General features: G+C 39.8%; 1 protein-coding gene across 1 annotated transcript; it reads left to right on the top strand.

Annotated features, from left to right (window-relative positions):
- The first annotated feature begins 13,461 nt into the window (after window positions 1–13,461).
- On the top strand, window positions 13,462–42,930 carry dnajc10 (DnaJ heat shock protein family (Hsp40) member C10). The gene is made up of 23 exons (XM_004917913.4): window positions 13,462–13,633; window positions 20,346–20,662; window positions 21,559–21,721; window positions 24,325–24,375; window positions 25,024–25,106; window positions 25,323–25,454; window positions 27,069–27,162; window positions 27,636–27,713; window positions 28,027–28,070; window positions 29,767–29,904; window positions 31,432–31,521; window positions 32,044–32,157; window positions 32,318–32,432; window positions 32,727–32,854; window positions 33,935–34,051; window positions 34,622–34,723; window positions 35,420–35,566; window positions 36,450–36,583; window positions 37,732–37,785; window positions 38,346–38,493; window positions 39,454–39,576; window positions 39,904–40,011; window positions 40,530–42,930. Exons 2-23 carry the CDS (start codon window positions 20,459–20,461, stop codon window positions 40,539–40,541), a joined length of 2,379 nt encoding a protein of 792 aa, XP_004917970.1. The 5' UTR covers window positions 13,462–13,633; window positions 20,346–20,458; the 3' UTR covers window positions 40,542–42,930.
- The last annotated feature ends 21,917 nt before the right edge of the window (window positions 42,931–64,847 follow it).

Below are 64,847 nucleotides of genomic sequence, written 5' to 3'. Positions count from 1 at the left end.
GTTCTTGTAACCCAACATTTTAAACAGGCAAACAGGAACATCAGGAACAATCTTTGCCCCTGTTACTGCATTACCTCACAAGGGGTAGGTTTAGGGCTTGTAGCCCTTTTGCTACAAATTGAAGTGGAGCACTATGTTTTGAACTTGAACTTAAGTGTTAGTATAGGACCTGTTATCCAGGATGATCAGGGCCTGGGGTTTTCCAGATAAGGATCTTTCTGTAATATAGATCACCATACCTAAAGTCTGCTAAAAATGAATTTAACATTAAATAAGCCCAATATGATTGTTTTACCTCCAATAAGAATTAATTATACCTTAGTCGGGATTAGGTACAAGTTACTCTTTTATTATTACAGAGAAAAAGTAAATTGTTTTTTAAAATGAGAATTATTTGATTAAAATAGAGTATATGGGAAATTACCTTCCCATAATTCAGAGCTTTCTAGATAAATGGCTTCCAGATAACATACAACCTGTATATGATGTATAGTTGCACTGACCACCAGTGCATAAGGTTTGCTTCTGCTGATGGTGAATTGTGCGCAACTGCCCCTACTGATGCTGGGGAATCCATGCTTTGTGGGGAAAATACAGGGCTACTTATGTGTGAAAATCCCACTTTGAAGGCTGTTCTTTTAGATTCAAGCGATATTGCTTGTTTCCAGACTGATGGGGTTAATTTCCTATAGGATCTCTGCCAAATGTAAATGATGGAGACTACATCAGACTATTCAAATGCAGCCTTGAGATGCACAGAGTGGCTTCCATGAGTGGCAGCAGGTGACATGGCAGCCCTGAGACAAGCCAAGGCATACGGCAACACTCACGGAGATGGAATACACATTAGACTGCATGCAAATCTATTGCTCAGGGTGCTGGAGAATGCATTGTTTTATTGATGAAGGCCAATTTCTATTCAACATCACATTTTCAAGGCCTTAGAAAAGTCTGATTTCAGCTATAATATGATTGGGAACAAGAGAACAACGCAACAGTTGAGCAATCGTTTTATATAGCATTTCATATGCATTTATGCATTTTTATTTAGCAAAATGGGACCTTAGAGCTTGCATAGATTTCCATTTTGATTTGCTATGAGAATTTTAAATTTTTTATCAATTAATTATTCTATTGGTACAGGGATGTTTTTTACTTTCACCTATTTTATTGCACCAGCCATTTCCATGGCTCTCATACTAATGACTAATAATAATCATCAATATTTATTAATTAAAAAAAATTGAGCTTGTTGACTCATTAAAAATGAAGAGTAAACCATGAATTAGAGGTATTATACTTTTTTCTCATGGTTTTATGCAACTGCATTTTTTATTCAGGTTTTTTTTAAGTTTAGAAGTTTTTCAAAGTCAGAATGGTCAGAATGGGGGGCAGGTTGGTGACTTCGGGGCGTGGTTGTGACGTAAGTGGGGACGTGGTATGAAGTCAATGGCCCACATTCAAGGAGAAATAGGGAGCAAGGTGGGTTAGAGAGTGAGCTGGGAGAGGGGATAGGCAGATTAGAGCCAACTACATTGCAAGTCCCCAGCCTTGGCTGGTATTTTACCAGCTATGCCATTAAAAACCAGCCAGGTGGCAACCCTATGGCAAGAGCATGCCCCTTAGTGCTCATGCAGAGAGAATTCCGCCCGGGGCCTTGCCCTGTACAGGGCCCATTGTAGCCTGAGCCCACTACAGCTCCCTAACTTTCATGTCTAGTGGATGGCTGAGTGGTGGGGGACACCTACATGCCCCCCTACCTGTCTCTCATGAATATGAATACAGCAAGTATAAAAAGCACCTTTATAAAAATAGAAACCAAATAATACCACAGGGTTTAGATACTTAAATGATAACTTTGACTGCTTACTTTCTTTTAAACGCACATTCCTTATTTCAATACTTTCGTTATCAATTCCACTCACATTCCTCAGCTGTTTAGGGAAATATAAAGCATATTTTGTGCAAAACAATGAGAAGTAGGCAAAACAGCCAGTAAGGAGTGATGGGGGTTCAGAGCAACATGCAAAAGAGATTGCCAAGTGGGGAAAAGTTGCAAGAGAGAGAGTAGCTGGAGAAGCGAGTGAATCCCCAGACAGGCAGAGGTGTATTATAAGCAAAACAGATGCTGCCAGCTGTGGTTTAAAGTCAGAGCTGCTGAGAGATACATCCTGCTCACATTCCAACAATACTTGCCTTTGTAATGTAAATGTCTTCTACCAATCAGTTTTCACGGTTATTATTCAATTGCACCACTGGTTTATTAGAGCAGAGTTATTTCCACCCCTAGGCAAAAGTAAAATCCTGATAAAGTGAGAAGTATTGGAATTCTGGACTAGGAGTGGGAAAAGGGCTCCCCATACCTGTCAGTGGCTGCTCTGAAAGAGAAAGCATGTGTAAAAGATAGACTTTCTAAAATGAGCCTTTAATTGTAATTACGGCTACTGTATAGGACTCCATTTTCCAGAACCAATTTAGAATGAAAGGATATAAAGGAAAATTATACCCCCAGAATAAATACTTAACCAACAGATACTTTAATAGGTCACTTAATATAATATAATCTATTTTACCAAACTGGAATATATATATCAGTAAATATTGTCCTTGTACATCATTTGCCTTGAGCCACCATTTTGTGTTGGGATATGTGCTCTGTCAGAGGCCATCTGACCAGCAGTGATGAGCGAATGGTTTCACCCGTCATGAATTCGCTGTGAAATTCTGCATTGGCAAATTTTTTCTTGAAATTGCCAGAAAAAATTTGCAGCAACAAAAATTGATCAAGTGAGGAAAAACCGTCAAAAACGTCATGTGTCATATAAGTCACGGCCCTGTCAAAAAAGTCGCAGTCACGTAAAAAAAAGTTGTGTGTGTGCCAAAAAAGTCATGCAGTAGCCACATTTCGCAATATTTTATACTGCTTATTCCATTTTTCAGCAGTTTTGCAGATCTTTTAGCGAATAGGGACAGATTCCTTCATCACTAATGACCAGCACCTCAGAGATCACCTGACCAGAAATAACACAGCTCTCACTGTAACAGGAAGAAGTGTGGGAGTAAAAGGCAGAATGTTGCCCTTTCATTGGCTGATGTAACCTAACATGTATGTGTGCCTTGGCTTGTTTGTGTGCACGGTGGATCGTATGATCCCAGTGGGCGGCCCTTAATTTTAAAAATGGCAATATTCTATTTAGGATTACCCAATAGCACATACAAGTATAGGACCCATTACCCAGAATGCTCAGGACCAAGGGTATTCCGGATAAGGGGTCTTTCTATAATTTGGATCTCCATACATTAAGTATAATTAAAAAAATCAATAAAACATTGATTAAACCCAATAGGCTTGTTTTGCATTCAATAAGGATTAATTATATCTTAGTTGGGATCAAATACAAGTACAGTTGTGTTATTACATAGAAAAAGGAAATCAATTTTAAAAATCTGAATTATTTGATTAAAATGGAGTCTATGGGAGATTGGCTTTCCATAATTCTGAGCTTTCTGGATAATGGGTTTCCGGATAACGGATCCCATACCTGTACTTCTAAAAATGTATATTTATACATTGTTTTGGGGCATAGTTTTCCTTTAAACAGATTGATCATGGACATTCACATATGTTTCTATTCCCTGACAATGGCATTCATCAGATTTCCAGGCCTGAGAGTTCTCAATCTACAAAAAATCTTATTTTCTTCATTTTAAAAAATTAAACAGGCAAACTCTTGATAGTAATGTTATTATCACCCATCATGAAGTTGAGATAAAACTCCAGCTCAAATAGAGCTCGAGCTGAAAATTCTGTTTATTGATACCAATATGAAAGTGGTGTAACATCTCATGCCCTGCAGAAATTACCAAAGACATTTTGGTCTGTGAAAATGACAGAGCCGTGGACCTCAGCTGTTATCATATATTGCCCAAAAGGGAACAAACTGACACAAAACATAAAAAACCTAATTAAAAGGAATCTTTTCTTCAAACTTCCCTATCAGTCTGCCTTCATCTTTATTTTATTATTTATTTACATTATTTAAGACACTTGCGGACATATTTATTATAGCGGTGCCACTAGCAGAAGATCTGATTGGTTGCTATGAGCAACATCCCCAGTGACGCTGGTGACACATTATAATAAATATGCCCCTTGTTGTTGCTGGTTCTGCAGATTTACTATATATACAAATATACATAATATGCGAAAACCAAATTCTTTTGTATAATGCAAACAGCCTTTCAATTTCTACATATAAATATTCTGGGCTCTTCACCAGAATCTAAAAAGTTTCCACTTGGAACTAAACGGCTTAAAGTATAATTTCTCATTTTCATTTTCCATTTGCAGTCAGCCATGCAGGACCATATGTTAGCAGAAGGAGGGTTTCCTAAGTAGCATGAATAAAACTTTCATCTTTTTTGTAATTTCTGATAGAGAGCAGATGAGGCTGAACTATTTTTATGTGGAAAAAGGAGCACTTATTATTTTGAAGGGCAATATGTGTATATGTAAGTTTATCTGTAACTAAAATCAGTAACTTTGTATAAAAAAGGTTTTACATTTGTTTTTCCTTAATTCTGAAGAATTGCTGAGGCAATTACTTAGCTTCACTAAACTGGAGACAACTTTAACGGGGTATTTTTCCTTCCTCTGGATAAACTAGGAGCAGGGTTGGGCTTGGCCAGTGAGACATTGGGAAAAAACCCAGTGGGCCCAAGACATCATGGGTCCTTGCTCTGTTGACCCAAGCCCACTCCCCTGCCTGGGCAACCCCAGCTCCCCTGCTTGGGCCACTACCGTCTCCCCCACTTCCCTGCTTCTGTGCCCAAGTCCACTCCCAAGGAGGTAAAAGGGAAGGGGGTGGGGTGGATGCTGGGAGGATGGCCCTGAGGTTGTAGCCCGAATGGGCTCCTATGCTCCAGTTCAACCCTGACTAGAGGTCAGGTATTTCTGCATACAGGATTTAGAAAGATTGCACTTTATATACTGATGTCTTTTTTTAAACTCAAACAAAAGGGGGGGGGGTAATGATATCAGCATAGTGAGCTCATACTGTATACCTTTTGGGTAGTCCTCGTATGACTTGGGAATGAACTGAAGAAAGAAATGTGACTATGTTTGAAATAATATTGGCTTAGGATCAGAGATAGAGTGCAGCCTGTAAGAAACAGGGTTGGAATATAGGCACAAACGCAGAAGAGAAGGCAAACCAAAGGGATAGGGACAAGGGGGTTCAATAAAAATAGATTTGTGCTGCAGCTAGCACCATTGCTTTATATGGCTGGTGATAAAGGTAAGTTGCTTGTCTGCAATGGTTCAGTCCTAGCAAGAAATATAACTAGACCTTAACTGGCATGTATCAACTGCAAGGAGCTCTCAGGCAAGTGTAGCCAACATACAGTGTCTGCTAGCCAAAGTTCCATCAACTAAACAGCTTAACAAACGGATCTAGGTATCTATACATTTTGTGCAGAAACACCTGATACAGCAGCCTAGTGCAGCCTATAAAATAATGTGCTTTTTGTGTTCACATTACAGATACTACTTGGTTAGTTCCTAATGTTCCTTTTAAGCTTTGCCAGTAGCATATGGGGCATTCTGCCACCCAAGGCAGGAGAGCCCAGTGACCCATGGAAAGGTCAGGTTTGCTAATGCAATAAAAGCTGCTAAAGTTATATGTGCTCTCCATGGGTGCAGGCATGCTGGCAGAGATGCCCATCTTTCTTTTTATGGTAGAAACAGCTCAGTGTGATTGTAAACACACACTTACACATTATGGCACTAGTGTACAAAACAGATAATAAGAAAATACTAGTATATAAACTATAATGCTTTTGTGATTTATGTTAGTTAGTGAATTTTATATGTACTTCTTTGGGCAGAGAAGTACAGGAAGTGCCCTGTAAGAGGAATATCAAATTCCATTTTGAGAACAGATCACAATTAACTTGACAAATCCTTACAAAATGTAGCAAACAGGGATTTTCATGTTAAATTGAAGTATACAGTGAGAGGGAAATGACTCAATGACAAGCAGGTGGCTCACTAAAACAAAGGTTTTTCCAGGATCATTAAATACTCTGAGATGTAAATGTGATACATAAAGACGTGAATAAAATGGCTGTTGAGTAATATAAAAGGAGCTTGTCAAGAGACATGTCATTGCTGATGCTGACCACTGACTGGGAAATGTGTATGCATATGGTATAATTTACTCTGGAGACTTGTACAATGTTAAACAGCCCTTTCAACATAGGATTTAAGGAACAGGAAGATCTGGATTGGTTTTCATATAAATATATGTAGGGTTAGCCTTCCTGTGAAACATACAGCTTAGATGCCGATCACTAAGTTACTGTCCCGCAAGAAGCACAGCAAAACTGAGAACCAATTATCAGATAAAATAGTCAATTTATAATTTCAATGTTTTAGTCCCTCCTCCCCTGCCAGGATTTTAAATGATGTAGAGAGAAGAACTGTTTTGCAGCTGGTTTTATAGCATATAAAAATAGTATTTATTAATATCAGCATGTCCTTAAGGCTAAACAGGGGGCAGGTTGGTTCTCTAATAGCTCACCACAGACGTTAAAGGCAACTCTGGCCTCAACAAAGAGGTTAGTGAAAATAAATGACGCTGTGATTAAGTCAAAGTTAGGGACTACAAACTTGTAAGACTAGCACCTGAGGTGTCCTAGGAGAAGTAACATGGCAATTGTGTGGCACCATACAGAGACAGAAAGGGAAATAGCAAATAATGGGTAGCTGCCATAGGGGACTACCCATGAAACCTTGCCTTACGTTGTGAATGTGCTTAAAGGAGAACTAAACCCTAAAAATGAATAAGGCTAGATATGACTTATTTTATATAATGAACTTATTGAACCAACTAAAGGATCAACATCTCTGTAGTAGTAATAATCAGTCCTTTAAAGTTGTCACAGGAGGTGACCATACTGGACATGCTGGACACTTCTGTGTTAATTACTAATCAGCCTTATATTGTGACATTTATATCCAATATATGCAATATATTGTGAGTGGGTCCCTAAGCTCAGGTAAGTGACAGCAGCACAGAGCATGTGGAGGGAATCAGCAGAAAAGAAGGTAAGAAGCTAGTGGGGGAATATTTGGGGGCTCGGATTTTCCCTGCTAAAGGGCTGCGGGTGCCTTGGGCTGGTACAGAAGCCCAAAACATAATGTGCAGCAATTCTAGCCTGCATCTTTAGTTAGGTTTTAGTTCTCCTTTAAGGACTGTATAGTGACACAGTTAAGGGCCACAAATGTTTGGAAAGGCCACACTATTTGTTCACAACAAAATAAAAGACAAAGTTATGTTCATTACATGCAACTTGCGTGTGCCATGTTCTGTTCAAGGCTATATTTTTTTCCAAGCATCAATACAAACTGAGTCGGAGTGAATTGTAAATAATATAGGCCACCTTCTGCCAATATTATCTGCCTTGTTTTATTGCTTTTTATCTTGACAATTCATGCAGCGCTGGCATGAAGACTGAGCTTTAGAACTGATGTACTAAATTACATAGCAACAAGCTTATTGAATTCATCACCTGAAATCAACTCGCCACACCGCAGACAAGCTTTCGTTAAGGAATAACTATTCTTGAGGCACATAAAATTAGAGTTTCATCCTGGTAACGTATAATTAAAAAGAGAGAACCATTTTATCATTCTGTGCCGGTTGAGTGATAATAAAACCTTTCTTTCTGCTCATTCCCTGAATGTGTTGGAATATACTGACAATAATCATCACTGGCGCTTTCTCAAAATCCCCAAATCCTACATTTATTGAAAATCTACTTCTTAACATAAGACAGCCAATATATAGTCAGATGAGTCCTGATTTACAATCTTTAAAAGCTGAAAAATGAGCAGATACAGGGTTGGACTGGCTCTTGTGGTCATACTCCATGATAATTCCCATTAACCTTTTTATTTCTAGCCCAGATCTATATAATACCTATCACATTTATCACTACATGCATCTAACTGCTGTGAGAGTAGGCCTTGGACGTCAAGTTCTCTGGTGGGCCTTATGAGGCCCAAACTGACACAGAGCAAATGAGAAGTATGGCCAAGGCAAACTGTCCCAGCTGGGAGGTATGTAACATACTGTATATCTCCTGTCGAATGACTTTAAAGGGGTTGTTCACCTTTGAGTTACCATTTAGTATGAATGTAGAGAGTGATATTCTAAGACAATTTTCAACTGCTCTTTATTTTTTATTATTTGTGTTGTTTAGCAACTATCCTGTTTGGAATTTCAGCAGTTATCTGGTTGCTAGGGTTCAAATTACCTTAGCAACCAGGTAGCAGTTTGAATAAGAGACTGGTATATAAAGTGGAGGGGACCTGAATAGAAAAATAAGTAATAAAAAAGTAACAATAAAGTTGTAGCCTCACAGAGCAATAGTTTTTTGGCTGCTGGGTCAGTGATCCCCATTTGAAAGTTGGAAAGAGTAAAATAAAAAAGGCAAATAATTAAATGGATTATATTCAAATACTCAAAATGGATTCCTGTTGGCATCTAGCTCCCTTGAAGGCATATTTATGAAATATTAAATCTGTACATTTATATTTTTTTATGGAATACAACTTGAAAACTCACCCAATACAAATTTGTGCTTATTTATTCAAAACTTAAAACTTTAAAACTCAAATGCTGGGAAAAAAAACAGTGCAATCACATTCTAATCGTTATTTTTAATGAAGTTTACCAACTTTCAATAGACTCGAAAAACTCACATTGAAAAAAAAACACTTACATTTTACTAGAATAAGTCCCACTGAAATACATTCCTGTGTATTACAGCAATTCATCCATTAGCTTTCTGACTAGAGGCACAAAAAAGATAGAACAACCCCAAAAAGTAAAGCTCTGGTCTGACATCTAGTGGTCAGTATAGGAAGTAATACATACCAAATAAAAAAACGGTACTTTGTACATAGGAATGACAGTATATACAGTATAAACAGGCAAAAATATGGCTGTTGTTTGTGGGTCTGCTAATATAACATCAGTTCTAATGTGGTTGGAGTGCCATGGGGAATAATAAGTGTAATCTCTGTCATTAGAATCCTGTGCTCTCCATACATCAATTAGAGCATATTTATTTAATTTTTCACAAACTTTCCGTGCAAGTATAAGCTAAGTCTTATCTATAAGTTGCTTTGACCTTCTCTGACTGTCTATAAGTGGGTTAAAATGCTGTTACATCTCCCTTCACAACACAACTTTTATATTTATGGTACATTTATCGAGCTAGAGTTCTGGATATAAACTGTATTTGATTTGTGCTGTGAGCATACAGATTGATTAGTATATACAATTGGTTCTCTAACATGCATACTAACATAGGATATCTGCCCATAGGGTTGCATTTGAAAGGGAATGTTTTCATTAATCAATATAGATACTCCCTTTGGCTTTTTATGCTTCATTTAATGCTAGATTTTTTTTCATGAGGGAATTTAATCCCCAAGCATTTAAGGAGTAAAATTTTACCACAGCAGATGACAGCTGTTTGCTTTGCCTATGGTATGGTTCAGAAATTCTTTGAAATACCATTTTCTGACCAGTAGGGTCTGCATATAGTTGTTATGAGAGAGATTCATTGTAATGAACATAGTTTTTCAATTGCCATGAACAGTAAGAAACATTATAGTAAACAAGTTGGAAAACTTTTACATAATTGCTAATGGAACAGTAAATTCAATTCAATTGTTCCATGCGCTACACCACATTGTGTATGGGGAAGGAAAGATTACATATCTGTCAGACCCAAATCGGGTATTAAACTCCAAGTTAGTCAAACCTGGCCATGTGTGTTGAGAGACTAATATGTTGTAGTTAGGTTTTGATCTGATTGTGAATGCCAATATGCATATGCCTCTGACTTCAGACCATTTGCCAGTCTTTTTTTATTTTCACTGGTGAAGTTTTCCTGAGTGGTCTGGGGAGTTCTGTGGATGTATTGCCTTCTTAGCATCCTCCGGAGAGAAAATGGGAATCAGTGTGCCTTTTTTCATACTATAAATTTAAATGGGTAGCCATTTGTAGGTCTTTGAATTTTGGGGGCCAATTCATTCTTTGACGGGCTGCCTGTAGTAGTTTTTTTTTTTTTTTTGTGCGGAAAAAATAAAGCTTTGCCCCTGGCAGATTCTAGGGCTGTCCTCTGTTTGGGGACCCTATGGATCCTATCTATAGTCAGTTCACTAGGTGGTACATTAGGTATCATTGCCTGTAGCAGTTCTGCAAGGTTGTTTTCAAGGTCTGACGCTTGCACAGATCCTGATATTCCTCACAGTTTCAAATTGTTGCATCATGTCCTGTCCTCTAGGTCAGCAAATTTGTTATGTAAACGTTATAATTGCTTTTTTTTTTTTTTTTTTTTCCATTTTTGCTTGGGTCTGCAAGTTAGTTGTGGGCCACTGCAAAATCAGTCATTTTGGTTTCAATATGCTCTGTGTGTTCCCCCAGTTCTTGCAGCTCAGATTGTATGACTGCAGAAAGTTGCCTTATGTCTCCTTGTAAAGTTTGTTTCAAATCTTGGATCATGGTTTTGAGCTCCTCCGCTGCGGTTTGCTAGAGCTCTGTTGTCTGCATCGCATCACTTTGTTCTATATCAGGGAGTTGATCCAAGATGGCGCCCGAAGTGGATTGTTTGTCAGTCCCTCAATGTGCGGAAAAGTACGCTGTAACTTGATGTGGTGGCTTTTAGCATAATGTTTTGACCCCATGTTGGTTAGGGAACTTCTGTGATGCTTTATTTAGCTTGCAGGTCATGTCTCTGAATCTCTATGTCACTTTTAGGCTCTTTTCCCTCTGTTGTTGGCTAACTCGGCCCCCAATGTCTTCTTGTAGTTTAGGACCTTTAACGGTTGTTCACCTTCAAGTTAACTTTTAGTATGTCATAGAATGGGCGATTTGTAGCAAGTTTTAATTTTTTATAGTTCTTTATTTTGCTTCTTCTTCTGACTCTTTAAAGCTTCCAAATGGGGGTCACTGACCCTGGCACCCCATAAACTATAGCTCTGCTAGGCTACATTTTTATTGTGTTTGCCATTTTTATTGCTTGTTCTTCTATTTAGGCCCTCTCCTACTCGTATTCTCTCATTTAAATCACTGCCTGGTTGCTAAAGTAATTTGGAACCTAGCAACCAGATAGCTACTGAAATTCCAAACTAGAAAGCTGCTGAACAAAAAGCTAAATAATTAAAAAAAAAACACAAATAGAAAATGAAGACCAACTGCAGATCATACGTCATACAAAAAGTTCATTCAAAAAGGAACCCCTTTAATCTAAGCAACATAGTCTGTCTATGACTAGGTTGATGTACAGAGGCCAAGAGTAATATATTTAATGCCTAGAATATCCACTAGATGGCAAGACTAACCAGAGAAACCTGAGTGACTTGCATGTACTAATGTAGCACAGGCATATAGCAGGAATGATCAACCCATAGCCCCTCCATAGGTTGCTAAACTACAACTCTAAGCACTCATGATGCCTGATTTATCCTGCTGCAATCTGACATAGGTGCCACATGAAGGGTTGGACTGGGCTGGCGGGACACCAGGAAAACACCTGTTGGGCTCTTCAGACTCCTCAAGGCACAATGCCCTGAGATGGCGCCTACACTCCAATATTACAGCTACAAAAAATACATTTGTAGGTTCAAGAATAACATTTTAAATTGGAAATTATTTGCTATGTAATTAGAAATAATAAGTACATCATGGTAGAATCCCTTTAAGTAAAGCAGCATCACTTCATGGCTCCAACAACAAAAAAGAATGTTTCAGGCTACCTCCACCCTGTTGATGGCATGTCCTGTGGCCCCACCCTGAGTACACAAGCAACCCAAAAACCACCCACTCTGTTAGCTAGGGTTGCCACCTTTTCTGAAAAATGACCAGCCTCTCTGTATTTTCAACCTTCCTCCCTGTTAATAACATCAAGCCTCATTTATAATAATCATACCAGTAAAATACCTGCTAGGTGGCAACCCTACTGCCAGCTCTTAGTGGGCACTAAGCCACTGTCTAAGTTCACCTTTTCCACCAGTTGAAAGGGCACCTATCACTCTGAAATTGCTTCCCCCACCAGAGGTGCGGGCTAAAAGAGCCCACACTCCAGTTGGGGGAACCAATAGTTCTTTTTTTAAAAACAGCCCCCTACAGGGCAGCACACGCAGAACAAGCTAGTGCCACTACTCGCGCATGTGTGTGACATAGATGGGTGAGTTTAATCCTGCGCTTCTACATCACACGCATGCGCATGAGCAATGGGGAGTCTCGCTCATTATGTGCATGTATGCTAAATAACATGGCCCCCCACACGAAAGCTCCCAGTGTGGATGGCCTAGCGCTGGAAGGAGGCTGTTTTCCCTAACCGGATTCTGGTTTCTATTAGCCTGCACCTCTGGTGGGGGAAACAATTTCATGGTTATAGGTTCCCTTGAAGCTGCCCATACATGTCCAGATCTGGTTGGGATGCTCTGTTGGTTTTGCTCCTATACCACTTACCTTAATAGCATTTTATGTAATCTGGGGTCTCAGATTCAACAGACCAGCCAGTCAGATTGCAATTGGTCTGCCCACACTGAAAATGTTACCAGCCAGTGACCCATGCCAGCAGCTGGACAGGGCATCAGCAGACAGAGGGGGGAGCCTTGGGATCAGCATTGGCCCCTCTGGCCAATCATTTGGGTATTCTGTTGGGTCAAACCTAAGGCCAGTGTTCTGGGGGGGTAGATTTGTCAGTGCTGAGAGCCCCAGGGGCAGGGCACTTACTTATATGGATTCCACCTTTTCTGGAAAAAATGCTGCCCTTTGTATATTTTTACCTTTTTCCCCTGTTAATAACATTGGCATCAAGCATGATTTGTTCCAGCCACAGGGCTGAACCCTATTTACTAACCAGTGTATTTATTATTCCCATAGTTGGGCACCAAGATGAGCTTGCTTGGCCTCTGTAACTGCTAGTACTTATGGCACATTATTAAAAGTTATCAATCTGAATCCCGAAAAGGGATCGCTGTTCCGAATGATATAAATCTAGGGGTGCAGATCCATCTCCCAGGAGCCCCTCTCTCCTCTAGCCTTAGGCGGGCGGACTCCTCAGGCGGAATGTATAACATTTCTGCTTATAGCCCCGCTGGGATGTACATATTCCCTACTGTATTGGTTCTCTCGCCCAGAGACCTGCAGCAGCACCGCCAAAGCGCCAGCTGCCTGTGCGACTATTTGCCTTCCCCACCTCCCGGATCCTTCCCATTGGCACATCCTGCTGAGCCACGTCAGGCTCAACTCACTGGGGCAAACTGGCCCTTAGGAAACCTCCAGAGAAAGGGAGGGCTTGGAAACATATACAGTCAGGACTACAATCAGCCTCGGAATGTTTATGCGAGTTCGTCAGTGAAAGTCATCAGCAGCCAATCCCGAAGCGCCAAGACAGATCGCCCCGCCCAGTCTCCCAGAGAGCTTTGCTGAGCCCGGCATGTAGATACAGGAGAGGGCGTGTGTCTGATCGCTGCTCGTCATCCAGAGGTGTTCAGGGCTCTTCCGGTTTGTCCCACGCTGGGTTGCCGGTTTGTGAGTGTTTGTAGGTAAGAGCTCTTCTTATCTGCGCTTTGTACAGTCGCTGCTTAATTCCTCAGTGCGCTGCTCGGAATCGCTGTGCTGCTGCCGCCGCCTCTCCCTGTAGGAGCCTCATCCTCTGGGGGATAAAGTTACAGGGCTGCTGGCTTGTGTTACTGAGTGCTATCATCTTGCCTTTAACATGGAGTTTATTTGGGCTGCAAGTCTCACAACATTGGCTTGCTCCCAGTCGGTATCAATATAGCACATACATTCACAGATATAATCTCTTTACTTAGTCTCTGTCTTTCCCTATATAGCTATGGGTGAAACTTTGTTAGTGAGGAGCTCAGCTGTACAGTACTGTATCCTCCCCCCAATCCTCTCCCCAATTCCTTTGATCCTGCTCTCTTAGCTGATGTCTTCTATACAGGTCCTGGTTTATGGTGGGGCAAAAGGGGCCCCAGGCATCCTGCATTGCCAAGGAATGTCCTTTCAGCGTAGCTTTTTTCCCCCCAGTCCTCTGTATACAGTGTGTCGCATTACAATGAGTCTTGACCAGACCTGGACTGGCATTTCAAGTACACAGATGCCCAAACAGCCCCCCACCAGCCCACTAATAGTGACTGTCCCTGGCAATATAAAGCCGTCCCTCTGCTTGCCAGTCCGGGCATCTATCTTGCCCACAAACATATAGGTCTCAGAGCTCGATGGGTTGAGGGGGGTGATGTGGATGATTTCTGCGGTCCCCTGCTTTTGCAAGGCCTTTACCATTGTGTTCCAGTTGAGTTACAGTTTACAGAGAAATTGATACTTCTAGTTCATGAAAAAACATTCCTGTACTCTTATATACTGGATGCAAATAGAGATAATAGGTTTGGGGTACTTTTAGCTTTTATCAAATAGATACAGATGAGGGGCTGCTACAGAAAGCAGCCCCTGTAATATCTACAGTTAGTATTACTGGTTGTATATATATAGTTTATGTAAGTGAGTGTATAGATTGGTTAGTATAGGTTGTGTGCTGGGTTTACTCGGATGGGTTGAACTTGATGGACAATGGTCTTTTTTCAACCCTATGTAACTATGAAAGGGTTAATTTAGGAACACTGTCACCTGTCTAAATGTATTTTATCTTGTAAATACACCTGCAGCTTTTATTCTGTTCTATTACTTACTATTAAAAGTCTTGGTGAGTTCAAGACTTGGCTTTGCTTTTGGTTTTAGGAAGTGCATCCCTTATGCAAACATATAATGCAGATAAGCGACACTGTTTTGTGTACATTGTGGCTCAGCATTTTGCTTGCTCTTTTTTCTCCCAGTGGTGCACTGGCCATTATCTACCAATATTTACTAGCACTGGTGCAGATTTGCTAAAGACAACATTATGATATATGTGGAATATTTATAATTAAACCAGTCTGATTGTGAAAGCTGCCGTGCTGGAGGTAAATGTCATGGGATTTTTATAGGCTGCAAAATCCTATTTTAATCTGACTACTAGTACAGTCCATTAAGTATCCAGCTATTTGATACATTAGCACTTGAGTTTACATAGTTATTGTGCCATCTTACTCAGAACTAGACAGGTTAAAGTTAAAAAGTTGTTTTTGTTTTGACCTGGCTCAGATTTAATAGATGAGGGGTCTATAGAGTGTCTTAAAGGGTTTTTTTTTTTTAGCTTTAAATGAACTTTTATGCCCCGGACACACACAGTGTTTTCCTCCACTCTAATACGGATGGCTGGCTTTGTGAGTGGGTCATGACTTGAAACGGTTTAAACGAAATCTGGAGTGTTTCCATCAAACATTGGAAAATCCTGTTGGCTATTGTATCCCCATTTCAACACACTATGGGGGTAGTGAAGTCATCAGTCAACAGAAGAAATGCAAATGACCACCCTTGTCTTGCTAACTTACTAGCCTTCAGGTGCAGTGATCCGAGGAGTGTGATTTGGCCATCAACTTGTTTGGCCAACTCATATAGGATTTAGTTGGCATGTGTGACGTCCTACTAAACAAATTTTATGGTCCACCGGTTTGATAGAATAGTTTGTCCCAACGCTGACGTTTCACTAAAAGTGTTAAAACCTTTCAATCTGCACGTTTTATTCAATACATGATACAGATGTATGAACATATACATTTTTGAAAAATTGGTTTTATTTAAAAAAAAAAAAATCAACTTTATTGTTTTTGCCAGTGGATTTGTATGTTATTAGTGCTTTCAGTATTGTACTTTTCAATTCTGTATAATATGTATAGTATTGAGTTGGGTAATATTCCTCAACACTGCGCATCTATCATCTATCTATCCATCCCAAATTTACCCCCAACCCTCTGTTACATACCTTTGTCGGACTCTTGACAATTCTTAGCCATGTCACTATGGTTTGATATACACGTCAAACTCTGCCCTTGTCCTTGTATGGGGCCCTTCCAATTGCCTGCCTGAATGAAATTTAAATGAAAATTGTATGCAAATGTATCGGGCAAGTTTGCAAATCACATCTGGTGGGGATTGCATTTGCCTATTTATGAGACCCTTGTCCAACAGGTTCCTTTAGGCCAGTGGTTCTCAACCTTTCACAGGGGTCGGCTGAGACCATCAGAAAACACATATTTCCAATGGTCTTAGGAATAATTTTATGGTTGGGGGTCACCACAACATGAGGAACTGTATTAAAGGGTCACAGCATTAGAAAGGTTGAGAACTAGATCTCCTTTTTAATACAACACAAAAGCCAATACTATAAAAACATATGGACACCCTGGACAAACTACTTACAGAAACTGGGCCAATAAGGGCATGCATACCAGAAGGCTGCTAGCCTACCCACATAAAAATCACCCAGCCCTAAAAGATCATTAAGGTACTACAGTAACAGTAAAAATGTATTACAGAATCTACTGATAAGTTGGTTATAATGCTTGACTAGGATTAGGTGAATACATGATTATGTATAAGTATTAGACAGTTATGACTTGCTGACAGACAATGCCTCAATATTATTGCTAAACATGTATGTGTAAGACTGCTATTCACTCCCTTCCCCCTCCTTTTCCTTCTGTACCCCACTCCCCTCCCCATTTTACTTGGAAAATCAAAATAAAGAATTTAAAAAAAGAAAGGTTGAGAACTACTGCTGTAGGCCCATAATATAATATAATTACAACTGGGTCTGCCTGATTAGGCCACTTGCATACTGGCAACCTTGCTAAAGCATGCATGGCAAGCTAAGGTTAACGTCTCACGTAGAGATTTAATTGCCAGTGATAAATCTCTCCTACCACATGCGACTAATGTCTCTGAAATCCCTTTCCACTGGCAACAAAGGGAAATGCTGGTGAAGTCGTTGCAAAGTTTCCTCTTGCAGGCAACTTCGGAAAACCAAAGTGATGTGTAGGCCTTTTCACCAGCGATTCCCTTTTCTGCCATTGGAAAGGTATTTAGGAGAGATTCGTCGCCCGCGGTAGCAGATATCAATCACAGGCGACTAGTCTCTGCATGGAACATTGGCCTGACACAGATAACATGTTTGATGTCCAGTTGTATACTTTAGTGATGGCCTTTATGACAAATGTCAGACTTCTTACAAAGCCTGATTGATAAAAGTTTCACACATTGTACTTTGTATTTGTGTATAATCCAGTACCAGATAATACAATATACCCACATTTGTGCAGACAAGGCTTTGGCTAAAGGGCTGAATTTGACCACCATGCTGCTTGTTGGGCATCTATTCTTTGCCTACTATAAAATTAAATGCAAAATAGCTTTTCGCTTTTTATTATCCAGAATAAGAGATCCAGATAAGAGACCTTTCTGTAATTTGGATCTTCATACCTTAAGGTTACTAAGAAATCATTTAAACATTAAAAAACCCAATATGTTTTGCCTCCAGTAAGGATTCTTTAAATCTTAGTTGAGATCAAGTACAAGCTACTGTTTTTTTTATTACAGAGAAAAAGGAAATTCATTTTGAAAATTAGAATTATTTGCTTATAATGGAGTCAATGGGAGACAACAGCTCTGTAATTTGGAGCTTGCTGGATAATGGGTTTTCCAGATAATGGATCCCATACCTGTACCTGGTTTGGGGGCACTGAGGGCAACATCCAAGGGGTTGGTAAGCAACAAGTTGCTCACGAGCTACTGGTTAGGGCCACTGCTCTAAACCAATTATGTCAAGCTCAAATGAGAGGGGCCAGATCCAATGAGGGCTGCTTTATTTAGCTGCATTCATACTAGAGTGTATAGAAATATATAAAACAGCTTAATGCGCACACAGTTATCATTTTAAATAATTGTATGCACATTTATACATTGTAGATCTATTATAAAATAAGTATCAGATTTAGGTTAAACGGGTAATATGACTCGTAGAATACAAAATCCTCCTATAACAGAAAAACACTTGGGGCTGGAGTCAGCGGTAAAGTGGTTAGAGGTTGCAAAGTTGAAACTTACAGCCCCCAAGATCCTAGTTTGACACTCCTACTCTGAGCATTATTGTTGGCATTGCAAGAAAAACCTTACTGGAGCAATTACAGTAGTTGTTTGTCTAAGAAAAACTGACCCTGCAAAAATTAGCATTTTAGTTACAAGGGAGATATGCACTGGAGGTATTTCAGAAAGGAAGCCATTTTCTTTCCAACCAAGACCATACAGATATTATGTGTCCTCAACATCAAAGCCCTGTATAGTCAGTTAATGTCATAAACCTACAAAGACTTATCGCCATTGTTGTAGACTAGTTTGACTAAAAGGAGCGTTATTGGCAGTGTCGCTTGACCTGCTTAGTAGTCTGCATCTGGACTTGTTCTCTGCAAAGAATGTTTGTCCAACCTGTTTTTATTATCTGGGTGGAAATCTGTGTAACTTCTTGGAAATATTCTCTGTATTAGTTGTGTAGAGAACAGAAATTCCACTGAATGCAACTTATTTTAAAATACCGTACCCTTCATTTTACCCCTTGAATGCCCATACTGTAGCTCCCAATGCATGACATGTTTTAATTTTTGCATTTTAGCAAGCATAGCTTAATACATTATTTATTTACCATTACTGCATTTCTCCATGGTCACGTGGTTTATATTATAAAAACAAATACAGTATCGTGTGGAGTTTAAATGTCTGATAAAACGTGATGTGCAGCATTAACAGTGTTCCACTCCAGGGTGCAAGTTGGTACTTTGTTCCTACTCCACAGGAAAATAGGAGAGGAACCATTAGATAAGTGGGAGTTGGATAAGGGGAGTAGGAATGAGTCTGGAAAACCCACTACTTAAAAACCCAGGGTGGCAGGGTGAAGTCAGAGCTTAGTGCATACTGCATAGCTATTGGTACCAGTTATTATTTATTGCTTCTTGTGTTTATACATAGAACAAAAGCACAAAAATGCATGCAAATCATGATGCTTTTTTCCCCACAGTGCAATATTTTTCTTAGAATATCAGTGCAAATGGTAGGTGCTTGTAGAATAGCATGCGTTTCAACTTGTGCGCAATTTACCAGTACAGGTATAGGACCCATTATCCAGAATGTTCGGGACCAAGGGTATTCCGGATAAGGGGTCTTTCCATAATTTGGATCTCCATACCTTAAGTCTACTAAACAATCAATAAACCATTAATTAAACAATATAGGATTGTTTTGCATCCAATAAGGATTATTTATATCTTAGTTGGGATCAAGTACAAGGTACTGCTTTATTATTACAGAGAAAAAGGAAATCAGTTTTAAAATTTTGAATTATTTGATTGAAATGGAGTCTATGGGAGATGGGCTTTCCGTAATTCGGAGCTTTCTGGATAACGGGTTTCCGGATAAGGGATCCCATACCTGTACTGTAGCAAATCATGTTGTGCAAGGCAGTTGTGTGTGGGTTCAAAGGAACATGTATTTTCACCTCACTGGGGATTATAGGACAAGGAAAACCCAATTTATTATGGATAGTATTTTCAGTAGTCATGTCAGTCAGGCATGGATTTGCAGTGAAATTCTGCATTTCGGCACTGGCAAATTTTTTGCAACTGAAACAAAAATTTGTTTCAACAAGAATCCATTGAGTGAGGAAAAAAAACATAAAAAAACACGGTAGCCGCATTTCGTGAATTTTTTTTGCCGTTTTACACATTTTTCAGCAGGTTTGTGAATTTTTCAGCGGAGCAAAACAGGACATATTTGCAATTTATCAGAGTCCATTAGCTATCTGGCATCATAGAATTAGTAGGGCCACTGGAAGATACAAAGCGAGAGGCCTAGTAATGTGCATATATACACTTGATTTCCATTATGATAACTCTGCGGCTTTGTGGTTATTCTTCTATTGCGCTTCTTCCTCAAGCCTAAGATAACTGATCAACAGTTACCAAACGTCAGAAGCATGAAAATAAGAATTCAGCAATTTTTATCAGATCAGTGTGTACATTACAGAATAGAGCATCAGTATATGCAGCATCCCACAAAATCTCAGTTTTGTGTAGTTCTGCTCTTAAGGGATATTTCAAGCCATAAAGTTTTGGATACTGTTCTTTTCTGATGGATTTTCACGGAGCCCCTGTGTGAAATAATTTGGTTTACGTGATTGAGTGGCCAGCTTAGGCAAGATCACTTGCCACCTAAATTAGGGCCAGTCTTTTTTTCCCTGTGTGATTTACTGATACAAGATGTTGTATGGCTTGTTGGAATGTAGAACTTGATTCACTCTTATAATAATTTTTTCCATTCAATTAACAGATGGCTGCATGAGGAAAATCAATGCTACCAACAGACACAATACACGTTATCTAACTGCTAACATCCTCTAGACATTTTGTGTTTGAATTTCCTGGGATCTACTTGAATAAACAATGGAACGCTCACTCAACACCACAACCAGCAGTTGCGTATTAAAAAGGACAATTTTGTACTTGATCCTGATATCTCTGGCTGCACTTGTCTACTGTGATAAAGACTACTATGATTTACTGGGTGTGTCAAGAGGAGCAACCAACAGAGAGATAAGACAGGCGTTTAAGAAGTTGGCTCTAAAACTACATCCTGATAAAAATCAGGTAATATGTACTTTTTATTCATATGGTTTATTTTATTTATTGGAAAAATGAGCAGGCACTCCGATTCCCAACACATTTCAGTGTCAAACAGCAACAGTCATGTTTGAAGTTAAAAGTGTATAAATTTTTATTTGAATCCATATATAAAAAAGAAAAACAAAAGCCTTATGCGTTTCGTACCAATAGGGTACTTAATCATAGGCCTATGATTAAGTACCCTATTGGTATGAAACGCGTAAGGCTTTTGTTTTTCTTTTTTTATATATGGATTAAAATAAAAAATTATACACTTTTAACTTCAAATATGACTGTGGCTGTTTGACACTGAAATGTGTTGGGAATCGGAGTGCCTGCTCATATTTTTCCATGTGATTTATGGCTTCCTAAGCTGAAGGTCTGGGGCATGAGCACCCGGACCCACCTATACTACGGGTAAGAAATCTACACTACCTGGCTCAGATTGTGACTAACTTATGATATTATTTTATTTATTGTTAGGGGGCTTAATATCCTCACACCGCAGGGCAGCGCACAGTGCATTTTTCCAAAAATAGTACATTCTAATGATAGTCATGGGCCTGGGGTATCCTTTTTCTTTCCATTATGGTCTTTCCTAATCATGTAAAACACAGCAGGAAATTATTACTATTACCATAACATTGGTGGGCTTAGTCCTGTTGGCTAGGAGAGGGGGTGGTGGAGAGCTTTCAGTACCTCAGCTGATACAAAACTCACACAGAAGTCACACAGAAAGCTAAGCATATGTTAAAAGGTGACGCCAATCCATACTGTTGGAATAAAAGCAATTGGTCTTTTACAAATAATTTTAAGGGTGTTATTCCTATATAGACAGTTAAAGTAACCAAAAATGCATCTAATTATGTCTCTTGCTGCAGAATGATCCACAAGCGCATGATAAATTTTTAAAAATAAACCGGGCATATGAAGTGTTAAAAGATGAAGATCTCAGAAAGAAGTATGATAAATATGGAGAGAAAGGCCTTGATGACCAACAGCAAGGAGGATACGAGAGCTGGAGTTTCTACCAATACGATTTTGGTATGTACCTAACTAATCTTAACTGCTGATTCATTTATGAAGTAAATAATGAACTGTGTTTTAGGAATTAGTTTTACCTGTGTGGGTCTGTTGGATCAGTGGGTACCAAAATGGTGGCACAGTAACTAGCTTTGGAGCTTTGGGGTTCTATGTTTTGGTTTTAGCCAGGACAGTATATGCATATGGTGAATTAGATATAAACCACTGACACAGGTCATAAAATGGTTCCCAAATATTGGGAAGGTGTTCCAATGATTAAATTAAAAGACAAATCAATCGGGTACGCTTAATCCAAAAAGCAAAATATTTGATATCATTTATTACTGAGAATTCCTTACTTTAAAACGTCCCACACTTACTATGTGGAGTGAGAGATAACAAATATAATAAATCACTTACAATATATATTGTAATAGTCCATAGGACTATACATGTAAATATAAAAATAGAAAGGTAATAAACCTTTCTATTTTTACATTTACAATGTCTAACATCCTTACAGGTTATTTATGGCTTTTGTATATTATTTAAACTGTACAAAATATAAAATAAAGTCCTGCAGCATCGATCCACAGTTTTCATGTACTTTCTCTGTTCTTAGAAAGCATTCATGTGCCCTCACCAAGCCGGATGTTACTGTGTTTTACCTTTCAGGTTATTGTTGCTGAGTTTGATTGCCTTGTTCTACTTCAGCAGGCATCTCATTGTGGGCCCAGATGAATTTGGCTTTTTGAATGATACATTTGCATTTAATGAAAGTTCAGATAGGAGCAGGTATTCTCCCAGGGTACAGAACTGCAACCATTTGTAATATTAGAAGTCCCTGCTAGAGGTTAATCAGGGGAATTTTAGAACAGTTTGTTGCTGCTCCAGAGTTTAGCACAATGTAATGCTTTATATTGCTTCAGAGGCAGAATCTCCTGCAGAAAGAGAGCGTTGTTACTCAGAGAATTGTAACCTGTTTTCTATATACATGGCTTGTGCCACAGGGAAAAATGCTTTTAAAATAAGCATTATTTATACAGGTCGACGATAAATGTATTTTTTTTTTTAAGTGAACTCTGTCTGTTAAATCTTTATCCCTCTACAGTTCTTGTGGTTCGTGCAGTTTGGTTTGTTGTTAGAACCTCTAGGGCTTTCTTGGTTTTAAATTCAGTCAAGACGAGGATGCACTATCAATAATGTAAAGTGGAAGCTACAGATTACAAAGACCAGCGGCAGCCAGTGAATACAAAGTAGCAAACAAGGCAAAACACAGAAGGTTGCCATTGGGGGAGACGGGGGGCTGTTAGCAACACAAAAGTTATGCAAATTGCATAACTTACATATAAAGTTGTGCCAGAACTAATGCAATTTACGTAACTTGCTCAAAAACTGCCTAGAAACTTAACGTAACATATAAAACAATGACAGGCATAGAAGTGCGATGGGCATTTAGGTGGGTAGGGTTCAAACCCTCAATAAACTGACTGTTATTTGGCACATACATTAATGGAACTCTTTATATGAACTGCTTATTATAGAGTAACATCACCTGTTTATAGGGCACACACAAGGGGCGTGGCCAAAATATTGGTACCCACACTTGTATTCATGAGGGCCCATATAAATAACTTGTATGTGGCCCAAAGTTTCTGGTTGGCAGCCCAGATGGCCCCTTATATGGGGTACAGGAAAGTAAAAGGGCAGGAACATATTGCTCCATTTTATTTAAGTATTGAGAGAAGTAAAGTTAAAGTTACTGGGGGGTGCCAAATTTTAAATCTTCCTTCTTCTGTTGCCCAAGGAAACTATTTTTTCTTCACTAAGTCCTGCGAGTGCAGCATCTATTTTTTGCATACTTGATACTTATTTCTTATACTGCACCCAGGCCAACTTACACAGTACTAGACGTGAGCGCCTGTTGCTTTGGACTTATATATATATATATACACACCAAAGAAAAGTACTGCTTAAAACTCTGGGTGCAAAAGAACTTAGCCTTAAAGGCTCACATACAAAGTCCACCAAAAAACTCCTGCACACCAAATACTTTATTGTTAAAATCACATAGAAAAACACACAGCAACGTTTCAGAGCATCCCGCTCCTTTATCAAGCCATCTTTGGAGTGCAGGACTTTTTTTTAAGATTTTTTTTTTTTTTTTAAGATTGGCCTTAATCAAACTCTGGGCCAAGCTGCATTTGAACATCTCTTGGGCTGGTTCTAAACCAGATATTGCACTAAGTCTGTCTTCCTTGGGCAGTTTTGCTAGACCTGCACATAATTTATCCAAAGATTCATAACTGCAGTGGAGCAAAACAGTATGTCTTGTCTTGACTTTTGTCATCCTCTACACTACAAAGGCTCTGTGTAATAGATCTTCTTCCACAGATTTACTTGTAACTGTGACATGTGACTTTGTCAACAAACACTGCTGGTTCTCCACAAGGGGGAAGAAATATGCAGAGAACATGTTGCACAAATTTCATATGAGATATCTGAATGTAGAACAAAATTGATATGAAAAAATGAATAAGTCTTAATTTTAGGTTTCGGATTTGTACTGACAGTTATTTAATCCTCTTCTTTTTTTTTTTTTTTTTTGTGTTTTCCCTCTTAAGGTATTTATGATGATGACCTGGAAATTGTCACTTTGGATAGAGCAGAGTTTGGTAAGTGAAAAACAGCCTTTGTTTCAGTGTACCTACTTAGATATAATGAATCCTTAGTGGAGGCAAACGATCATACTGGGTTTAATTAATGTTTAAATGATTTTTTTGTATCGATGTCCAAATTACGGAAAGATCCCTTATCTGGAAAACAAGAAAAAATAACTTTTCCCTAAGGATTGTTATGTCTTAATAAATGATACGCTCCCTGCCTTGCAACTTTCGTGATTGAGTTACTCTTATTTTCACTATTGACATTGAAGCCAGACACTGTAATGGCGCTGGTGAACCAGGCGCAGACTGGCAGTCTGTAGGTTCTGGCAAATTCCAGAGGGGCTGCTGTAAGATGCCATAGACAGTCACTATTTATTTGGCTGGTGGGGAGCTGTTTGGGCCTCTGTGTACTGGAAATGCCAGGGCCTATTTTGAAGCACATCACACAAATAAGAAACATTTTCATCTGATAGCTACAAACAGACCTTGAATAAGTATTTTGTCTTAGGTGTTAGCCAATGTGGTTGTGCTTGGGTGGACAGAACAAAGCTGCAGCATGTGGAACAATTATACATCTGTATTCGCCCTGAAACTCTAGGCTCTAATGTTAAAGCCATAATAGAGCTTAATAAATGTAACTCATATCTTTGCTTTCAGATGGTGCAGTCAATTCAGGAGAGGTGTGGTTCATCAATTTCTATTCACCTGGATGTTCACATTGTCACACTCTGGCACCAACGGTAGGAATACTGTGTTAGGGCTATTACAATGTATACAATCACATAGTGAAATACAGGGCTGTGTTTCTTGCCCCTGTCCCCTGCACTGGAATGTATGAAGATCCAATGCAGGGGAAATGCAGGCAGAAACACTCAGCTGTAAGAATTCTTATCAACAGTGCAGCCACTTATCATTGCACGCAACATTTATTTTAAATGTATTTTTTTATTTTTTAGTGGCGAAAGTTTGCCAAAGAAATGGATGGACTCCTCCGAATAGGAGCAGTTAACTGTGGTGATAACAGAGGGCTCTGTAGAAGCCAAGGAATTAATGGCTACCCAAGTCTCTGCATTTACAAAGCTGGAATGGTAAATATAACAATGGCCTAAAATATATTGGGAACTCTTTGATGATTAAGTCTAAGTATTTTAGAGTGACAAGAGTGGTCAGCAATCTTGTCATTTGTCTGCGCACTAGGGGTTGGAGCTTTTTCTGTTTTGGGTTTGTATGAAGGTTTATTTTCAAGTTGTGTTCAAAGTGAGCTTTGATTGTGTTCCAAACAGAGTTACAACACTCATTGCTCCCGGTGGCAGCCCAAACATGTTATATATTCGACAAAAGTGGTTCTTGTATTTAGAATGAAGGATTCATGGTGGCTGGATAATAATATATGCAGCTGCCAGGTTCACACACTTTAGCAATTGTTATTATTTCTCTTCCTTTCAAGATAAAATTTAAGCTAATGGTTAGACATCCAATGTGGTTCACAACTCTTTCCTACCCTACATCTCTGAACTTTATAGACTTCCAATCTCTCAAACACATTTCTTTGGTGATGCTTCATGTAGCCTAACATTCCTTCAATATGCATGATATGGCACCTGCTAGGTGCAGTGCTCAGTGCCAAACCTCTCACTTTGCTCGTTTCTGCCTATCTTCATGTCTTGTTTCTCCTTTGAAGGATAAGTAAACCTTTAAATTAAGTGAATATACAATTGATGAGAGTGTTGTTTTAAGCAGTTTTGCAAATATACAAAGATATTAAAGTCAACCCAGAATATAATTTTTTGCCTAATTAAAGAAACCAAAATTCTAAGCAACTTTGCAATATACATTCATTACTCATTTGTAATGGTTTTTGCGTTATTTGTCTATATAATTGCTATTAAAAGCAGTGTGTGTCTTTCCTTTTCTATTTTCTGCCCTGGTGGCTCTGGTATTTGAAACAATGTAACACAAGCTGCAGACTGACAGACCTGTCCTGCTGGAGGAGACTGACCTTTTTAATTTAATTTACATTTTTAATAAATTCGTATTGGAAAGTTGCTTAGAATTATGTTTTCTTTTATTAGGCAAAAACTTATTTTTGGGATTGACGTGTCCATTAAGAAGCATGTGTACTTTTAATTTGATTGAATGGAACAGTGCCACCTGCTGGTCAGTTAGGAAAGTTGTGAGAAAAGTTATCTGTGGTTTCTAATTTTCCATAAGGACAACAATTTTCTTGACTACATCATGGTCCAAAATGTACCAGCAGGTGGTGCTGTTGGAACAATATTTGTTTAAATTAACAGTACACATTCCCCTTAATAAAAAAATAAAATGAATGTAAATTGCAAAAGTGCTTAGAACAGGACTTTTATTCAGTTTACATTCACTTATTTTAAAGGCTTACTTATCCTTTAACACTGTAAGCCATATTGACTAGGTCCTGTTACCTCCTGCATCGGCTGATATATGACATATGGCTATGTATTTAATCTGTATATTTCTATACATTGTGCAGTGCTGCAGAATATGTTGACACGTTATACATATTTATGAATAGTCAAATTTTACACAGTATTTGTGCCAGGCAAATACAGACACACCTTGCAGCAGCTAGATGCTTCAGGCACTGGTGCTTTATGCACAGAATGTAGTTAAGATTCACTATAATGTAAACAAATACATCCTTTATTTTTATTTATTTTTTTAATTAGAATCCAGTTAAGTACCATGGGGAACGTTCCAAAGATCAACTGGTTAGGTTTGCAATGCCGTATGTTTCCAGTACTGTAAAAGAATTATGGGCAGGTAAGTCTGTCTTTATCCTTAAAATACAGGTAGTGGCCAGGTGCCCTTGTGTCAGTGGGGCTCATTTATCAAGACTGGGCAAATCTGCACCTGGGCAGTAACCCATAGCAACCAATCAAATTGTTGCTTTCATTGTTCTGTCTGCAGCTGTTTTAAAAAAGCTAATTAATCATGTGTTGCTAAGGGTTACTGCCCAGGTGCAAATTTGCTCAATGTTGAGAAATGACCCCAGTTGTTTGCTGTTGCTGAGGAATGTCACTAGAGCAGTGGCCTAATCATTACTACTAATTTTAATAAATTACTAACATAAAATGATCACAGTGATGAGTTTTACTTACAATTATTGTATTATTTGCCTTTATATGTAATACACATATATAAAGTTTATTTCATACTTTAAACCAGTTTGGTGCACAAGACAATATTTCTGTATTTAATTACATGTTCTTATTTTTATTTGTTTATTCTTTAAGGAAACTTCAGAAGTTCCATAGAGAATGCCTTCTCTTCTGGTGTTGGCTGGCTAATCACTTTCTGTAGTGATATAGGAGGTAATATTCTGTTCTTTCTCCTACCCACAATGCACATTAGTAAAAATCATTTATAACAATGAAACATTATGAAAGAGGGCTATCCACTGACTGGAAAATACCCTTATTAGCATGTCTTTGAGTTTGTAAAAGAGTAAAAAAATATGTTTTTTTGTAAATGGTTACACTGAAGTTAAGCTGTAAGCATAAAAAGAATGAAAACAGGGTTTAATGGATACTTTTTATATCTACTACAACTTCCGTTTCTCTCTACATCTGAACCATGTCCTTTTTCCAACACATGCAATTAAAATTGATATTGTTTTTATTACAGATTGCCTAACTTCACAAACAAGGTTAAAGCTTGCAGGAATGCTGGTCAGTAATCCTTTTCATAATAAGACAAGAGCCCTGAATATCCTGTAAATTATATCCTTATAAATGGTGCTTAGTGATGTAATTTCTGTCGTGTGACAAACCAAAACTTGTATACAGGTATAGGACCCGTTATCCAGAATGCTCGGGACCAAGGGTATTCTGGATAAGGGATCTTTCTGTAATTTGGATCTCCATACCTTAAGTCTACTAAAAAATCAATAAAACGTTGGGATTGTTTTGCACCCAATAAGGATTATTTATATTCTAATTGGGATCAATTACAAGGTACTGTTTTATTAATACAGAAAAAAAGGAAATCCGTTTTAAAATTCTGTATTATTGATTAAAATGGAGTCTATGGGAGATGGCATTCCATAATTCGGAGCTTTCTGAATAATGGGTTTCTGGATAAGGGATCCCATACCTGTATTAACAAATAATAATGTACCCCCTGTTGTAAAATATGGGGATATTGGAAGTCACCTCAGACTTCCATGACCTTTATAAAAACATAGCCTTGTACCCTTTATATGGTCATGGAACTCCTCGCTGACTTATAATATCCCTATATTTAGCAATAAGGCATACATTGTTCACTACACATAACGACAAGCTTATTAAGACAGATCTAACAATCTCCACGATTATATGGAAAGTTCTGTCTCATTGTATTTTCCCTTTTCGTATATTCAGTAGCAACAGTGAATGCCAAGAATATGTATACAAATTAAAGGGCCGCTAAAACCCAATAAAGAATTAGCATAGAAATGTTGTTATGCATGTAGCTCACTGTACCAGACTGAAGGTAACATTTAAAGGATAAGTAAACCTTTAAAATAAGTGAATGAAAAAATGAGTTCTATTCTAAGCACCTTTGCAATTTACAATCTTTTTTTCCATTTTTTAATTCCAAGATATTGAAGGGGACCTGTCACCCTAAGAAATAATTCCATTCTTTTTTGTTGTTTGTTAAACAAAATATACTTAACGTACACTATAAAAATAATGTAAGTAGTGTTTCCTTCAGTTTTGGAATCATTTAGGTACCATTTTGTGGACACTGTTATTAAGGCAAGCTTTGTATCACCCCAAAATTGAGGACCATATGTACATGCCCATACAAAGGCTACACAATTAGATGGTGAGGAGGAAGGGGAAAATGAGTGCTGAATGGAAAGTGAAAGTAATTGTCTGCCCTGCCTTTATGCTAAGGCATAGAGAGGTGGGGCAAGCAATATATGATTGACAACTGGAATTTTTAAATGCCTTTATAATGGGTATTGATGTGTGATGTAAAAAAAAAAAAGAATTTGGCTTTATGTTTAATTTACATATTAATGTTATGTAAAAGCTTTTTATGTCTGGGTGACATGTCCCCTTTAAGGTATATATGTACTGGAAATATATTCATATAAATTTTGTCACAATAGCGCCAACCAGCTGTCAGTTTCTGACCATGAGCTAGTCTAATGAGAAACCTCCGCAGCAGGAGTCATTAATGTTGTAGTGATGCGAAGTGATGATAAAGGTATAGGAAAAATTCTGGTTTTAAATTGCATTGTATTGAACTACCTGTCATCTCCATGAAGAGATAAGAAAAGATAAGCCAGTAACATCATCCAATAATCCAAAGCCTTTTCAGATATTGCCGCTGCAGTGTAATTCTCTAATCATTTCCTTTTCCTTTGTTTATTAGGAAGGTCTTGCCAATGTGGGATGGATGGACTGTGCTACCCAGGCTGATCTCTGTGACAATTTGGAAATTACTGCAAGTGTTACCGTTTACTTCCCACCTGGTTCCACATTAATGGACAAGGAGAAAGGCGATGTTTTGGTAATATATATATTTATGTAGCATGTCGTATGTAACCGAAACATAGCATAGTGTGCAAAACAATGTTCTTGGCCTATCAACAACTGTGGTTGTTACAGTAATGGCCTCATTTTATTAGCCTTTTTTTTAGGCTGGCTGATAACAGACTACCTTAGCACTTCAAATAGCCCTCCTGTTGTGTTATAATTCCTTTACAAGACGCCAAAGAAGCTTGAGACCTAATGACTTTTGGTATAGTCTGACATCACTGAGGTTGTACAGACAAGGGCAAGAGGTCCCCTGCACTCACCCATTATCTATATATATATATATATATATATATATATATATATATATATATATATATATATATATATATATATATATATATATATATATATATATATATATATATATAGTACATTAAGACATTTTGTGCATTAAAGGAGAAAGAAAGGTAAAAACTAAGTAAGCTTTATCAGAAAGGTCTATGTAAATACAGCCATAAGCACTCACAGAAACGCTGCACTGACTTCTCTGAAAAAACATTAGTTGTGTCTGTAATTCCTGTGCCAGAGACACACAGCTTTCTGTTCTCTGCTCTTCCCCCCCCCCCCCCTCAAGAATGCTAAGAACTCACTCCCCCCCCCCCTTAGGAATGTGGATCTGAGTCAATCGGCAGGAAGCTGACTCATAGGGGCACATTCATGAAAACGCGAGTTTGAATCCCGAATAGGATAAATTCGGATTGGATACGATAATTTCTTAAGATCGCAAATATCATGAATATGCTTATGAAAAAATCGTATTGGTCACGATAATATTGTATTGGCGATCCGAAAGTCACAAAATTTTCATATCTGAACGATCGTAAAATGCAGGAAAAGTTTTCCGACTTTGATCCTTCTGCAACCTGGCCCAAGGAAAGTCTCCCATAGGGCTCAATGGCACTCTGCAGCTCCAACCCGGCCCAAGGAAAGTCTCCCATAGGGCTCAATGGCACTCTGCAGCTCCAACCTGGCCCAAGGAAAGTCTCCCATATGGCTCAATGGCACTCTGCAGCTCCAACCTGGCCCAAGGAAAGTCTCCCATAGGGCTCAATGGCACTCTGCGGCTCCAACCTGGCCCAAGGAAAGTCTCCCATAGGGCTCAATGGCACTCTGCAGCTCCAACCTGGCCCAAGGAAAGTCTCCCATAGGAAACAGTGGCAATCTGCAGCTCCAACCTGGCCCAAGGAAAGTCTCCCATAGGGCTCAATGGCACTCTGCAGCTCCAACCTGGCCCAAGGAAAGTCTCCCATAGGGCTCAATGGCACTCTGCAGCTCCAACCTGGCCCAAGGAAAGTCACGATACCGAAGCTTGAATGAATCTGAAACTTTTGTACTCGGCGCGACAAGCCATGATCTCTGCTCTGCGCAGTGCATTGCTAACTTGTATCTAATACTGTCACCACAAAACCATAATTATCACTCGTAATGTTGCTGTAAAAATTCTTCAAACTAAGAGTAAATTTGTTGTCTGCTAATCCTGCCTTTTTTTTCTTTCTAGTTTCTTGATTCTTTAGATGCAAGAGAGATCTATAAAGATGTGCTTAATCGCCTTCCTGATTTGGAAACTATTTCTCCAGAATCTTTACAGGTAAACAAAAATGCGGGGTTTGTACCAGCCCAAGCATTCCCTTAGCAGGGATGATCTGTGCCCCCAGTAGCTCCCCATCTTCTTGTCTGCTGAGTCCCTGCAAATGCTCTGTGTTGCTGTCACTTACCTGAGCTTAGGGACCAACGCACAATATATTTTATATAGTTGTGACAGCCCCTAAGCTTAGCTTCTCAGTAGCTGCCCTGAACACATTGAGCATGTGTGTGTCACTGACACCCCTGACAAAATCCAAGATGGGGCACTCCTATGACAACTTTAAAGTCCTGGATCATTACTACTATAAAGACGCTGAAATAAGCTCAGTGTATAAAATAGCATTTCTTGCCATCCTCATTTTTAGTTTTCCTCTTAAACCCCAAAAAGTCAACAAACATTCACAAGATGCATATACAATTACACAAAACATGGGTAAATGAGACACTTACTGTTTAATTAAGATCCGTGAGCATGAAATGAACTATTCTAAACCACATTTTGAATGTATATTTTATATTTTTTAAGGGCAGGTTATCCCATCATCGCTGGCTTATTTTCTTTACTTTTGGAACAACTGAGCACTCGATTCTTCCAGAGTTCAAGAAGCTGAGTGTTCTTCTCCGTAGTGAAAATGTCCAGGTGGGTGACTTTTCCCACACTGTTAATGGCAAAAGGAGATTCGTGGTGCATTTCAGCTGGCTGGAAAGGGCCCCACGTACCTTTAAGAAAAAGCTTCAGTTATGTGCTTACCTTTCAAAATTATACCTTTTGTTTTTTTGTTTACTTCCCTGATCTGTAGGTTGGCAAGTTTGACTGTCATTCCAGCCCTTCAATTTGCAGTCATCTTTATATTCACAAGCCATGTATTGCTGCATTCAAAGGGAAAGGCATTAGCGCCTATGAAATACACCATGGTAAGAAAATGGGAGAATACTATTACATTTCATCAGGATGCTTCTATATAAACAGGGCAAACCTCACCAAAACTGTCTAATTTGCAATAACAAATCGGTTATTTTTATATGCTACAAAAATGGCTAATTTTCTTACTTTTGTAATACACGTCATATAGACAGCAAATTATAAGAACACACCTTACTTGGTGCAAATAACACATCTATGTGTATGTGTAAATATTTTCTTAGGCCTCAGTTATTTGTTGCAACCCTGTGATCAGGTCATAACCATTTTCTTTTATTGTTTTTAAGGGAAAGTGCAGCTGTATGATTTGGTCTCTTTTGCCAAAGAAAGTGTCAGTTCCCATGTCATTACACTGGGACCCACAAATTTTCCAGGAAAAGACACAGATGCTTGGCTTGTTGACTTCTTTGCTCCTGTAAGTACAGTAATGGGTAAAGTTTTTATCTTTGATAACATATTCCATATTTAATTACCATTTCTTCCTGTTTGCATATTTCTTTTTCATTACATAATTCTAGGAGATAAAAATGTACTTTGCCTTAAAGGAGAAGGAAAGGCTAATAAAGAGTTAATCTCAAGCTGCAGGCATACCTTCAGTTGTCTCAGTAGTGCCCTTAAGTCTCCCCATATTTCTCCTGTTCAGTTGATCAGAAGCCAAACAGGAAGAAAAAACGCTGAGCTGTGTAAAGAAAGTTCCCATAATGCCTCACTCCTGCACAGACACCCAGACCAAGTGAACATGCTCAGTTAGTAAGACTGAGTCAGCTTCCTGCTGATTGGCTCAGATCCACATTCCTAAGGGGGGGGAGTGAGCTCTTAGCATTCTTGAGGGAGGGGGGAGCAGGAAAGAGCAGGGAGCAGAAAGCTGCATGTCTCTGGCACAGGAATTACAGACACAATTAATCTTTTTTCAGAAAAGTCAGTGCAGCGTTTCTGTGAGTGCTTATGGCTGTATTTACATAGACCTTTCTGATAAAGCTTACTTAGTTTTTACCTTTCTTTCTCCTTTAAGACCCAGCTGCTTGTGTTATACTGTAGGTTTAGGCCTCGCTATTAGGAGATATAGCTTCTACTTACTGCTCCTTTGTGTGCATAATGATCATGGGGTGAGCCATCAGGGATTATTGGTGCCTGTTGAGAATGTCTAATGGAATGGGCAGGAAATATACAAAAAAGGGTTATTGGCCAATGTTCTTTCCCTGGCCCCTATTAATATCTGATTTATCTTTGAAGTCCCTCCACAGCCCTCTTGGTGTTTCTACATGAGAAGTAACATGTGGTAGCACAGATCTATCCAGTTTTTACTGTAACTCTGATTTGGAATCCTGCTCTCATGCTTTGTAGTAAAGGCTTCCATGTAAGCACACCTAAAGCATACATAAAATCCAATACCTTATTAGGACAACATTTTAATATTTTTATTAAATATTGTTATTTTTAATAATTCTTTTTATAACCCAATGAAAAAATCCTTATAAACTGTTGTCTTCCTTAGTGGTGCCCTCCATGCCGTGCATTGCTGCCAGAACTCAGGAAAGCATCTAAAAGTCTTTTTGGCCAGATAAAGTTTGGAACTTTGGACTGTACCATCCATGAAGGACTCTGCAACATGGTAAGCAGGGGATCAGGGATTTGATCACTTGGCCATCACCTCTCTCTGAACTCTCTAGACCAGGAGGAGTTTTCTGTAGGGGAAGCCTAAGGGAACATTTCTGTGCCTAACAAAATGGCATCCTCCAGTGATTTAGACTTTGAACATTTTTCTGCATATTCTGATGAAGTCCATCTATGTGTTGTGGAGTTTTTTTTTTGCTGTTCTCTCAGACTCTTTGTCATGTAAAATAATAGTGTACCTTTAAGATAACTTTTTAGTATGTTATGGAATGTCCTATTTTTAGCAATTTGCAAGTGGTCTTTATTATTTGTTATAGGTTTGGAATTATTTTCCTTCCTCTTCTGCCACTGTTCAGCTTTTAAATGGGGGTCACTGACCCCACAGCCAAAAATCTGTTGCTCTGCGAGGCTACAATTATTGTTATTATTACTTGTCTTTTTATTCAGGCCCTCTCATATTCATATACTCATACTTACTCATCAATGTACTTAATCAAACCTCTGATCAAGCCTAAGGAAAATAAAAGCTTACTTATTGTTTTCCTTTTTTCATTTTTATTTTTCACAGCACGACATAAGAGCATATCCCACAACAGTAGTGTTTAACCAGTCCATTATCCATGAATATGACGGCCATAATAATGCTGAAGAGATTCTTGAGTTTATAGAGGTATGTTTCCATTGTCATTGCTGGCCCCAGAGGTTATACAGCCAGTTGTCAGTTTGTGCTACTGCTCTGTTGCATCTAGAATAAGGAAAAAATCACTTATAATGCATTATAATAATTATTATTAATTATAATGAATTATAACTAAGTATATCTGCCCTTTTATACTAAAAAGTCAGCAAAAACATTCTTAAACCCAACCAATGAACCTTTTGATGCAACCTCCCTTGATACAGAATTCCATTACTGCACTGCATTTGCATTAAAGGAGCCCTTTCTTTGCTTGTAGTAAAATCTCTATTCTTTTTATTTTATTGGATAACCCTAGAGATGAGCAGTCCCAGTTATTATTCTGCATAATCGAATGCAGGGTAAAGTGTACAGATCATTTACAAATTGATTCTGAATGATTAGTTTCCCAATTCTGCTTATTTCATGTTTGCAATTCTCAATGCTTTTTGATGGTGGTGGGGGAACTTTGAATACTGCTGTCTAAATCAAATTGAAGTATTGAAGCTTATTTTTAAGGTGAACTACCCTTTTAAGGATATGTATGTATGTGTGTGTGTATATATATATATATAATATTTATTTACTGCTGATTGGTTGGTTGGCTAGGCCTAAAGCAATTTTTCCCCTATTATGGCATTACCCCCTTGATGTTTTAAAGACTGATTTCATTCATTCTTTATCATTTAGGACCTTCGTAATCCTTCAGTTGTCACTCTCACACCGGAGACTTTTAATTCACTGGTGAGAAGAGATGAGGTCTGGATGGTGGATTTCTACGCTCCATGGTGTGGGCCGTGCCAAGCTCTGATGCCAGAGTGGAAACGCATGGCAAGGGTATGATCTCGAGAGAGAGTTTAGCAGGTTGCGCCTGTTTATTGCGCCTTAATTTAATTCATAAATTAAGTTTAAAGGAGCAGTAACACCAGAAATTGAAAATAGCTCATATGCATTTACATATAAAGTTCAGTTAATTCTGCATGATTTTTAGCTAGGGCATTTCTGACCCAAATGCTGCCTGATGTGGCCAAACCAGTTTCATCCCACCTCTACCCCACGCCCACCTTACCTGTGCGCAGACCTTGGTGAGTCTGCATTGCAAATGCAGGGAGTACCCTGTGCCTTTCACCTTGCTTTATGCCAGGAGTGGCACTGGTTTCTGGAAATCATTGTATTAAAAAAAACTTTTTTTGGTGGGCTTATGGGGCAGGACTCGATAGACCTAGTGGGTCTAAAAACTGGCAACCATGAAGAAGCTTGGTAAGGGAATGGCAGCAGCTGTTAAATTAAGTATTTAAACTAATTGTAATTCATTAACCAAGAACCTTTAACCTATCACTGACAGAACAATGTACCAGCTAGCCCCTGTACAGCTACACTCCGTTAGCTCCTTAAAACCAAAAGCCCCAGCCTGAAATGCAAGCCAAGGGCTCTCCTGCAACAGCAATGAACAGTTGTGACAGTATTCCTTTTTATTACTCTGTCTGAAGATTGTGGTGTTCAGAAGCCATAAATCAGGCCAAAACTGTTTTATTAGTATCTACCAAAGGCTTCAGTCACTTGTACAGATATGTAAATAAGGCTCTGTAACATAGCCTATACCTATATATTGTACTATATTGTGCTGTTCAGTAACTTGGAAATATTTATTATAAGCCAGGGATAAACCTGTTTTATTGTGTCATTAATGGTAACAAATTCCTATTTTTTTCCCTTAAAGCTTTTAAATGGCTATATCAGCGTTGGAAGTGTGGATTGCCAGAAGTACAACGTATTCTGCTCTCAAGAACGTGTAAATGCCTTTCCAGAGATTCGACTTTACCCAGTAAAAACGAATTCCCCATATAACTTCTAGTGAGTTAATCATTTCAACTTATAGGGGTAATTTAAGACCCTGGGATGGCATAGGTGTGTGAGTGCACCCTTTAGTGCTCATTTCCTATACAGTTGCGCCCCCTGGATGCTGCACTGAGTGCCAGATGAAAAATCCAGAGCTCAGCCTCCATACAGACTGCACATCCTGCCACTCCTGCCTTACAACTCAGGATGGTGGGATGTAGGGAAGGAAACCCTGAGGAAGCACTGGTTAATGCAGGCAGCTATTTGCACACACAGAAACACAGTGTGCAAAGTGCAAAAAAATGCACTATCGTGACCTTCTTTGGCATCTTGCCCACTTAGTTCAGGTTTGCAAATCAACCCTTGGTTTCCTTCTGTTTCTGTCCTTATGTTAGGTAACAATGACCTTCATAAGGACCTATAGCCGCTGTGCCATAAGTGAGCAAGGAGCTATCCTATATAGAATCCATCCCCATATACCAATAATGTTGGCAGATGCATATCATGACTAAAGAGTCCTATTGTAATACAGCCTTATGTAGAATCTATAGCAAGTAATGTAATTTCTGTAATAAATATAAATATTATTTAAATTTATATTTTTTTTCTATGACCACTTGCGTACGCAAGCCACAGGTTCAGGACTAACGTCTTCGTTTTATAAAACAGAGGTTGACAAAGACATTTTAGTGAGTTATACTGCACGCATGACATAAATAAGCACAGTTTATGGGGCTATATTTTACAGGCTACAGAGTGCCCTATGACCATTTTAAAGGAAGGAAGGCTGCAGATTAAGTGCTTTTATACTGGCATTGGAACTCTGTCATATAATATTTTGAATTGTAGCTAGTTCTTATAATAAATAAACTACAGTTATACATATACAGGTATGGGACCTGTTATCCAGAATGCTCGGGACCTGGGGTTTTCCGGATAAGGGATCTTTCCGTAATTTGGATCTCCATAACTTAAGTCGGCTAAAAATGATTTAAATATTGAATAAAAAATAAGAAATAATTTAGTGATATATATTTTACAAATAGTTTATGGCATGTGTATTGTATTTGTTTATATACCGATACATTTTTAACAGAGATGTTCTACTGTGAAGTGTACAGTCACTTATTTAGCATATTTATCTCCATGTTTGCTTCTTTTAGTCGATATACTGGCTGGCACAGAGATTCACAGTCACTTAGAAGTTGGGCACTTATGTAAGTTACATGTTGATATGGTTTTTCTTTACCTTGTTTTTGATATAATTTAATTATTTAAATCCTTCTGAATTTTTGAATGTGCGTTTAGTTTATTAAAGCTTTTAATGTTCTCTGCGTGCTGGGTGACTTTTGTGATGGGAAGTGCTGATTTGTCTGTTTAGTGTAGCATTTAATTAAATATCTGTACTCCGGGGGGGGGGGGGGGGCTGGGTTATCTTCATCTCCTGTTAACAACTGAGTCAGTTATTTGTGTTGCTGTTTTTCTGTCTCTACCATTTCCTGTTCATGGACATAAAACCTTCATCTTATATTACGATTTGTAATTTGGAGCTGGTGTTCATCAAGATACTACAATTTGCTCTCATTTCCTTTTCCTCCAAACATCATACTATATTCTGTTTCCCCTTTTCATCTCCCTTTTTAGATCTTCCTCTGGTGCCAGTAATATTTACATGCATCCTGGCATTTACAAGAAGGTTATAATGGAATTTTGACTTTAGTTTATGGCAACATTTTAATAAAATTGTCTTCTTTCCTTCCACACCACTGCCACACAGGTACCTGCCTAAAGCATCATTTGACCTAACCCCAGAGGATTTTTATACACATGTGATCGATGGAAAAGATCACTGGGTCATAGATTTCTATGCCCCCTGGTGTGGCCCATGCCAGAACTTTGCTCCAGAATTTGAATTGCTAGCAAGAGTAAGTATTAGCATTGGATGCTTGAGGTTTGTGCAACATTACTGTCCTTTACAAGGAACACAAAGCAGCACTTTTCTGCGCCTCTGTTGTTTGTAGGGCTGTAAATTTTGTAGAATAATGATACAGTAAATGATACAGGTAATCTGTTTCTGACTTACTGATCTTTCTTACTGTGTTTGTACGCCTTAGGGCTCTGGCACACGGGGAGATTAGTCGCCCACGACAAATCTCCCTGTTCGCGGGCGACTAATCTCCCTGAAATGCCATCCCACCTGCGAATATGTAAATCGCCTGTGGGATGGCATACGCGGCGGCGCGATTTCAGTGAAATCGCGGAAGTTGCCTCGATTTACATTTTCGCCAGTGGAATGGCATTTCGGGGAGATTAGTCACCCGCGAACAGGGAGATTTGTTGCGGGCGACTAATCTCCCCGTGTGCCAGAGCCCTAAATCTTCCTGTAGGAAATCAGAAAGTGATTTTGCTGCACCGTGAAAGTATAAAATTACAGTTCTGCCACCCTTAACTATCTTGTAGTGTTTGGGATCTTAAGGTGGCCACACACATGCAGACTTAAGCTGCCCATTCGGCCCCTTCAAGCCAAGTCAGCAGCTTATCTGCCCATGTTGGGGGCCTCCAATGAACCCTGCCTGACAAGTCAAGGTGAGGACCACAGAACTCATTGATGTGGGCCTCGTCCCCGATTTCCTTTGCTGTGACCCAGTCGTTTGCCCAGAGGGCCAAATAATCGAATGAGCCCAATATTGCCCACCCTTAAGGTGGGCATATCTAGGAAAGATCCATTCATTTGTCAGCCTCGCCAATTGAGCGGGTATAGACTCACTAGTAAAATACAGAAATTCACTTATTTCTATAAGCTGAAGCTTGTATTAATTTTTGCAACTCATTTCACTTAAGTGTCTGAATGAAATATAAATCTCAATCTTTTTTTCTTCCCCCAGACTGTTAAAGGTAAAATTAAAGCTGGAAAAGTGAACTGTCAGGCCCATGAGTATCTCTGCAATTATGTATCCGTCAATGCATATCCAACTGTTAGGCTGTACCCTTATACAGGATTAAAGCAGGTAATATATTTGCATTTACTAACCATCTCAATGGATTTCTGATTTGATCACAGAAAACTATAGTATCTTTTTGTCTTGTAATTATGTTGACAAAAACAATTGTCATTCTAAAAGCTTTCAGATGTGGGTTAGCATCCAGTCCATTGGCTGAATGAAGAACATTAAAGGGGGTTTTGCCCACTGTAGTTGCAGACTTTTCAGTTTCTGCAGGGCTGCAGTGTGTGTCTGGTTATAGCGTTAAATTGTACACTCGGCTTCCTCTTCTCTGGGAAAATAAAGGACAGAAAGTCCGCCTTTTGGATCTTACTACCTATTTTTGCCTTGCAGAAAGATTTGTTCGGGGAACAAATAAACACCAAAGATGCAAAAGAAATAGCCCAAATCATAACAGGAAGAATAGAAGCAATTAAACAGGTGATGGGATCAAAGAATAAGGTGAGTTCAATGCTGTAGAGAAACACTATACTCACACAGTGCCTTACTATTGCCACAAAACTAAAGCTCTGACCAAAGGGTTTGGGCATCTGCTAAGACATTTTCTGGCAAGGTTTTTGAGCTATTAGCTTTGCTATTCTCCTGATAGCTGCCAACTTGCAACTGAATATGCTATCTGTTGTCGGGGTCACTGACCTCCACTGACATTATTTGTCTATTGAGGCCCTTTACTATGTTTCACTCTCACTGTCAAACTGCTGCTTCTTTGTCGGGATAATTGAGCTCCAGCGTCCAAAGGGCAGTTCCCAGCCCAAGGGCCAGATTTATAAATAAAATACTTTTTATTAAAACATCCCTCTGAGTGCTGTGTTGTATGATACAGGTATCATTTCACTCATTAGCATCCAGACTTTATCTGGAGAGTGGTGCATCCAACCAATGCAGCTTTATTTTGTAATGATTAAACCTCTTTCTATGGATATTGTAATGACAAATACTGTTCTTTTTTTTTTTTTAAGGATGAATTGTGATGAATGCTAATGGTTAAGGTATTTTAGATTGGACTTTACTGATGAAATTCTGTGGATCATTTATGAAGAGATTAATATAGGGATAAATGGACATGCTGGCAGTCTGAGTGCAACACAAGTGGGAAACAGCTGCTGAAGGGAAGACTTCTCGCCTCTTCCATTATTTGACATCAAATCGCTCAAACTGGATTATTCCTCTTCCATTTTGGATCTTTTTCAGATTTCATGTACATTTTATAATGCTAAACTGAAGTGCAATTTACCTTCTCACCGACCTGGAAGCACTGTAGCACTAGAGGAAATAGTAGCTCTCCTGTTGATCTAGTTGCAACCTACTTTGGAATCCAGCTCTTGGACATCTAGCATGTTCCGGTGGAAGGTTAACTCTTAAAGGGGAAGTTTATAGACTTGATCTTTTATTGGTTTAGTAATTTTTTTTTTTTTTTTATCCTGACTGCTTTGTGAAACGTTGGTGGGTTACTGAATAGAGGAAAAATAGATGGCAGCCATGCTATAAGGACTCATTTTGGCATTTGGATCCTGATGAATAATTGATTGGAGAGGGGTGTGGGAAATACAATTCTTAGTTATTCAGAAACCCAGAAAATAGCATGTTCCACTGCAGAAATTAAATATTGGGTCATTGTTAAAAAATTTTCATCAAGCATGATTAATGCTTGTTAAAAATAAGTGTTTCATAAATGTGCCCCTTAGTCACATTACGTTATTTTCATGTTTATGCTAATACTCTTTAAGTCTTCATGCTTTATACTTGGTGCAGAAGCACAGACAAGTTTGTTACAATGTCCCGTGCCTGTTTCTCTATGCCAGAGGTCGTACAATGGGAGGCCTGTAGGATGAATGTGGCCCTCCAAATGATTCTTACAGACTCCAGTCTGTTCAAGGGCTCCATAAACTTCACTGTATGACATCATTGAATTTGCTATATGAGACATAATGGGCCCCGCTATATATAATAAGTTGTGCAGCAGTGCTCTGTGCTATTGTGGGGATATCCTGAAGGAAGTCATTGTTTGGTGGTATTATAATTATTATTATTAGGTGGGAAACCTAGAATTGTCCTTCCTCCCCTTAGTTTCATGGTTCTGTTCATTGTGCCTTTATTAGAGGGTCAGAGGAATGAATGACCACCACTGTCACTGGCTGCTTGGGTGTTATGGGTCTTTGAATTAAATCAGACATGATACCGGCCAATCAAGGAAGTCCTTTTACTGAAATGGGGAATTGTTCTAGCATACTAATCAGTAAGGCATACCACTGCCATCAACAATGGAAATCTTTGGGACTGTAAAAGGGGGGAATCTATTAGGGATATTAATTAAAAGCCATGTTTGAGTTTTCCAACATAAACATTTTTATAAGTAGTTGTCATTCTGTCAATACAAGTAGATCTGCAATGAAAAAGTGCTGTTGCTCTTCTCACTGTTACATATGCCAGTCTGACAGAAAGGGGCATTGGCAAATAGACATGTCTGGTTGATGAGACATATTGTGATATGGTAGGATGCTTCCTATGATCTTACCCCACATATTGAGCAGGCAGTGAGGCAATATACTGAGCCTGATTAACTGGGCAAGTATGAGCACCTTCCTGGCTTCTCTAGTGAAAGAGACATACATGTACAATAAAAGTGGGAACATAAAGCCAAAACAGTTCAAAGCAACATAATGTTTGATTTGCACAGTATGATGACAGTGACATCTTTTCCTACATTTCTCCCCTCACTTAAGATTTTTACACAATTATCTCCCATATCTGCCTTTTTAAGGGGTTGTTCACCTTTAAATTAACTTTTAATATGATGTACACAATGATATTCAAACTTCTTGCAATTGCTTTCCATTTTTTATTTGTGGTTTTTAAGATATTAAGTGTTATGTTCAGCAGCTCTTTGGTTTGGAATTTCACCAGCTCTCTGGTTGCTATGGTCTTGTTTTACTTTAGCAACCAGGCAGTGTTATGAATGAGAGACTGAACTATGAATAAGGGAGAGATCGACTAGAAAGATAGGGAATAAGCTCATGGAGCAATAGGTTATTGGCTGTAAGGGTCAGTTACTCCCTTTTGAAAGCTAAAAAGATGTACAAGAGGAAGGCAAGTAATTAAAGAAACTATAAATAATAAAGAGCATTTAAAAAGTTTCTAGGAATAAGTCATTCTTTAAGATATTAGTTAACTTAGAGGTGAACTACCCCTTTAAAGCAAGATTTCTTGATGGTGTTTCTATTTAGGACAAGATTATTTCTGTCTTATAGATCTAAATTGTCCCATAGACTAGTGAGCTCCTCCGACCTTACTGCAGTCCTGATTATATGATGGATTTCATTGTTCCAATCACATTAGTCTATTTGTTACAATTTGCTATTTGCACAATGTCAGGCTTTTGGATTTTTTCACAATTGTTATCTGCTCTCAGACCAGGTAGCTGGGCCTCTAGCAAAGGGTGATTGAGATGAGCAGAAATATAAAATATCCCTTTAGCTTATAGGGACAAATGCTTTGCCTGCTGTGTAATCACAAGGCTACGAATGGCAGTGACAGGTGGTTTTATAGAGCGTATTCACAGTAAAGGAATTAGAGTAAAACTGGTAAGGCTGAGCAGGACAGGTGCAGTAAGGAACCCGTTTGTCCTTGTTTTAAGGACTGTAATGTTAGAAAATGTTTGTATTGATGCTGGAAAAGTGCAATTTGAATTATTAGTGTCTAAATAGAAAATTATCTATAAGCAGCACCTTTGATGAGGCTTTTTATGGGGAATGCTTTGTTTTCTGCTGAGAATTTTTCCAGTACAGGTATGGGATCCCTTATACGGAAACCCCTTATCCAGAGAGTTCTGAATTACCCATGGGGGTCAATATCAGGCTAATTCAGCCAAACTATTGAATTATAACAACCGGTATAGGTGTCCGTTGGTTCGGGAACCACATCAATGATCAATGAGTCGATGTGGTCCCCGATCCAACTAATTTTCATACCTGCCCTATGGAGATCTGCCCGATTTCAGGCCAGATGTCGGTCGGGCCGGCCCGTCGTTAGTGCCCATACACAGGCCGATAAGCTGCCAAATCGGTCTAAGGGATCGATATCAGCAGCTAGAATTGCCCTGTGTATGGTCACCTTTATAGTCTTATGAATTGTCCTCTGGGATCATTGCTTGCCTGCTGTGTGTAGTCCTGCGTGTTTTCTTTCTGGCAGATGTGCTAACGTAGGAGCATTCTGTTATGTGTTATTAATACCTATCCTCTGATGTGGTCTCCAGGTTACATTTCCTTCTCCTTTAAGGGTTCTGTAAGGTCCCTGGTTGTCAAGCTGAGTGTTTCCCAAAATGTGGCACTGGCCCCGCTAGGCAAACCTAGCGCAACTGTGTATAGCTACTATTTGCTCTGCTAGAGACCACTGAAAGGCCAGCTACAAGGTCAAGGTCAGTTAGGATTGTTCTAACAGAAAAAAAAATATTTTTCTCCAACAACATGGTTTTTGTTTTTTTTTATTATAGTTAGCAAATTTAAGGAAAAACTCCTTAAGGGTGAAGACACACAGAGCTACTAGTAGCAACTACTTGTCATGGCTACAGAAATTGACAATGCTGATCATTTACTGATAATTGTCTCTGCATGTGTTTTAGCAGAGGCAATTCTCAGTATTGTCTATGGCAGGGGATTTTCTGGCTTTTAGTAGCTGCTACTAAGTAGCTCTGTGTGTCTTTACCCAAAGTTACACAATGAAAAGAGACCATGAAAATCACATTGTTCCATTCCTTATTTTAAAAGTTGTTTTTAAAAAAAAAACTTGAAATTACCGGTAAAATAGTTTTAATGTTGAAAATATATTTTTAAGCTCGCCAGGTTTTAGTTGCCGAATTTTTACACTCGAATGTTCAAGTTTTTTTTCAGAAACGTTACATTTTTTTGCTACAGTTTTCTCGGAAAGCAGGATATGAGAATTTTAGTAAATACGCCTCTTCGAGTCAAACGTTTTTTGCTTCCCTCGATATCCTGATAACTATTGATGAAGGGGGGGTACGGCAGTGTTTGAGCTTGGATCACAAACAAACTGGCACAGCTGTAATTGCATAGCATCTACCCCGGTAAGCACTGCCGCCATCTTGTCTGTGACACCCCGGTGTCCCCTGTCCCAGTGCTTACGCAGTGCAGAAATCTTTGGAAAAGTTCTGTTCTTTGCATTTGCCAACCCTGCCCAGCACATTGCCCCCCTCCCAGTGGCATTTGTTTTATGTCTGTACATTTGTACCAGGAACACTTAATAGAGCTGAGTTTGTGTGGTTTTGCTGCTAAATTTCATTAATAAATGTTTACATATTTGCTTTTTGTAAGGCCGGGGGCACACAGAGACAGATCATATGCTTTCCCATGCCTGCATTTTTTATCCAATCGGGAAAGTGAATGCGGTCATGTGCCCCTTCCTGTTCCTTCATTGTCAGCCTGTGTGAAACTGCATGGAGCGGATATTGTGAAAATGCATACTATTGTGTTTCCATGCTGATATCTGCTCTATGTAGCGCCACACAGGCTGACATTGTGCCTGCCAAATGAACTACAAACCTCACCGTCAGGCTCATTATAGTGTAACTAGTCTTTTGCTTTGTACCTGCTTTGAATTTTGATCCAGTGCTCAGTGCAGAGAGCAGCAGGTCCCCTGGGTATGTATATGTTCCCTATTATCTACTAAAATAGCTGTATCACTACCTGTATGTTTTATTTTAAGTTCTGTTGGACATTCAACTGATTATGGGCTTAGGCGTTTCTGGTAACTGCTTAATTTAAAGGGGTGTGATTATTTCCATTAGTATGGCTTCATTTGCTCTGAAAAGGATTCCAGTACATAAAATGGCATATTTTAAAACTCCTGTGGAGTGGTTTCCCTTTATTAAAAATGTTCTCATCTACGTCTCGTTATCGTTAAGATTTAAACACCTAGTGATGTAAATAATCTGCTTAGATAGAATGTCAGACCTGAGCACTGCAAAGATAAAGATAGCTAAGGTCTCTGCCATAAAGCATTATACAACTGCTGCTTTGTTTGAGCGACACAAGGAGCTACTAGTAGCAGCAACTTGTCATGGCTACTAAAAAAGACAATGCTGATTATTTACCGATAATTGTCTCTATGTGTATTTTAGCAGAGGCAATTCTCATTATTGGCTATGGCAGGGTATATTCTGATATTTAGTAGCTGAGAAAAAGTAGCTGCTACTAGTAGCTCTGTGTGTCTTCACCCTGAGGGACTGATTTATCAAAAGCCGTATAGCAAAAAGCAAATTGTAACCACTCAGTTAAGCTATTTGGATTTCACCCTTTGTTTTCCACGTTGAAACGGTTCATTCCAGTGCAGAAAATAATGGCTGAACTGAGTATCAGGAAAGTTTTGATAAAAGGGGAAAAAATTAAAGCAACATAAATCTTTGAGGATTCCGGTTATATAATGCATAAACCAGCCTTACGCCATGATACTTCCCTATGAAAGAGTAGCTATGAGTAATAGGAAATTATAAGTATTCTTTCCCAAACTATTCTACTGATTGGAACCCATTGTTGGAAGAGGATTGGTTGCCTGCATGTATCACTGGGTGGGGGGGGGGGGGGGGGCGCTAAAATTTTGGCACCCTCCTCCAATGATTCCACCTTTCCTTCTCATTTAACTGATAGAATTGTTCCACCTCTGGGAACATCTTGCATTGGGCCCTGCAGGTGAGCAGTGGTACTGCGAGTGGTGAGCTGTCAATGCTATATTAGTGCCTCATTAAGGGACCAACATGTTGCAATAAATTGGGCTTGCGTTGAACATACTTTTTGCCTCAGGGAATATCTATGTTTTTTTTTATTTTTCTTGCTCTAAACAGGGCAAACAGGGAAAGACTGAAAGTGTTATTCTACTTCATTCTAAACAAACAAAGGCAGCAGCTGGGGAAAGGGAGGGGTTGGTTTATAAAGAGAGCTTCCTATGGACTGCTGATTTTTTTTTGTTTGTGCTCCTCTGAGCAGGAAGTAGAATGTCGCTGACTTTTCATTTTCAAGCTTTGGCCAGTGTATTGCAAGAAATAACAGAAACCATAAGGATTTTGTGATTCAAACAATAGGCAAAAAGATTGTTTAGCACAAGCCCCATTATCTTTAAGTTTTGCAAGTGACCATGCATAAACATGCAGATAAAATCTTTTACTGTATTGACAAGTATTGACGTTACAGCACCAATGTCCCTTATGTTGTAAACAGGGCCGCCGCTCCCTATAAGCAGAGTACTCAGTCTGCATAGGGCACCAACTCCTGCCAGTTTTTATAGCGCATCCCGCTGTCCCGGATAGTTCAATCAATCTATGGGGGCTATTGGGGGCACTTACTATGGGGGCATTGTCTATGGGGGCACTGTGTGTGGGGCCCCTATAGTAGGTGGTTTTTTTATTATTTTATTTTTACTTCCGTAATATTTGGGGGAGGGGGCACAAAAGTAAATTTCTGCTTAGGGCACCCATTTGCCCAGCAGCGGCCCTGGTTGCAAATGTTATTATATGCTCCCTTTGCCAAAATGTCGGGATTGGAAGTTGAAACAGGTGTTCATGTTAGAGATGATACCTAAAAATGCAGTAAATTAATTGTTACATTCTATTTTCATGAAATCTGTTTGAAGTTCATTTTTAATAAAATTGTAAATATTTTAAAAACTTCTTAATGTATTCTTTTACCCAAAGCATGTATAGTTGGGAAGGTCTGTACATTTATTTGCATGTGTAAGGGGGGGGGTCATATTTCTTTCTTTTCTTTTCTTTTTGTTTTTTCTTTTTTTTTTTTTTTTACATTCCGCGTGCGCTCAATCAAACAAGGAATAAGTTGTGTGGGGCAGCAGGGGTGGATTAATACAAGGTTCTTCTAGGCCAGGGGTCCCCAACCTTTCTTACTTGTGAGCCACAGTCAAATGTAAAAAGACTTGGAGAGCAACACAAGCATCATAAAAGTTCATGGAGGAGCCAAATAAGGGCTAAGATTGGCTATTAGGCAGCCTCTATGCACACTATCAGCTTACAGGGGGCTTTATATGGTAGTAAATCTTGTATTTATTCAACCAAAACTTGCCCCCAAGTCAGGAATTCAAAAATAACTACCTGGTTTGGGGGCACTGAGAGCAACATCCAAGAGGGTTGGTGAGCAACATGTTGCCCCTGAGCCACTGGTTGGGGATCACTTTTCTAGGCAATAACCCGGGGATCCAGTGTAATCAGATACCCATTCAAGTATTGTGAGAATTTTCTTTTCTTGTTTTTAAATAAGTGTGTTTTTTTTTATTTGTGCAGCTGCTGCCTGGATCCACCTGGTCATGTCAGGTACCAGACTGCTGGGAGAAGAAGCAAGTGGTGCTCCACCCCAGCAGCCACGTACAGGTCAGGTTTGTGCCATTGTGCCATCACCGGTGCACACTGAACCCGACCCGACATGCACACATGTTGAATCTCATCTGCACGCATCCAACAGGGCATATAGATGCACTCACCGCTTGCTTCTTCTCAAAGCCAAATGCAATTGGACATACCCAGGCAGCAGCTGCACAAATAAAAATATGCATGCATTAAAAAAAAAGAAAAGAAAATTCTCATAATAATTGAATGGGCCCCTGATCACACAGGAGAAGGCCATGTACACATACACCAACACAATCAGACCCAGGCAGCAGCACAAATAAATATTAACAACAGGAAAAGAAAATTAAATGGGCCCCTGATCACACTGGACCCCTAATGTTTCTCCCCTGCGTGTGAACCCTCAGACTGGCCATGCTGCCTGCCTATTGTTCTGAACACTGCAAATATTATAATAATAATAAAGACACTAGAAGGCCAACAGGACCCCTTGCACAGTGCATCCTGGATATTTAGGCTGGATCTGCCCCTGACAGACTGCCTAAAATTGAATAGAGAAACCAAATCTGAATGTATCCTTGTGGTGCTGTTTTTATACCCTTGTGTGTTTTTTCTGGTATGCATATGAATAGTAGCAGGGGGGGCTCACATCTCATTAATCCACCATTGTGTGGCAGGACAGTGAAACCAACAGCGCAGTGTTAGTGAGCCTCAATACTCACCAGAAGTGCCTTTATAGGAGTTCATAGAATGCAACACTCATTATCAACTGGTTCATACGAGTGATCTGTTGGTTGACCTTGTAATAGTGTTTCACTGAGGATAGCACAGCGCCATCCGTTGATTGGCTGTGAGGTTGCAACCTTCATTATTATATGGTAAAAGCAAATTCTTTAAATGTCAATTTCCATTTTTACAACTTGCCCATGGGAGAAAGAGAGATTCATTTTGAACAGTATAAAAAATACTTAAGTCCCCCCATAATATATTGTTTAAAGCAGGGGTGTCAAACTCAATTGCACAGGGGGCCAAAATTTAAAACACACTTTAGGTCACGGCCGAACAGGATAAACATTTATTGAACACACTAAAATTCAGTTGTCTTTGCTCTTATGTCATTTTATCAGAGCTGGACACCTGGCATCTTTTTTTGGTAACAAGTTTATGTACCTGTGCCAGCAGCTATATTACTTCCCCATGTACCTGTGCCAGCAGCCATATTATTTCCCCATGTACCTGAGCCAGCAGCTATATTGCCCCATGTACCTGTGCCAGCAGCCATATTATTGCCCCATGTACATGTGCCAGCAGCTATTTTATTGCCCCAGGTACCTGTGCCAGCAGCCATATTATTGCCCCATGTACCTGTGCCAGCAGCCATATTATTGCCCCATGTGCCTGTGCCAGCAGCTATATTATTGCCCCATGTACCTGTGCCAGCAGCCATATTATTGCCCCATGTGCCTGTGCCAGCAGCTATATTATTGCCCCATGTACCTGTGCCAGCAGCCATATTATTGCCCCATGTACCTGTGCCAGCAGCCATATTATTGCCCCATGTACCTGTGCCAGCAGCCATATAATTGCCCCATGTACCTGTTCCAGCAGCCATATTATTGCCCCATGTACCTGTGCCAGCAGCCATATTATTGCCCCATGTGCCTGTGCCAGCAGCTATATTATTACCCCATGTACCTGTGCCAGAAGCTATATTATTGCTCCATGTACCTGTGCCAGCAGCCATATTATTGTCCCATGTATCTGTGCCAGCAGCCATATTATTACCCCATGTACCTGTGCCAGAAGCTATATTATTGCTCCATGTACCTGTGCCAGCAGCCATATTATTGTCCCATGTATCTGTGCCAGCAGCCATATTATTGTCCCATGTATCTGTGCCAGCAGCCATATTATTGCTCCATGTACCTGTGCCAGCAGCCATATTATTGTCCCATGTATCTGTGCCAGCAGCCATATTATTGTCCCATGTATCTGTGCCAGCAGCCATATTATTGCTCCATGTACCTGTGCCAGCAGCCATATTATTGTCCCATGTATCTGTGCCAGCAGCCATATTATTACCCCATGTACCTGTGCCAGAAGCTATATTATTGCTCCATGTACCTGTGCCAGCAGCCATATTATTGCTCCATGTACCTGTGCCAGCAGCCATATTATTGCTCCATGTACCTGTGCCAGCAGCCATATTATTGTCCCATGTATCTGTGCCAGCAGCCACATAATTGCCCCATGTACCTGTGCTAGCAGCCATATTATTGCCCCATGTACCTGTGCCAGCAGCCATATTATTGCCCCATGTACCTGTGCCAGCAGCTATATTATTGCCCCATGTACCTGTGCCAGCAGCCATATAATTGCCTCATGTACCTGTGCTAGCAGCCATATTATTGCCCCATGTACCTGTGCCAGCAGCCATATAATTGCCTCATGTACCTGTGCTAGCAGCCATATTATTGCCCCATGTACCTGTGCCAGCAGCTATATTATTGCCCCATGTACCTGTGCCAGCAGCCATATAATTGCCTCATGTACCTGTGCTAGCAGCCATATTATTGCCCCATGTACCTGTGCCAGCAGCCATATTATTGTCCCATGTACCTGTGCCAGCAGCTATATTATTGCCCCATGTACCTGTGCCAGCAGCCATATAATTGCCTCATGTACCTGTCATGCCAGGCACCATATGGCCCCGACCTGGCAAAGGGTTAACCCCTTATCACCATCTAGTCTCATGCAGAGACCCTTAATTAAATATGCATTTATAGGCTGCGGGAAAGGGGGCAACTCCAACAAAGGGAGCAGACTATCCGTATCCAGCCATTTGGTGGGCGGGTAAACCTGGGGCTATTGCTTTCTTTGATCTATGATCAAACAGGCCAACATATCTCCGCTGCTTTAGGGTCCACATCCTCATAACTCACATAGGATTTATGAGGAGACCCCAGGCTTCCCAATGATACCAAACAGGGGCAGCCTATACCCCTCTCTGAGCAGGGATGGGTTCTGGGTGTGACTGGGACATGAGACACCCCCCATGTTTGGTATCATTTTGATCGCCCCCATGTGGGTTAAGACAAGCCCCTAATGTCATAATAATATTGGGTACTGGCAAGTACCAATATTATATGACCAGAAACTGGCAGGAGAAGTATAGCTCTCTACAGGGGGAGGTCCTGTGGCACACCCCCGGGCACTCCCTCCTCATGAATACAGTAATGAGGGAGGGTCCCAGGAGTAGGATAAAAAAGGGCACAGACCCAGGTGCTAGTTAACTCATATTTTGGGGCATCCATGTTCTTTTGGATTGTGAGTTCACCGTTTTTCAACCTCTTGCCTCAGAGGGCACAACAGATCACTCGGTAATGTACTAGGGTTTTCTCTGTGTTTTTATCCCCGTTTATTTTATTGACTGTTTTGCATATATGTTTCTCTTTTGTAACATCTTTTGAAAACTGCACTGTTTACCCTGGTAATATTAAATATAAAATTTAATAAGTTTAGTCCTTTGGCCCTATTCCCACGTACCTCGTATGACTGCTCAGGCCTAGGTGTATTAACTGTTTGGTGTGTGTATGTGTATTGGGTAGAGGGCAGATTCTGTGTAGATGCTAATTAACTAGTGGGCTGCTAGCAGGGGGGTGGGTTTGACTGTAATTTTAACCCTGTGGCTGCTAGTGTGCTGTTAAATTAGTGAGAACTAACCCTAACTGCAGTAAGAAAGTTTGTGTGCGATATATTTCAGTAACTAGGTTTCTATCGCCTGTTAATGATAGATGGTGGCAGCGAATAGTTGTTATTGGGGCGGTGGTTTGTTTGGGGGTGCTTGATGTTAGTCTAACCTGTGTGAAAGGTGACTGCGTGTAACCCCTTGTTCCCCGTCCCGGTGTCAGGCGCGTCTGTGAGTGGCGTTTTCGTGACAGTACCTGTGCCAGCAGCCATATTATTGCCCCATGTACCTGTGCCAGCAGCCATATTGCACTGTGTACCTGTGCCAGCAGCCATATTGCCCTGTGTACCTGTGCCAGCAGCCATATTTCCCCATGTACCTATGCAAGCAGCCATCATATTGCACCTCAACTTTCCCTGTGGCAGCAGCAGCCAACACTATCTATTACCCAATTTGGCCCCAGTTTGCAGCCAAAAAATCATATATTGGCCCCAAATCATCTCTACCTGTGCCAGCAGCAAGCGCCAGAACTCCCCGGTTTCTCCTGCTTATATTTTCTCTCTACATTTTGTGACGCGCCAGCTTTCTCTGTATCTGCCATTTGAATGACGGCGTATGCACGCGCCAACCCCTACTGCACATGTGTCACAGCGCCAGTGCGATTAGAAGAGAGCTGCATTATGGGATATTTCGTTTATTGTGTGGCGCTTCATATCGCCGGACCATTAAAAACAACAATAATAATAAAATGATCTTGTGGGCCGGATATAATTACATGCCGGGCCGGATGTGGCCCGCGGGCCGCCAGTTTGACACATATGGTTTAAAGCAACAGGTTCCTTTTCCCTTTTTATTTTTTAATGTATGTGTGTGGTTGTATGGCAGCTCCAGCAAAGTTTCCATGGCAATGAATATGGGGCCGGTGTTGCCAATATGCTGTATTGGGGGGTTTAATTTGGGCAGGGCTTTTAGGGAGATGGCCTAGACAGGTTTTGGGGATGGCATTTTGGGGAGACTAAGGCCTGTCCTTTACAAGTTTATTTTCCCTTTTATTTCTCAATCAGTATGGCAATGGCAGTTGCAATGAATAGAGGCCCACAAGAGCTGCCAATCTGCTGTATAGGTGGGTCATGTTTGAGCCGGTCTTGCAGGGAGAGGGGCAGGGCTGGGCAGGTTTTGTGGGTGACATTTTGGGAGGATGAGGATGTGTCCTGGGGGGATCATTGGTGTAACCTGTGGGCTATTAGTTGCGTTCCACATTTTGCATTGTTTTAAAGAAGTAAACTCGTAAAATCATTTTTTAATCTATTCTTTCTAACTATTTATCAACAGGTTCTTCAACTGTTTCATCTTGCACACACAGTGTTTGGTTGTATGGCAGCTTTACCAAAGTTCCAATAGCAATGAATAGCGGACCCCAAGAGTTGCTGCCGCCCCACCTTGCAAGTGATGCTTCTTCTCCCAGCAGCCAGGTACCCAACGTGACCAGACGGATCCAGGCAGCAGCTGCACAAATAAAAATATGCCTTTATGTAAAACAAGAAAAGAAAGTTCTAATAATGATTGAATAGGCCCCTGAACACACCGGGCCCCTAGGCCATGGAGCCAGGTTATTAATCCTCCCCGGGTGCCACATGGAACTTGTTCCTTATTCAGTTGAGCGCAGAGTGTAGAGGTGGAGGGTAGAGGTGGAGGGTATAATCTTACAGCTAATTTATTTATCTATTAACAATTTTAAATGGGATAAAACCAAAAAAAAAACGTTTACCCACTAAACCAAATAGTTTTGGAAAATACCTCTCAATGGAGACCAATTCTTTATTGCACTTGTCCTTTAACTTTCAAGTTCAGGTGAACACTGTTGTGCTTGGCCCAAATATTATCCCTGCATGTTCCTTCCCTCTCTGCATCAAAGCAGAAATGAGCGTATTACTCTCTTTGTAACAAGATCTGGCAACATAACTAACTGACATTACACCCAGGAAACACCCTCATCTTCCCAAAAGGCCTCCCCCAAAACTGCCCAAGCCTTGCTCCTCTCCCTGCAAGCCCCGCCCAGATATGACCCACCAATACAGCACACTGTGGCCCTGTATTCATTGCTATTGGAACTTCAATGAAACACTATTATCAGGTCAGCCAAGAGACCAGTCATATTAACCACATGAAAATGAGGGCTGCCATCTGTAATCCTGTAAAGGTACTTCTGGCGAGTAGTGAGGCTCAGGCACACTAACACCATACTATGGAAGCTATATAGGGCCTTTTTCAGGCTTCACTGCCCATCCACATGTAACATGTCACTAAGAGCCAGAATTGGGGGTAGGCAGAAGAGGCACCTGCTGAGGGCGCAATGATGGGGGGCGCCAGGCAAGGTTCCTCTCCCACCTACTTCTAGTCCACCATGCTCTCTTGTCATTGCCTCTGCCGCTTCTCATTAGTGGGGGAATGGACAGGGCTGAGGTGGCCAACCAGGTTGCCTAGGGTGCCCGATTGGCTTGGCCTGCTCCTGTCATTCCCATTTGACTGACCAGGTACACGCAGTGTATGGGCAAAGGTTGCAGCTCTACAACCCACCAACAGATGGCACTGTGCTATCCTCAGTAAAACACTTTCAAGGCCAAACAACAGATTACTTGTATTAATAACATTATAATGAGGGTTGCAATTTCAGTAATCCTGTAAATGTATGTCTGGCGAGTAGTGATGCTCACTAACACTGCTCTGTTAAAGATTTTATGTGGCTTCACTGTCCTGCCACACAGGGGCCAATTAATAAGATGTGAGGCCCCCAAACTACACTTTCCACAGGCCCCCCTACTACTATTCACATACATACCAGAAAACACAACATTGAATAAAAAGAGCACCACAAGGATACATTCAGATTTGGTGTCTCTATTTAATTTTAAATGAAATAGCCTAGGGGTCCAGTTGGCCATCTAGTGTTTTTATTATTCGTTTTATTTGCAAAGCTTTCTTTTTTTTTATTTGCAGTGTTCAGGGGAGACACACTAGGGGTCCAGAGTGATCAGGGGTCCAGAGTGATCAGGGGTCCAGAGTGATCAGGGGTCCAGAGTGATCAGGGGTCCATTTAATTATTATCTCAATTTTCTTTTCTTGTCTTTACTATTCATTTTTATTTGTGCTGTTGCCTGGGTCCAATTATCAGATGTACATATACCTGGCCTACTACTGTGTGATCAGGGGCCCATTCAGTTTTTCTTGGAATTTCCTTTTCTTATATTTAATAAATGTGTATTATTATCTGCGCAGCTGCTGCCAGGATCTGTCTGGTTGCATTGGGTACCAGGGTACTGGGAGATGAAACAAGCGGTGTGTGTGTCTTTGCGCCCTGTCAGGTCTGCCCAGATGAGATCCACGCAATACATGTACTGTACAGTGCTGGTTACTAGGCCATTGTGTATCAATTCATTACACAAATGAGGAAACTTAAAGAGCCACTGTGCATTCATTATTTATTTTCCAATAAATGTCGTTAATGGAAAAACCCTAACTAAACTATTTCCCGCACTATTGGTATGGTTCTCTTCTAGCCTTTTATGGTTTCTAATGGGGAATCCCACCCAATATTTTAGCAGCATCCAATCTAGGGCTGGTTAATGCAGGTGCTTATATTTGAATTCCTGGCTTGACAGCAAGCTGAAGATGTACCAAACAGCCAATTACTGCCCTTGTTTAGCACCCCGCAGGAACTCTTGTTCATACTCGTGCTGCTCCCCAACTCATTTTAAATTTAAATGTGGCTCATGGGTAAAAAAGGCTGAGGACACTGGGCTTAATGTGACCCTGGAAACTAATAATGATTATCATTTTGGGTCTATCTTTATAAAAGATAAAGCTTTAGTCACCCTTAAGATACCTGTGAATCTATTTAACTGCTTGTGGAACGTCACACCAGTTGGCAGTATCACGTAACTAGGGAAAGGGGAATCGCTACCACTCATTACACTGGATTTAGGCAGATTTGATTGTTTTCCTTGAATTGCCTCTTGCTAGGGTACACAATTAGCATTATTGCTGAGCCACTGCTATCTTATGTTACTGGAGGAAGCCTTTCAAAAAGCTTTGATGGGATTACTACTGCAGTATAAAAAGGGTTTTACTAGGTTGTATTTGAGGCCATATTTACACTCTGTAATGTAATGCAAGCCGTGCCTCATTCACTTAACAGCATTTCAAATTCTAGCGTTTCAGGGACACCACTATGCATTTTCATTACAGGCAATGCAATTAGCTTCACTTCACTAGTGAGAATTAATTGAGACTTTTGTTGACATGTTCTGTCTACAGTTTTGGTATAAGTGTGATCTAATTTGGATCCTTACAGTAACATCAACAATTTAAACAGGACATTTTCTGAATTTGTAATAATCTTGACCCAAACATTTGGATATTTCCATCTATTCTCAGTTGGGTAATGCTGCTGCCTTGCAACCCTGGGGTCCTGAGTTCTGCAAGCATTTTGTAGGTTCTCAAAGCCTTATGGGGTATAATCACCCCTAGAGTAAAAAAAGGTTTGCCAAGTACATCAGTGGCTCCATAAACAGATTATCAGTATCAATACTTTCTCCCATAATGTAACAAGGAATATGCTGTGACATAAGGATTTGCTTGATTTAAATCCTTATCCAATCATAATTATCTGATTAAATTGTTGGTAACACTTTACAAAAACTTTTGTCAACACAGTTTTTGCTTTTAGTTGTTTGGTGAAGCCATTGGAAAAGAAAGGTTCATTATTATTATATGATTATATCATTATGTTCTGCCGGTTGCTAAGAAATCATATAAATCCAGCATTTGCAAAGGTCCTGGGATTCTACTGAATTATGAAACTAATCCTAGATTTGGCTAATCCCTGTGTCAAACATGTTTTTTTTAAGTTTTTACAGTGCTTAATAACTTTCTCAAACAGAATTTGCAAGGCTCCAGAAAGCTATACGATATGCCTAAACATACAGACTACTACAAACTGCCCCCAGAGGCTTTACTGGAACTTCTTCGCTCTGCCATAAGTCAGAAGCTGTGGAACGTAAGATTTTGATTTAATTCTTACTCTGACAAAAGGGCAAGATCATCCTTATAGTGACCTAAAGTAAAAGTGGCTCTTCACATTTAGGCTTTTCAGTTAGGAAAGAGAAGCCATTCACAGGCAGGGTCCCTAAAGGAGTCCCCCAGGGACCCTATGGATGGCTTCTGTCACCAAGGCTTTGTTTGGCGGATTCCACTTCTTTTATGTCTTCACTGAAAACTCTTTGACCCTGCATTTCTTATGAGAAAGCCCTTTAGAAGACACAGCTGCTCATATAGAAATGGAAGTACACAAGAGGACTCTCCTAAACCCTCTAAATCTGCACCATAGAATTCTCATTACTACAAGTGTAAGATGTTTGGCACCTTTTCCTTTCCTTGGTAGGTTTTGGTGGTGTTCTGTTGTCCTATTTCCTGAGTGAAGCATCCCTTGTTCAGTCTTTTGCTCTGTGTGTTGCCATTGTTTATAATCCAGATCCTCACTTTTTGCTCCATGTTGGATATGCTCTCAGCTTCAGTGACTTTTTCTGGCCTCTTCACCAACCACATTTGCCTCATGTTAGCCTTTTGCATTGCATGAACCAAAATGTCTTTAATTCGCCTTATTTTGTTTATAATCTTACTTACTAAACTGATTTCTTTATAATGATTCTGTTTATATTTGGTTACAATATGTTTAGTGATTCCACGCCAATGGCTGGTAGCCTCATGGTTTTTTGTTGTGTTTCCTAGAATTTTAGGATTTTACATTAGTTTCCCATTTTTTCACCCAATGGTGAGGGATCTTATCCATATTTCATTTAATATAAAGTGCCTTACTAAAAAGATTGTGGCATCCCAGTATTGCTTACTAGTAAAGTTTGATACTGTAGCGCTAAAAACATCTGATCATCAATTTATCTGCATAGAGACTTCCATATGCATTTGTTCACATGCTAAAATATACCTATTGTTGACATAGAATGCCAGAATATTCTCCTAGTGAGGCCTCAGGGAAAGTTCTTCATCAACGTTTGCTCTCTGGTGCCCCAACATAACTCAATTATATTTATTTGCAATTTTAATCTAACTCCTAAAAGGCACATGCACTATCCATAAGAATAACTACTCTCCAAGGTAGTAGAGCATGAAGCATTGTGATTCTCTCTGGTTGGTAGACTAAAGCTAATATTATGCTTGAACCCATAACAATATGCTGGATATTAAATCAAGATTTTGGTGGATTAAACTGCTATGTTGGGTCCTTGACACTTAGAGACATCTTCATACTGAGGATCATAACCATACTTTTCATTTGGCCGTACATAATACATACTCAAGAATTCATTACAATGTTGTATTCCCACTGTTGGCACATAGTCTGACTATGCTTTGGAAAGCTTTTTATTCAAAATAATACAAAAGCGGGCAAACATTTGCAGAGGTTGAACAAATCTCGCTATCTGATGCACGTGAGGAATGCTGAGTAAACATTCTAGATGGGAAATTCTCCATTGGCAGCACATAAGGTTACTGTAAGGCAGGACGTCCACAAAAATGTAGAATTCCGCAAAAAATAAAATCTACCTTAACTGCCTTATAACTCTAGAAAAGTGGGTTGTGGACTGAAAACATTGTGTTAACAATCCCACTTGTCTCATTGTTTTACTCATTGAAATATATTGACATGCATCTCTCTGCTTGAGTAAAAAATGCAGCAGAAGGAAAGCATAGGATCCAATCCATGTCCGTGGTCTAAGGGCCGTATGCCATCCCACCGGTGATTTACATTCTAGCCGGTGGTATGGCATTTCGGGGAGATTAGTCGCCGCGACAAGGCAGATTTGTCGCGGGCGACTAATCTCCCCGTCTGTCATGGCCCTAAAAGATCCTGGCAGCAGCCCCCAAACTCATTGGCCTAAACCGGCTGGCTCTCTCACTTCTATTGTCCCTACTGCATTCCAGACATTGCCAATACAATCTATGTGCTAAGTTTGGATTTTTTGAATTACAAACAAGTATCATTCTGCCCAAGAAGTATATTATTTTTATTTTTTGGGGGCGGGGCATTGCCTGTACCTTTATTTTCTATAACAGATGCAAAGCTTATAGGGCCGTTTCCTTACTGTCTTAGACACAGCTTTCCTTATAGACCGAGCAGGGTTGCCTATGCTGCACACTATCACATATCATTAGAAATACAGCAGATGGACCATGGGATAAAACATGGGGATCGTTATGAGATACTATTTATGCACATCTCTTAATTATTTCTTGTAGGATTGTGTATTGAATTGTGTGGCTTTTTTTTGCTAATGGGTCCCCACAATGGTCAGAAATGAATCTGATTCTACTTTCTGTTTAAAAACAAAATACAATGACCTAAGTTCTATGAAAGCTGTTGGATTGGCTCAAAATGATCTTTGTGGGTGAAAGTAGATTTTACAGAGGTCATTGTCCCTTCAAGGACACTACTATGTTGCATTCCAGTAAAAGTTTATGGATCAGCATTATAGGACAGTATTCCCTGTCAGTCTGCTCCACAGACTAGTTCCTTCATGTTAAATATAAACAGCTGTTCTTGGCCTGGGGGACATAATGTTATATATAGGCTTCTCTCCCCATTCATAGATTGGGTATCTCACAAGGGTGTAGCCTTGTTTGTGGAATTTACAGAAAAGATTGCATATTTTCCATTTATCCCTGCTGGTTGCAAATTGTTCACAGATATACAGTCACTTACTGGAGTTCATGGTGCAGAACTATTGCACATCGGTAAGATTTTAGATAATTTAGAAGATTCCATCTAGCTTATTTTTTTTATACCTACAATATATAAATACATATACAGCTCGTATAGGTTCTACATAAGTTATGCCAATAAAGTGGAGGAAGAACAAGTATAAAGATGTAACTGACAGAGCAGTTCGAAAAAATATGTAAAAATTAGGTGTAATAATATGGACCTTTAATCAACCAACACTGTAGTGATCCCCAGCCAGTGAGCCACTGGTTGGGGATCACTATTCTAGACCAGTAATCCCCTACCAAGGCCTTACAAGTAACATGTTGTTTACCAGAACAATTGCTCCCAGTGGCCTCAAAGCAGATGCTCATTTTTGAGTTCCTGACTTGGAGACAAGTCTCGGAGGCCATGTTTACTGCCAAAAAGAGCCTCCTGTAGTTTACTGGTCCTCAGACTGAGCAGTTCTATTCTTCTGGCGGGTGTGCAACTATCTTATCCCAGAACATTCCAACCACTGTGGGCTGTCAGATGGTGAAGCTTGGTTTATCCATTCAGATAGAGAACATTCGTCTGCTGCTCCAGAGTTTGGTATTGCATATGGTGATGTTAGTCCTGGGTGTGGAAGTTTGCCCATAAAAACCCTATGCTCTCAACATATAGGTCTTGTGCTAACAATGCTTCCAGAGACATTTTGGAACACATCAACTGCAGATATGTGATTTTAAAAGGTCTCCTCGTACTTTTCTCCTTAAAATGTGTCTGCATCCTTTTGGTCATATAGAGTATGAAAAGGATAGAGAGGTGCTAAAAATCAGTTATGTTCCTTTAGAATATCTCTATATATTATATGTGTATATGTATGTGGTTTTACCATTAATAACTTAAAGATGTCTTGGGCCACCATAAATGCCCTGAGGCATAATAACGAATTGAAGGGAACATTTGACAGGTGTAAGTACAGGGCCTGCTGCATCTTGTGCCTGTGTAGAACAAGGTGTAAAAGTCCTTCACAACACCAACTCACTTAACAGTTTCCTTCCTTACAAGTGGTCATCAGTCACAACCTTCTCTAGGTGATTCTTTAGGGCTATTAATGGCTGGATGTGGCCCTCCAAAGGGTTTTTATGGCCTCCAGTCTGTTTGAAGGCTCTATAGACTTCAATGTATGACATCATTATTTTTATTTAGTCCAGCCCTAGACCCTGCTATATCAGACATAATCAGCCCGCTATATATAATAAGTTGGAGAGCACTGTGCTAGAAGGTAAAGTATTCTGGTAGGCATGTGTGGTTGGAGAGCATCATGAACCTCATCCAATCCATCATTTTAACTTAAGGGAATACTATCCCTCAAGAGAAATTCATTTACACATAGGGCTACTTGGTAACCCCATGTGGACTGGCAGACTACAGGCAGTACGCATAGCCTTTATGCCCCCAAAACTTTTCTCCATGTCAGGAATTCAAAAATGAACACCTGTTTTCAGGCTTCTGTGAGCAATATCAATGATTCTAGTAAACAATATGTTGCTTGCAAGGCGCCGATAGGGGATCACTGGTCTAGAACAGTGATCCCCAACCAGTGGCTCAGAAGCAACATGTTGTTCACAAACCCCTTGGATGTTGCCCCCAGTGGCCCCAAAGCAGGTGCTTATATTGTAATTCCTGGCTTGGAAACAAGTTTTGGTTGCATAAAAACCAGGTGTACTCCCAAATAGGAGCTACCAAATAGCCAATCACACACCCTTAACTAGCACCCCAAAAACTCTTTTTCATGCCTTTGTTGCTCCCCAAGTCTTTTTACATTTGAACGTGGCTCATAGATAAAAAGGGGTTATGGAAGCCCCAGTCTAGATTCTCTCACAGTTATTTTATTGATTGAATCATTACAGAGCAAGATGGTTTCTTTACAATGATCAAATCCCTCGGAACACACAAGTCTCCAGATATTCTGTAAAAGATAATTTCAGGAAGGACGATGTAGTATTTCATTTTCTCGATACAGTTTCCCTCTTGTGCCTTTTTTTACCACGATATATTCCCAATCAGAAAAAGTAATTTGCAGTCGGCAGTTTCTAGACTTCTCAGCGGCTGTTTCCTGCGAGAGTCAGGCCAGGTACACGTTTCTCTCACTATCCTTCTGGGAATTCAGCAAAAGCTCCGTAAAATGCTTTTAATTCATAAGGCAGGATACAATTAGACTTACAAATTTTCTCGCAGCCACAAATTAGACGTGTGAAAATATACTCTCCAAACATAACACCGAGAGAGAGAGACAGAAAGGAGTTAATCAGTGGTGCGTCTGTGTAATGTAAACTGATTCACTAAATGTTATTGCACTCAGTAAAATCCAATCATGTCATAGTGAATGTGTTTTACTAAATGACTCTGATTATTACTTTAAACCGCCACTGGGATAGCTACTAATTGGCTGCAGCTGCTACTATTTACTGCTCCACTTCAACTGTATGGCGCAATTGCTGTTTGGGACAATACATAAGCAAGTGCGGGATTTAAGTGCTCTTGTTATGGAACAATTAAATAATAAGGACATTATTGTGCAGGAAATAAAAATAAATACAACCTTTAGGATCCAAACTCTAAAAAAAAAAAACATTGTTCAGAGCGGCCATTCATTTTCAGGTTGCTTTGTGAAAATGTTTATGTTTGGAACAAGGTTCCCCCAACTGTAAAATATAAGGATGCTGGAAGTCAATGTGCTGTTCCAGACACACAACTGTAGGCTGAGTGCTTTTGTACTGGGCTGAGAACACTAATTCATGTGACAAATTATTAGGAACTATAATTAACTGACCTCACTAAATGTGGTTTATAGACAAATAATTCACAAAGGCCATGAATATCCTGAAAATTACCTCTGTTGATGTATAAATGGCGCTTAGGGATGTCGTCATATTTTAGTGATGTCATTTCTGTCACATGACTCAATGAAACTTGTGTATTATAATAAATAATGCACCCCCTTTTGTAAAATATGAGGATATTAGAAGTCACCTTGGAGTTCCATGACCTGTATAAAAGCACTCAGCCTTTTATATGGCCATGGAACTCCTGTGAGACTTCAAATATCCTTATATTTTACAACAGGGGGTACAGTATTCAATAAATGTTGCTGGATGATGGCTTTCAGTATCTTTATTAATCTGTCAGCCTGTTTGAAGGTGGTATATTGTTTTTGTGCAAATCTTTCTTTTGTAGTAATGGGCATTGCAGGTCCAGCCTGGTAATCAAACTAGGCCCTGGCATTTCAAGTACACAGAGGCCCAAACAGCCCCCACCAACCCAATAAATAGTGACTGTCTATGATATCTTACAGCAGCCGCTCTGGCATTTGTCAGAATCCACAGATTGCCGGTCTGGGCCCTTGGGCGCTGGCACAAACTATAACTATTATCAGTATTTCTTCACCACCAGCAGTTTCACTTAAGTAGAACATGTTTAAATAAGGGATATATACATTGTTTGCATTAGTTTATAGGCTTTCAGTATACTCCCCTGTTAGTGTTTGTGAGGGAATATGACCTCTTGTCCATACAGCTTTCCGTCCCTCTGTACATCCTAGCATTGCATAACTACACAACTACACATACAGAATTCCCCCAGCAAAGTGGGATGATTTATCTGACTCAGGTCATAGTGCTCAATTTATCATAACGGTAATTAAGGTTTCCACAAAGACATTGGATGGAACATCATTCGGGGAGCTGATTTATTCAAGAAGGCCTGATTAAGTAAACAGTAGCTGGTTCCAGCATTCAGAAAATGTGACCCCCAGAGGCAGAATTCTAAGCAGTTTATACAAGAGATTGTTATTTGGGTCCTAAGAAGCCTAAAACCATGCATCATGCTGCCATTAGTAAGGCTTTGACTCAGCCGGCTGTGAGGAATATTACCGAGAACTGAATGGAGTCAGAGAATGGCATACCAACCCCGTCCTTTTTATGTGAGATTAAATTCATGCTTTGCTGGTTTTGGAAAGAGCACTCCAGTAATACCTGCCTTGTGCTCAGAATGTGGAAACAAGATTACAGGGCTCAGGTCTGCATTGTATCAGCCCAGCAGATCATGGTACTGAGAGAAAGCAAAGCTCACAAGCAGTGTCTGCTAAGGAACACAGAAATAGTGTACAACTGAATTCCACATTATATTCTTGTTTCTATAGCGCTGGTGACTTACTTAGCCATCACTTTACTGGCTGCCCTAGGGAGCTTACACTCTAATCTCATTACCAAACCAAGGTTAGTTTCATCAGAAGTCAGTTAACCTACCAGTATGTTTTTGTATTTCAGATTAAAAAGATATTAGAGCATTTGCACCCAGCACTGCTCAGTCCTGCCTGCCTTCCATCCTGAATTGGGTGCTTCTGCGCCTATTGGCACAAAGGAATCCTTCTGCTACTGCCACCTCCTGACCAGGCGCTAGCTCTAGGGTTCACTCCAAGTGCCAATAGGCACAGCACGCTTGCACCAAAAGAATAGGGTGTCACTTGCACACTAAATACCAGAAATGACCCCAGGCAATCTTAGGAAATACTTGGCGTAACTGTACCGGATTTACGGCAGATTTTGTCAAATTGGATGCAGCTGTGATAGGTGCAGCGCAATTGGATAAACTGAATCACTGCTTTCATCCTCAATGATGCCAGAATTCTGTACCCATGAGCGTTCTATATTTTCTGTATAGGCAGTACCTAGGTTGACTATATACATAGGGTGACTTTTTTGTTGTAGGAGATTCATGGATGATAGTTTGGGAAGGTTTAGCCTTAACCCTTCATTAAAATCTTCTTATGTTTGGCTGGAGCATAATCCATATGTACCATATGCATCAAATGTGACTGCTAATGTGACAGAAGCAATAAAGCCAAAATACACATGTGCAGCCACCATTATTGGTACCCAGCTGATACCTTGTGAGGGACCAGATACTGTTGGATTAAAAAAATCCCACAATCTTATAAAATTTAGTTTTGCTTACTCTCCATAGATACACACATCTATACAATTCCTATCCCTTTGATTGCCGTAGGTGAAAGTATATGTGCTTAGCAGATGCTCTGGGTTAAATCTGGATGCTATAAAAGATGGCAATAAATTCGAGCCCACATTTTATGTGCCCGAGTGAGAAAGTGAAATGTGATGGAATTAAGCCAGCTCTGACAGTGTTTGCTCAGTATTCAATCCAACGCATAATTCCCACTCTGCGCGCATACATGGGCACCTCCGTATCAACGCTGTAGTCTATTTCTTAATGTATATAAACTCTTTGTATACGGTTGTGCTTAGCTGCCCTTAGGGATCTGGGGCTTTTGCAGTAAGAAGCCCAGGGCCTAACTCTGGCAATAAGTATCTATACAAGCCTGGGCTGGGGGCCAATATAAAACAGTGCCACAGGAAAGTGGTACAGTGATATATATATATGTATGT

The sequence above is a fragment of the Xenopus tropicalis genome, chromosome 9, assembly GCF_000004195.4.
Source record: "Xenopus tropicalis strain Nigerian chromosome 9, UCB_Xtro_10.0, whole genome shotgun sequence".
Taxonomy (NCBI): Eukaryota; Metazoa; Chordata; class Amphibia; order Anura; family Pipidae; genus Xenopus; species Xenopus tropicalis.
This window is presented reverse-complemented; position numbering and strand designations above follow the sequence as displayed.

Coding starts and splice junctions, on each gene's coding strand:
- dnajc10 (XM_004917913.4), top strand. CDS start 20,459: ATGGAACGCTCACTCAACACCACAACCAGCAGTTGCGTATTAAAAAGG. Junction 32,855..33,934: donor TTGTTGACTTCTTTGCTCCT/GTAAGTACAGTA, acceptor TGTCTTCCTTAG/TGGTGCCCTCCATGCCGTGC. Junction 36,584..37,731: donor AATTCCCCATATAACTTCTA/GTGAGTTAATCA, acceptor TGCTTCTTTTAG/TCGATATACTGGCTGGCACA.